Consider the following 72,089-nt stretch of genomic DNA (forward strand, 5'->3'; position numbering starts at 1 on the left):
TGTTGAGGTCATGAAGCTTGACCTCTAATTACATTGTTTATTTTCCCTAAGCTAGACTGTAAGAATTGAGTTTTAGAATCTATAGCTATTATTTATTGGCTTTATTTTTTTGGACCCTACAATGTGTTCTGGTCTATGTTACAATTTTATTTGAAATTTGGCAGAATGTACCCTATGTATTTGTCCCTTCAAAGCAAGCACTTGGTCACACCAGATCTGTCATTGCATGTTCTGTGATATCAAATGAGGGAAGCCAATTGTAACCCAAAATAGATCAATTTCGTGTCTTTTTGCTAAAAGTATGTTAAAACGAGTAAAGTGCATTTTTGTACCTTTAAAAAATTAGAGAAAAATTGAGAAAAAGTAAAGCTTTAAAAAACTATACATTAAAAAAAAAAAAAAAATGCAAAAAGTTGGTGACAAACACGCTCTTAAGGTGCTCACTGTTCTGGTCTAACTTCTCGTATGCTGTCACATTCAATTTATGTGTTGCGTCCTTTGCTTTGTTGAATTTGATTTGGAGTGTTATGGAGTAAATATTTTCCGTATGATTGGCTTCTTGGATCGTAGTGGACGCTCCTCTAGAAGCTTGGACTGATGAAGTTGTGCTACTAGTGAACTAAAATGTAATATCTTGAGTTTGGATAATTATTTTTTTATTTTTTGTGGTTACAACTAGTTTAATGTGATAAATTTAGAAACTGATAAATTTATTTTAACAATTTAAAAACCCAGTTCCCAAAATTCATGCTCCACTAACAACAAATTACTTAGGGTGCGTTTGAATCGACTTCAAACGAATTTCGGAAATCAATTTCCGGAAAATTCTGCGTTTGGTTGTCACGGAAAACATTATTTTTCGGAAATTGATTTCCTGTTGACCGAAATTTTAAGCCTTGACCACGGAAATGAATTTCTGCCTTCATTTTCACTTCAAAGCATTTCCGGAAAAAGAGAGAGAGAGAGAGAGAGCGCGCGCGCGAGAGAGAGGAGAAGAACATTCCAGTCAGTCCGATGATCGCCGGCGGACTCCGAGCTCCAGGCGGCGCCGATCTCGCGAGCTCCAGTCTGACGCCGCGAAGATCGCGATCGACGGCACGATCTCACCTTCGCGAGATCGCGCCGTCGCGAGATCGCGCAGTTGATCGCGATCTCGCCTTCTACCGAGATCGCGATCGACGGCGCGATCTCACGAAGCGTCGATCGCGATCTCGCGCCGTCGCCATTGATCGCGAGATCGCGCCGGCGAGATCGCGATCGTTGATGATTTTTTCTGGATTTGTGTTTTCTTTCTTCTTTTCCAAACACCAGAAAATATTTTCCGGAAAATTTTTTGAAATGCAACCAAACACATGGAAACATTTTCCTTTTCCGAAAATTAGCATTTCTGGAAAATATGTATTTTTCGGAAAACGTTTTACAGCAACCAAACACAGCCTTAATTCACTTTTCACAATTGAATTCTCACCCCCCCGGCCCCACAACACATAAAAAAAAAAAAAAAAGAGAGTAAATTTGCAATAGAATTAAATCAATAAAATTATCCAAATATATGGTACAAAATGAACCAATTTAATATCAATACAATTTTGTTCCTAACAGGTGGTACTTTAAAAAGAAGAAAAAGACCAAATAAGTGGGAAAAGGAGCCAACCTCAAACATCGAACTTGATGACTGCACTGCCTTTTTGCAAAAATCAACCCATTTTTCTTTTTTCTTTTTTTTAAAGAAAAAGAAAAAGAAAAAATCATATGCTTTGAGCTCTTGGATTAGTATACACTTACACATAATATCCATAACTTTACCGTATTATCCATATTTTCAAGTATATTCCACTTTTTATGAATTATTAATATTTAATAATTTAAAAAATGTTATATTCATAATATTTTCACAATAAATTCTAAGTAGTTAATTGTTATTTGTTGTTATGGTTGGAAAAAAAAGTAATTTTAAGTTGTGAATTTAAATTATAACCAATAACAACTTATCATTTATTATTTGTTGTAAAAATATTGTGAACATTAAGCTTTTCATAACTCTAAGATTAAAAAAAAAAATATATATATATATATATATATCAATAATACCATGCGACTCTTTTTCAAAAAAAAAAAAAAAAAAAAACCATGTGACTTATGTGAGTGATTTTCTGCCTTATTTTTTTTTTATTTGCTTTTGCTGGGAAAAAAGAAAAAAAAAAAGAGAAAAAAAAAAAAGGAAAAGAAAAAGCACATATCATATATAAAATTCATCGTTCTTTATGAAAAGAATTATTATTTTTGTTCCTATAATAAGTATTTACAAAAAAATAATAAAGTATTCCTAGCGTTCGGAAAGCAATTTGGAGTTTAGCCAAAAAAAAAAAAAAAAAAAAACTAGTGTTCGGAAAGCTACGAGGTGGACTTTTCCGTGTTCTTAAGGAACATATGAAGACTGAAAACATCCTTGGAACTTTACTTTGGACCTTTGGATGACTTCACAGTTCACACTTCTGGTCTTCCATACCTTGTTTCTACTTCCTTCATCTTCACACCCCCATTTGATACACACAACGAATATAAGAAAGTGTTAAATTCCTGCTAAGCTAAGCTATCGAGACACACTGGAGAGATGGGTTGGGGAGCTTTTCTCAAGCTTTTTGCATACTTCTTCACTCTTCTATCTTGGTATGACTTTTGACCTTCTTCTTTTTTTTTTTTTTTTTTCCTCTTTTGGGTTCATATATTTGTTGATTGATTTGCTTTATGAATTGTTTCTTCTTCTATGTTTGATCCATAATTTTGGTAGATATATATAATTTTACCAATAAATTTACAATCTTTTTTTTGAGTTTGATGTGTTATTGACTTTCTTTTGATCTACAGGCCTTCATTCACTTTGCTTTATTCTGTGTAAGTAGCTTTCGTCCTTGCATTTCTCATAGAATGGTTATGTATATGCTTCTTGGGTCTACTTGGTTCTCTGTCTCTCTTTTTTTTTATGTTCACTTTTAATTTTAACATCATGGTACAGGTATGCTTCGTTCCTGGCAATAGAGAGTGGTTCCAGCTCCAGAAATCGGCAATGTCTCACCTATTGGGTTCTGTTTTCTTTGGTTAAAGTCTTGGAGTCTTCGTTTGTAAATCTTTCTGAATGGTAATTTTAGGCTTTGTACGTTGCTATAATTGCCTAAACTGAACATTGCACATGCCCATATGGTTGTTTTTTGTTGCATTTGATGTGTTTAGTAGTTCTTTAAGAATATGATAACTCATAAATCTTGTTCCTTTCTCACTTCTGGGTGAATAATTTAGAACTTTTTACAGAATACATTTCTTGAGCATGTCAAAGTAGATTGATTTAGACGGAGTGTTGGCCTAGAGAAAATAATCTTTGGTCATTGTGAATCCAGTCTGGTATTGTTGACCTGTACTCAAGCTTATGAGTTTGAGCTTGACTGATCACTTGTGTCTCTGTATGTGCGTGTGTATGAAAGATACTAATTTCTCTATGTCCTTTCACCATGTCTTAGAAGGTCCTTTGATTTAAACTTGTGTTTCATGACAGGCATCCATTCTGGTCTTATGCCAAGGGTACGGCAACTTTCTTGTTGGTGATACCTTACTTTGGTGGTGCTTCTTATGTCTACAAGCATTTTATTAGTCCCTATATTTCTGAGCAGAAATGGAACATTTTGTTCATATCTAGAAGGGAGGGGTTCAGAGTGACTGAGCAGGACACCTCTTTTGATACCACCGAGGGAAACGATATCAAAAATGAACTGGAAGAAAAGGAGAAACACATCATATGTCAGGTAGGCTTCTAACCCAAATTTTGTACTGATGGTATTCCATAAAGTTTGTTTTAAGTGGAAGGTAGGTGCATTTGAGAACTACAACTTTTTTACAGTTACTAAACATCATGTGTTTAATAATTTTCAACTTATGTGTCAAATTCTGCCTTGGGTTTTGCTATTTTGATGCATTACTCTAAGGAGTGAGCAAAAGGCAATGTTAAATTAGATCCCAAGTCGGCAAATTAGATTTCTTTAGTTATTGACCATGACATCTGTTGGCACATTGGCTCAATCCCCACTGCAATGAATGAGCTTATTAAATGCAACGTTACCCCAATTCCTTTCTCTTTTCTTGAAGGGCTGCTTTCACAAGCTAGAAGTGAGTAATTAGCTTACTGCTAATATATTATTCAAGTTTGATTTAAAATTCTTATTTTGCTGTATCAGGGAGTACCAGATCCCAGTTATGACAGTATAAAAAGAAATGTTACTCAGCCTACCAGTCCAAAGAAAGTTCAGAAGGAGTGGAGCTGCGCTCTTTGTTTGGTAAGCACTTCTAGTGAGAAATCTTTGAAGGAACACCTCCTAGGGAAGAAGCACAAGGCTAAGCAAGCAGAAGTGGAAAAGTTCCCAATGAAGAGTGAAAGCAAGTCTTCTAACAAGCTGAAAAAAAACAGTGAGACAGTTTTTTTCCAGAAGCTCAACCAAATACTGATGCTTAAATCAATTAGACTGTGTAGATGGAAAAAGCCAGAGTTTGGATGGACAAAATTAAATACTGATGGATCTGTAGATCGTGAAAATGCTGGCTTTGGAGGATTACTTAGAGATTACAAGGGTGACCCAATATGTGCCTTTGTCTCTAAGGCACCTGGAGATGATATCTTCTTTGTTGAACTATGGGCTATATGGAGAGGCCTTGTTCTTGCTGCAAATATTGGCATTAAAGTGATATGGGTCGAGTCTGATTCAATGAGTGCTGTGAAAACCATTAATAGAGAGCAGCCTTTAAGTCCAAAGGTTGCTATCTGCTTGAAGCATATATGGAAGCTTCTAAGAAAGTTTAATAAGTATAAAGTTTCTCATTCTTGGCGTGAGACTAATAGAGCAGCTGATCATCTTGCAAAGATGGCTGTTTTGGGAAGTGATGTGGTTTTATGGCCTGCTAATTTTCCGAGGAGCCTTTGCAACATCATTAACGATGATGCACAAGGAAAGATTTACTACAGAATGTGACTTATTTGTCTAGTCTGAGACTACCATCCAATTAACAACTCCCTCCCCAACTCATCCAAAAAAACTAGAGAACAAGATGGCTTTCCTTTGATAAAGGCAAAAGCTTGGGTATCCAATCCAGTATTATAGGTGAGGCTGATCGGAAGTTGTGTGGTGTTAAGGTAGTATGTGCGCAATACGTGCCTTTTGGACACAATGAATTGCGACATAGATGAAAGCAGAGAGTGTAAAAATTCTGTGGTCTTGTCAAGTAAAAAAATGCTGGACTGCATTTTGCTTCAGACAAATGTACATTGCAATTTGTAAATGGATGGTAGCATTTTGTTTTGAAATGGAAAATGATGAGTTTTCCTTTTAGTTTGTATTGACTTTTAAAGTCAGAATGTCAGTTTCTATGGTACATTGGAGAGAGAGGGAGAGAGTTATATTTTAAACCTAGTTAAGGGTAAAGCTTTATCGTGTTTAGAATGTCCTACTTAGTAGTACGGACTACCCAAACCCCTGCCCTCCCTTCAATAGTTCAACCCCCTAGGTAGTGCCTAGAGAGGTGCCAACAGACCATCCAGGTGGTCTGTGTACAATTCCTTAGGTTTGGTAAATTAGATAACATTGTTCATTTCATTGGGTAATGCAACAATTTGTTTGGATTTAAATGGATAACCTAATGTATTTGTTTGATCAATGCAGCAATTTGTTTGGAAATGAAACTAAGTTTTGCTATTTGCTTGAACTTTGCCCGTATTTACACTAGTTATGAATTATGTGTCTAAGTGCGTAAGGTATTTGGATGTGTATATCTTTTCACATATTTTACTTCAAAAATAATTTGTACTTAAAAAAAAGTGGTATTAAAACATATAGTTGCATTGAATTTAATTGTTTTTGGAAAAGATAACATTGTTTGTGTTTCATTGGTCGATCCAACAATTTGTTTGGATTTAAATAGATAACCTGATGTACTAAGGGAATGAACCTAAGTTTTTCCTTTTGTTTTAACTTTGTACCTGTTTGCTTTTTTTTTTTTTTTTTTTTTTCAGAAAAACAAAACTAACTTCTTTGAAAATAAGCTATTTTTTAGTTTTTTGTTACACATGTAACATAAAAGTTATCAAAACTATATCTTTTAATAGATTAGTACCATATGTATCTTTTAATAGAACCATAGGGCCCTGTAGCCTGGTGGTACTCGGTACCATATGTATCTTTGAGCTCGAGGGTTCTATCCCCCATAATTACCTAGCAAAAAAAAAAAAAAAAAAAAGATTCTATGCTAGAAAAGCTATTGAAAACTATAGATTCCAAAATAGACACTTGTTTGTATTTACACGAGTTATGACTTATGAGTGTAAGTGTGTAACATGTTTAAATGAAATTATTTATGTTCACTTATTTTACTTAATTTGTACTTAAAAAAGTGGTACTTAAAAAAAAATTGGATATAAATCAAAGCTAACTTATTAATTAATGTTTTTTTTTAGAGATAAAGGTAAGGTGCAAACTTATAAATGTGTTTTTTTTTTTTTTTTTTTTTTTTTTTTTAGAACTTAGTAATGTGATTGAAGTCATTGAACATAGAAGGTAAAGGTTATGCCTTGTCTTCATTGAACAAATATTCTTTATGCCTTGTCTTCATTTTCATGCCAAATGCTTTAGGAACAGTCCATTTGGCATGAAAATGAAGACAAGGCATAAAGAATATTTGTCATCAGCTCTGATTCCAACATCATTTGCAAATGGCAATGGCAGTGTCCAAAAAAGTACTATAAACCTCTTTAAAAAAAAAAAAGTACTATAAACATAATAAAAAAAAGAAAAAAAAAAAAAGAACCTAATAGGACGTGGCCCACATATCTTGTTATTAATCTTCCCTAATTGTTTGGAAATTGGGATGGGACCTACAAAAGAAGTTTCCTCTTTATTGCTGAATGAAAAATCATTCAAAAATATGCTAATAACGATGCACGTGCTTTGGTCTTATGGAATTAATTATTTTAATTGCAAAATGATAGTATTTTTTAAAATCTTGATTATGATATTTTTATGGGATAAATCAAGAATCATAATAACCGTAATCATTCTCTATTCAATAAAATAAAAAAATTTTTTTTGATAGTCTAAACATTATGTATAACTTTAAATTTGTAAAAAAAATAATGAAATTGGGTATCTTTTTTTTTGGAGAAAAATATGAAAGAGATCTTGATTCATCTCCATGGCAACTATATATATATAATAGAATATATCCAAATAATCCATTTGACAAAAATAAAAATAACTTCGACTAAACATTAAACATTGTGTAAAAGTATTTTTTTTTATTTAAAAAAACAGAAAATAAATTAAAAGCATTTCACTTTAATTTTTTATACCCTACATTTCATTGACACCACAGGGAAAAACCCAACGGTCAAATAAAATTTTGAAATTTGAAAAACAAAATCAAACACAATTATTACAAAACTCTCTCTCTCTCTCTCTCTCTCTCTCTAACAAGCTTTTAGATTTTTCATTCGCTCACAGTCCCAAATCCCAAAGCTTTTGAAACAGAGCAGCTCCATGCAATTATGGCACGCGTACACCAAGACCCATTAACCCAAAACCCTGATTCTTGCAATTCTTGTGGCTTTCTTGAAGTCAGAAACGACCCAAGAAAGCTCCACATGGAGTACGATGCGGATTCGATCGACTCCGCACTATGTGTTCCTGGTTCGAGGTTGCTTCGAACTGGGTTTTCGTGTACTAGTTGCACAGGTTTGTGTTTATTAAATTTTCAATCTTTTTGTTTGTTTGCTTCTGTTTTTTGTTTTTTGTTTTTTTTTGTTTTTTTTTTTGTGTTTTTTAGTACTTTTGTTGTTTGGTTAAAAATACATGTGGGCAGACACTGACTAGTCTGTTAAGGTTCAGACTGACTAGGTGGTTGAGAATCCATGGCCGACCCCAAAATTTTGGGACTAAAAGTCTAAAACCTGGTTGTCGTTGTTATTGTTTGGTTAGAGAGTGAGGGAACAAACTATGATTATGAGTATTAGATTGGAGGAAAGTTGTTTGGGAAGGGTCAAGAAAATGGTGCTGAATTGAATTCTTGACGGGTTTTTATTTTCTTGAAAATCAAAGACAATGTGAAAGTTGCTATATAAGGTTTTGAAATGTTATACTATTGGTTTCCTTTTGTTTTCTCAGTAACCAAACGAGGGGTTTGACTTGTTTTGCTGGTATGGAATTTATTATTATTTTTTTAAAATTGCAAAATGGGTATCTTTGTGTCTTAATTATGAGTTTCATTCACATATATAAGTTTCTCTTTTTAATTATATATAAATGATCTTTGTTTCATTTTTTGTGATCTATTTTGTTGCTCAATAATTGGAGGGAAAAAAATTTTAAATGAAAAAAAAAAAGTAATGAATTAACCTCAACTCTCCAACTCTTTGTGTAACCATTCGAGAGAATTTAAATTGAATCCTTGGAAACTAAATGGTAATAAGTTATAATTTAAGATTTCTTGAAGTGTAATAGCAATTGACAATCAAAATTGGATTTTTATTAGTTTAGTAATTGTTGGTTCATAAATCTCTGCATTCTATTTTCACTCTGCCAAGTAAGTTTTGCATAACTATGGTATCTAAGAAAGCAACAATTATATCAAAGTTGCTGGCTCAAGCACCATATTCTCGGTCAACATTCAGTCATTCACAATGTTTTGTTTTGTCTTGTTAACCAGATAATCCAATAATGTTTATAAATGCTGGAGGTGGGATCGTAAAGGAAGAAGGAAATCTTAGCATTCGAGTTCAGCCTGACAGCTTTTTCCAAGGAGGGGATGCTTTAAGAACTGAAGAAACTATAATTGAGGGTGGCAATATACCATCTCTTTATCAATCAGCTCGGGTTGGAAATTTCTGTTACTTATTTAACAACCTATCCCCTGGGGACTATTTTGTTGATCTTCACTTTGCTGAAATTATAAACATAAATGGTCCTAGAGGAATGAGAGTGTTTGACGTGTTCATGCAGGAAGAAAAGGCAAGTAAACTTAAATGAAAAGTTTGTCAGCACATTAGTGTTTTTTCCCTCAGCTTTTTCTATCTTTTACTTACCTATCAATTCTGAGAAATTTTCTTCATTTGGTGAAAATTATAGGTTCTATCCAAACTTGATATCTATTCCATTGTTGGAGCAAACAAAGCATTGCAGTTGGCAGATGTTAGAGTTTCTGTGGGAGAGGAGGGGACAATCATAATAAGGTTTGAGGGAGTTAATGGAAACCCAATGGTTAGTGGGCTTTGCATAAAGAGGGCAGCAAGATTACCCGGTATCTTCACTTTTCTTCAAGTTTAACTTGCTACATCAAACCTATGTGAACAAGAGTTAGTTTTGATACTAATGTCTTATCTTATGAACTGACTAAAGCATCCCAGGTTAAACAAGGATACGTCATATGTAACAATTGTGATGCTGAGATAGAAATTTCATCAGCTCAGGTTAGATCCTGCTTTCCATAAAAACTTCAACATTGGAGCTTTTGACTTCCTTTTTACATAGACTTGGAATTTGATGCGGCAGAATAAGTATCTGAGGATGATGGCTACTGTCAAGTATGAAAAGAAGATAGAGGAGCTGAAGACCCAGTGCCAGCTCAAGACAGATGAATGTCATGAGGCATGGATGTCATTAACAGCTGCAAGCGAGCAGCTTGAGAAGGTTAGGATGGAACTTGACAACAAGTTCCTTCAGAATCTTTATTTAGGTAAGGAAATATCCTATATATTTATTGAGGCTTTATATCATATTGACAAAAGAAATCCTTTAGAGTGAATAATTACTTACATTACATACATCATCTTTGTGGATGTTGTTGAGTAGTGGACTGCTTGTTTGGTCCAATTTATGGTGATTTGAAGATTAGAATTCCTAATTATGGATAATCATTTTTCAGATCAAGCTATGGAAAAGCAAGCAGCAGATTTGAGGGATATTTGTAGTAAATACGAACGTGATAAGAGGCTTTGGACTGCAGTTTTAGACAATTTAGAAAAGAAAGTTACGGTAAATACCTGGTTTCCAAGGTTAGACTTGTTAACGTAAGTTTTGATACTTGTAACTGTAATATTTATTGATTTATTTCAGGCCATGAAAAAGGAGCATTGTCAGCTATCTCATGAGGCACACCAGTGTTCTGATTCTATTCCTGAATTGAACAAGATGGTGTTTGCAGTTCAAGCAATGGGTAAATTTTCATCAACACTTAAATGTCATTGCAGTTTAACTTCATGTATTCTAACATTCTATCCAAATTGCAGTTGCACAGTGTGATGATCTTAAATTGAAGTTCAGCGAGGAGCAGGCAAAAAGAAAGATGCTTTATAACCAAATTCAGGAAGCAAAAGGTATAATCTTTTCTTGTGATGCCTAAAAATATAATATTCTTTTTACATCTTTGACCTGTGAATGAACCAACTCATGCTTTTACTGTGTACATTACAGGGAACATCAGGGTGTTTTGTAGGTGTCGGCCTTTGAGGAAGGAAGAGATATCAGCTGGGTATCCAATGGTTACAGATTTTGATGCAGCTAAAGATGGAGAACTTGGGGTATTTGCAGGTGGATCGACAAAGAAGATCTTCAAGTTCGATCGGGTTTATACACCAAAGGATGATCAAGGTATTCATGGATCAGTCAGATATCTCTGAAATTGTGAGAACATCTCAGATTTTACCAAAATTTTCATGGAATTTACTTAACCTGGATATATGGTCAACGTACCATCAGTTTCTGATAAAATTTGAGATAAAATTTTGAACTGTCAACATCAGCCTTTTCTTTGGTTTTCAGTCTAATATGCCAATCATTCCACTCCCAATTTCTGTTTTTCATTCTCTTTTCACTTTCTTTGTCCAGTCATGAGTTTTTGTTGAAAAGTTTTTATCATTGTTCCAGACCTAATGAATTTTCTTTATTGAAAATTCAAGATCTGGATGGAATGGTTTCTGATTCCAAAAGATGTTTGGACAATGATTTGTCTGAAAATATTGAACATGTGATATAATTGAGTTGTGAAAGTACCTGCTGCTCTGGACTCAAATGTATTCTCTTTCTGTAACAGTTGATGTATTTGCGGATGCTTCACCAATGGTAGTTTCGGTGTTGGATGGCTACAATGTATGTATATTTGCATATGGGCAAACAGGGACAGGGAAAACTTTCACAATGGAAGGCTCAGAGCAGAACCGAGGAGTCAATTATAGAACCTTAAAGCAGTTGTTCAAAATTGCTGAGGAAAGAAAAGATACTTTCACATACAGTATATCTGTCAGTGTCCTTGAAGTCTACAATGAGCAAATCAGGGACTTGCTTGCCACTTCTCCAACATCAAAGAAGTAAGTATTTTATCCCATGCATTGAATATGGGATATATCTTCTCCTAACCCAAAAATATGGCTAACTTAACTAGTTAATTGGTTATGTCCTTCTGTATTGACCACCCATTGCAATTTCAACTTGCTATGTGTATCAGGTTGGAGATAAGGCAGGCTTCTGAAGGGGTTCATCATGTACCAGGAATTGTTGAAGCGAAAGTTGAGAACATTAAGGAGGTCTGGAGTGTTCTGCAGGCTGGAAGCAATGCAAGAGCTGTAGGGTCAAACAATGTGAATGAGCACAGTAGCCGATCACATTGGTAAGTATTAACTTGAACATATTTTGCATGATGTTTAAATACAAAATGGTCTTTGCTGAAAGTGGGTGTGCATATCAGTGCCATTAAAATATTGTGTTTTAGCTTGCAATATATCACTGTTCTTTTTGTCTTTTCTAGCATGCTGTGCATAATGGTAAGCACAAAGAATTTGATGAATGGCGAGTGCACCAAGAGCAAGCTATGGCTTGTGGACTTAGCTGGCAGTGAGAGACTAGCAAAAACTGAGGTGCAAGGGGATCGTCTCAAGGAAGCTCAAAACATCAATAGATCTCTTTCAGCTCTTGGGGATGTGATTTCTGCTCTAGCATCCAAAAGCTGCCACATTCCATTCAGGTTTACTTCTATCTTTCTTTATTCAGACTTCTTTTGCTTATATTCATTCCCTAATTTATGCATTGGGATTTTGCAGGAACTCTAAACTCACACATTTACTTCAAGACTCCTTAGGTGAGCATTTAGACACCAGTTTTATATCAGTAAAAGGAAGCTTTCAGACCCAGATGGGAACAAAGCTATTTTGGTTTATTTTGCTTCTAAGTGCGTAGGAAATGAGTATCCTTTCTTGAATAGTTTCATCACAAAGGGTGGAGTTGTTCGGATAATAAGTCACATACCTGTTGTATTGATGGTCACGTTTCATGACTCTTCAATTAGAAAGTGCCATCAGGAAGTATAAGTGTAAAACTATCTTTTATTTGTTTATGTGCTGCAGGGGGTGATTCCAAGACTTTGATGTTTGTGCAAATTAGCCCTTCCGAGCAGGACTTAGGTGAGACTCTAAGTTCATTAAATTTTGCGACTCGGGTTCGTGGGGTGGAGTTGGGTCCTGCGAGGAAGCAAATTGATTTGGGTGAGCTTCAAAAGCTGAAAATGATGGTAAGCTTGAGGATAATCAATTTCAGTGTTAGTTTCATTAATATTTTGCTATCAGTGCACATGCACATCTGGCAAACTGCTTATATTTTTATAAATGGAATAAGCCAGTACTCAGGTTCTTTTTTTCTTTTTTTTTTTTTCTCCCTTTTTTCCCCTGATTCTTTTGAAGCTTGATAAAGCCAAGCAAGAATTGAGATCCAAAGAAGAGGCTTTGAAGAAATTAGAAGAGAACTTGCACAATTCAGAAGGTAAGGCCAAAGGCAAGGATCAGCTTTGCAGAAGTCAACAAGAGAAGGTCAGCGAACTTGAAGGGCAACTTGCATCAAAGACACAGTTTTGCAGACAGCTGGAGAAGCAATTGTTAGAACTTGCAGACAAAATGAAGGAAAAGGAAGAAATTTGCTTAAATCTTCAGCAGAAGGTTGCCTGGCAGATAATTTATTTACTTATCTTTTGTCATACACAACCAACAATATGTCATCTGACATCCGGCTTGTATTTTGCCAAAGGTGAAGGAGCTTGAGAACAAGCTGAAAGAGCGGGAGCATACAAAGCCTATGACTCTTCAACACAAGGTGCATGCAATTTGAAGCTATCTCCCTTATTAAATTTCAGTTCCATTCTCCTTCATATATGCATAGATATCTTGGATTCACTAGGATCTCCGCAAATACCATATGCTTATTTGAAGTTCTTCACATGATACTATGGTCCATAAGATGTTGTGTATCATGGCAAGGCAATTTCTGCCATCATATATGCCAGAAAATAAACTCGCTTGGTGATGTGAAATCTTACTTCTGACAAGATGGCAGGGGGCGCTTTCAACTTGTCAAACTGTTAGTTGAGCAGCATTCTTATTCCTGCTTTATAATCAAAGTGTAAATCAGTTGCTTTCTTTATGCTTCACAGGTCAAGGAGCTTGAGAACATGTTGAAAGATAGAACACATCAATTTGAGCATCATTCTGCAATGTTACAACAACAGGTTATCTTGTTTAACAAAATTGCTAAATTATTCTTGACTTTCCTCCATTATCACTAAGCAGACAACCCCTCCCTCTCGTTTTCTAGGAGCTCACCTAGATTGATTCTAATAGTAATGAAAGCTCAATTTTATCTTTGTTGTGCTGTTAGTTTTTGTCTATTTCTTTCTTCAAACCAATGTGTCAATATTCTAAGATCCATTTCCACACACAATATACTCAATCTTACATACTACAAAAGTAAATGCTTTTTTTTTTTTTTTTTGCTGTTCTAGGTCAATGAACTTGAAAACAAGCTGACAACAGAAGGACACAACCAAGGATTTCAAATGCTTCAACAAAAGGTTCTAAGTGTTGGCATTTTATCATTTTATGTCGTGCATGAACAAAATGTTGTTTTGCAAATTGTATACACTTCAGGGAGCCTGCAATTGCTCATCTTTTCTCCCTACATGTTAATGACAGATCAAAGAGCTTGAAGGACAGTTGAAACTGCAAGAACAACAAGAGTCTGTGCTACCAGTATGTTGTGCAGAAAAGTTAGGAGTCACCCCTAATCAAACAAAATCCAGGATAAGAGTACAAGTTCTACAAGAAATGGATCCCCAAAGTACGAGGAACTTAAACTCTATGAACCAAACAATTAACCAAGAGTCTGTCTTGCTCAAAGGCACTGATTCTCTACACAAGATAAGGAGAAGGAGAGAACTCCAAAGCACAGGGACAGAGAACAATATCTTATTGTCAACTCCTGTGCTTAATAAGAGGATACTATCTACTGAATCAAAAAATGCAAGGTCTGTTGATCAATCCAGAGCATTGGCAAGGCTTACTAGAAGTACAAAATCGGCAGCTACTTCTCATAGAATATTATCCAGCAATAAACTTTATAAAGATCAGGTGCAAGGGAATAAGGAGAGTAACAAGTCAAAGATTTGGTTAAGATAGAAGCAAGTGCACTTTCATTATGTTGCACTTCAATCTTTATTAAGTTCTTGAATTCTTTTCTGCCACTCTTCGTAATTTTTTTTTTTGGTCTGCATGTTGTGAATATCTGAGAATATAGAATGTGAATTGTTTGATACCGGTATCAATGATTACGTTACTACCTTTTCCCCTTTTTCTGTGTTTCATCATGTCAAAAGCATATTCAATTGAGAAAATAGACCATGTTTACAATGAGAATATCCATATAGATAATTGATGCTAAGGTTTTCAGGAAGCAGAATTGTTCTGGATCATATATGAATAACATTCAGATTTTGTGCGATACAGCCTTAGATGGCACAACATTTCCAGGCCTATGCGACAAGCAGCATTATGTACATGCAAACAGTAAAAGCAAACCAAGTGGCCAAGTTTGAGCTCAAGAGTGTCCACTTTAATAAAAGTTAAGGTTTAGAAGTCGTAGATGTGAGGGATACCCTCCCTTCTAAGTGTATGAATAAATAAATAAAAAATTGTTGCCATATTATAAACATTAAATTTATTAGGATAATTCTACTCAAGATGAAACTCTATTACCAAAATTTCATTAGTTTAAATTACTATTTTGTTTAAAATTCTTTTATTAAAATATTGAAAAATTAAATAAAATCATTTTATTTATTTTATTCACTTACCATAGTTTTTAGTTTGGATTAAAAAATAATTATAAAAAAGGTCCAAATCTTATATGACAGACTTTTGTCAAATAAAAATTTCCTTGCCAACCACTTTGCCAACGCTATACCACTGAGGAACAAGATTAGATCGCAAAGTTCAATTCTCGTTCACAACCCCAAACAAAATATTTCTTGCCTCCAACTATTAGGGATCCCATTACCAGCCCAAGACATGCTCACTTAGCTAACATTGAGGTATTCGTGCAAATTGGTATAGTCCATGTAAACATGAAATAATAATAAAGATAATGCCAATAGCTACAAGTATAGGATAGAAAAAGAACTGAAAAAGAAATCTAGATACAATTTCTAAGGTGCAGTATATTAAGTTTCCCATTAAATTTTAACATATGATTACCTTGACTAATAAATTACAAACAATGTTATTTTTTCTGAGAACAATATAATACAACATAACCATATGTGAATATTTAATTGGAGAACCTAATATACTACAGTAATGGAAATGTACCTAAGTTTTAACCTCTCCGTTGAAGAATAACTCATGCCATTCACTCTCTGTTAAGGAGTAACTCTTGTGCCATTCATATTGCTAGCACAGGAACTCTTTCAGTTACTTCAAATTGGAAGCAAATATTGGAAAGCTTGGGCAATTCCTGTCTCATAGTACATGAAGCCTACAGTAGGTAGCTCTACATTAATAATTGTTTAGGTTTCTTTAGCCTTTGGTAGTTCTTTTTGCATCCATGTGAGATCCAAGACTGCCACACAACTCTTCAATAATATGCGCTTCTGCAATTTTCGTACCCCATGTCATTGTTTGATGCCAAGTATAAAAAAAGTCTATGGTGCTCCTTTGTTGGGTGCTTCACATATAGTTTGCAATTTTCTCTCTCTTCAGTTTGAGCAATTCTTCTTTCTCACACAAACACACAAATGCACAAACACACACACACTTACATTCCTCCAGATAAACAAAATGGGCTACAAAAAAAATCGCTAAATTAATTTTGTGTTATTGCAGGATTCCACAGACCAAAGTGCAGTGGATTTGAATGTTCCATTTCATGTTGGGGCATTTTCTACTACAATGATCCAGACCAGTACAATTCATACCAGACCCAGAGCAAAATGAAGCTTGATACTGAGATATTCAAATAGAATCCAGGCCATTGATATTGACCCAAATTTCAACCATTTACACCTTTTTACATCTTCAAATGCTGAATGAGACAATGAGATGTATACAAAACTACATGGAAATCATCAGGAACTTTCTCCATAGTGGTTATTGAAGAAAAACTTTACTTCCAAGATTAACTAAATTAGTCAACAAAGCTTGTGATTGTGAAGCTTAAGAATTGAAGAGTGAGAAAGTGACAGAAAGTAAGGGAAAAGGAAAGAAAATGAGAGAAACGAAGAGAGAAAAGTTTGAGAGAAAAAGCTGTGTTCATTAACAGTAAAATCACAATAATACACATCTGAGCTTGGTGCTCTGTATTTATACTACATAATAAATCATAACTGTTCAACTAATCCTCCACATTATGCGGATCTAATGCCCATAAATTCTGGAATTTCTGTTTAGAAACTTCTACAGACTTATTGCACCTATTTTAACTAAACTTTGAACACCAAAACACCCAGTATCACTATTAAGACTTCTTTTGATGAAAACGGTGCGTTTGACACTTAACCATTTAGTGAAACGGTGTGTTTAGCTGAATACAAAAACACAGTCATCTTCAGCCTCTGTTTTCCTTCTTCAACCTCTGTCGTGGTCTCTGTGGAGTCTGAGTAGTGCTATCTTCCACATCCCCCCTCAAACTAATGGGGGAGGAATCAACCAGATGTTTGGCACGATGGAACTGAAAGCGAGGAGCAGGGAGAGACTTGGTGAAAATATCAGCAAAGTTATCCTTGCCAGAAACAAAACCAATTTTCAGTTGTTTACGAAGGACCTTCTCGCGAGTAAAATGATAATCAACTTCAAGGTGCTTAGTCCGAGAGTGGAAAATAGGATTTGCAGACAAGGCAATGGCAAAGACATTGTCACCCTAGATAACAGGTATATGATGAAGAAAGATGCGAAGCTCCTTAAATAGAATGCGAAGCTAGGACAACTCAGTTGTAGTGGTGGCTAAGGCGTGATACTCTGCTTCTGTGGAGGAATGAGACACAGTACATTGTTTCTTGGCAGACCAAGAAATTGGATTTGGCCCAAGAAAAACAAGCAGGCTAGTAGTAGAGCGTCAGTCAGAAGGGTCCCTAGCCCAATCTGCGTCTGAAAAAGCAGTGATAGACAAAGGACTAGGAGTGAAAGAAATCCCAAAAGATAAGGTGCCCTTGATGTAACAAAGAACCCGTTTGGTAGCTTCAAGATGAGTAGAGGTAGGATGACTCATGAAATGACACAGTTGGTGAACACTAAAGGCAAGATCAGGACAAGTGAAAGTTAAATACTAAAGTGCCCCAACCATACTCCTATATTCTGTGGGGTCAGAGAGAGGCACACCATTAGAGGGAACCAAACGTGTAGAAGGACAACAAGGGGTCTTGGTTGGCTTGGCATTCTCCATGTGAAATCTATGAAGAACGTCTAAAGCATATTTGGACTGAGAGAGGTGAGGAGATGGAGTAATCTGAATGCCCAAGAAATAATGAAGATCACCCAAGTCCTTAAGCTCAAAAACTGTGCCAAGAGAAGCAATGAGAGAAGCAATCTGACTTGAATCATTCCCAGTGACTATAATGTCATCAATAGATGATAGTTCTGTCTGAACAAAAAATGAATAAAGAACTATCTGCCACTGAAGCAATGAAGCCCAAATGTAGTAGATGAAAAGCAAATCTCTCAAACCAAGCTCTTGGAGCCTGTTTTAGTCCATAGAGAGACTTATGCAACTTACAAACATAATCTGGATGGACTGAATCAACATAACCTGGAGGTTGATGCATATATACTTCTTCTTTAAGATAGCCATGGAGGAAGGCACTTGAAACATCAAGCTGCCTCAAGGACCATTTGCAACTGACAGCAATGGCTAACACAAGCCTCACAGTGGTTGGTTTAACCACAGGACTGAAGGTCTCATGAAAATCCACACCAGCTTGTTGATGAAAGCCCTTAGCAACTAATCTGGCTTTATACTTGGAGATTGAACCATCACTATTGAGCTTAAGCTTATAAACCCATTTACAACCAACCAAATTCACACTAGGAGGAGCTGGAACAAGAGACCAAGTGTGCTGCCTTTGAAGAGCAAGAAATTCAGCATCCATAGCTTCACACCACTTAGGGTATTGAGAGGCAATTCTGTAGGAAGGTGGTTCAGTGAAGGTAAAGTCCATAGCAACTTTGTAACAAAGCTTGGATTTTGGTTTGGAAATGCCACTTTTGGACCTGGTTTGCATAGGATGAGTATTGACTAGCTGTGAAGGTTGAGAAGGAATGGAAATAGGAATAATGTCTGTGGGAAGAGAAGATGGTGAGTGAAGGGGTGAAGGTGTAGAAGCTGCAGGAACTGAAGGAGCAGAAGGTGTAGGATCTCTAGAATCTAATGTGGGAGAGTGATATGAAGTGGTAACAGGTGAGAAGTGGGATATGCACCAAGTAAGGAAGGCTGATTAGTGGAATGTAGGTAGAGTTGATTGGAAAACCAGGAGGGAATACTAGAAGGAGGAAAAATGGAAGTAGACACAGGATTAAGGGGAGTGGAGAAGGGAAATTTTGTCTCATTAAAATAAACATGTCTAGAGGTGTAGACACGATTTGTGTGCTAATCAAGACAAAAATAACCCTTTGAATGAGAGGGATAACCAATGAAAACACATTCCCTAGTTTTAGGCTCAAGTTTATGAGTATTGTAGGGCCTAAGGTTTGGATAGCAGGCACACCCAAACACTTTTAGCTAAGTTAGGTCATGAGTGGTAGAAAAAAGTTTAGTCCAAGGTGAGACCCCAATTAAGCACAGAAGTAGGAAGAATGTTGATTAGATTAACAGCATTCTGGGCTGCAAAGGACTAGTAAGAGGAAGGCATGGAAGACTGAGATAACATGGTTATAGTTGTCTCAACAACATGCCTGTGCTTTCTTTCAACCACTCCATTTTGTTGAGTGTAGGGCAAGACAGATGATGAGATATACCATGTTGTGACAGATAGGACTTAAACTCATTAGAAGTAAATTCTCCACCACCATCTGATCTAAAACATTTAATAGTGGCATAAAATTGAGTCTTAACCAGGGCATGAAAATGAGCAAATTTAGAAAAAGCTTCTGTTTTAGATTTCAGAAGATAGAGCCAAGTAAATCTAGAGTAATGATCAACAAATAATATGTAATATCTAAAACCATTCACAAAATTAACAGGAGCAGGACCCCACAAGTCAGAATGCACAAGTTCAAAAGGTGCAGAAGCTGTAAATTGTGAATTAGGAAAAGGAAGATGATGCATTTTGCCAAACAAACAATGAGTACAAGGTTGGATATCAGTGTTTGACTTATTGAATACAGATTTGTCATGAGAAAACAAGGCATTGAGAGCTTGATCATGAGGATGACCAAGTCTCATGTGCCACAGTGACCTAGTGAAGACAGAATTTTTAGAAACAGTATTACAAGTCTTGAAAGGTAAAGTAAGATGAGAAGCTTGATGTGGATAGATTGGGTAAACACCATCTTTACTCCTGCCCTGGTAGAGAATTTTCCCCATGTCCAAGGCTTGAATAGAAAGAATGTTTTCATCAAAGTAATACCAGCAATTGTTATCATGACACAACTTATGAACAAAAGCAAGATTGGATGTAATTGAAGGCACTCTAAGGACATTCCTAAGTTGAAGATTAGATAAAGAAGATGGAATTAGAGCAGCACCTATGTGTGTAATGGGTAAGTTCTGACCATTCCCAACAGTGAGGTGATCTTGAGCTGTGTAGAGCTTTGGGAAGCTAAGATGATTAAGGCTAGCAGTCACATGACCAGTGGCTACACTATTGGCAAGCCAAGGCTAATCTTGAGTAATGCAAGCATTGGATGCTGTAGCCATTGCAGCAAGCTTGGTAGGAGGATGCTTGCCTTGATAGGCATAATCCATCCTATGATAGCAATCAATAGCCAAATGTCCAGCCTTTCCACATATTTGACATATTGGTCTCTATGATTTTGCTCCACCAGAACCAGAAGGAAATTGTTGAAACTAATTGAAAGGACTGAATTGAGAGGGACTAAAATAAGATTGGCTATAAGAGCCTCTTCCACCTCTACCACCTCTGTTGTTGAAGTTTCCTCTACCTCTTCCTCTATGAGAGGGTTGATTGTAACCACCACCATGTGGTTTCTGATTAGCTGATGCAGCCATTGCAAAGATTGTGTCTTTGACCTCTAGTCCCTTATTGAGTGACTCTTCTTCAGCATTCAACATAGTAGAAAGTTCATCAAAACTTAGATGAACACTTCTGGTTCTAATAGCAGATCTGAAAGCATTATACTCCTTAGGAAGTCCCTTTATTGCAATGTGGAGTAGTTCTTCATCATCAACAACCACTCCAACTGCTAACAGCTTGTCTCTTACAGTTTTGATCTTCTGCAGATACGTATCTACATTATCATTCCCTTTCTTCAAATTATGAAGCTCACCTTTAAGGTTCATGATGTGAGACCTTGAAATTGAAGAAAATCTATTCTCAAGTACCTTCCAAACTTCAATGGCAGTAGCACATCCAACAGTGAGTGCTAGAATAGAAGGAGTCAAGGTTGAACTTATGAAGGTAAGTAAAGCTTTTTCTTTTGATTTCCAGACCAAGTAATTTGGATTCACAACCATTGTGTAATTTCTAGAAAGATCTCTGAGAAATTTCTCAGGAATTAGTTGAGGCTCTTCAAGCAACTCAAACAAAGAATAGGTTTCAAGAACCATGGAGATTTGATGTTTCCAAACAATGTAATTGGTATTATCTAACTTCACTGTCATCATATTTGACATATTAGACAGAAGCAAGAGAGGTTGATTTACCAGATTCACAGCAGAACTGGATGAAGAAGAGGATGAAGATGATGAAGCCATTGTTGTGTTTGAAGCTGCCATTGTTGAAGTCTGAGTAGCAGCAGCAGTTGCTTGCTCTGATACCATGAAGAAAAACTTTACTTCCAAGATTAACTAAACTAGTCAACAAAGCTTGTGATTGTGAAGCTTAAGAATTGAAGAGTGAGAAAGTGACAGAAAGTAAGGGAAAAGGAAAGAAAATGAGAGGAACGAAGAGAGAAAATTTTGAGAGAAAAAGCTGTGTTCATTAACGGTAAAATCACAATAATACACATCTGAGCTTGGTGCTCTGTTTTTATACTATATAATAAATCATAAATGTTCAACTAATCCTCCACATTATGTGTATCTAATGCCCATAAATTCTGGAATTTCTGTTCAGAAACTTCTACAGACTTATGCGCCTATTTAACTAAACTTTGAACACCAAAACGCCTAGTATCACTATTAAGACTTCTTTTAATGAAAACGGTGCGTTTGACACTTAACCATTTAGTGAAACGGTGCGTTTAGCTGAATACAAAAACACAGTCATCTTCAACCTCTGTCGTGGTCTCTGTGGAGTCTGAGCAGTGCTATCTTCAACAGTTATATTTTCAGCATCAGTCAAAATCTTGATAAATATATAATAGACAAAAATTAGCATGACATTCTGAGGATAAATTCCAGCCTAGCTTCCAATTGCATATACATGATTAATTGACAATTTAACTCCATGTAATAATCTTGTCCATGTCATTTCTCGAGTATTAACCACTTAATATGCACATGTCTAAAATGTTTAAGGAACCATATTTGTTCAAAGTCGAGGAATCATTACCTATTTTGTCAAATGGGGGGAAAAGATGAGAACCGTGAATGCAAGTCATAAACCATCATCCATCCTTATTCCCTAACAATGTTTCCTCTTTCCGCTTGCTCTCCAATTTAATGTTCATGTCACGTACCAATATTTCAGTCCTTGGTTCTGGCACCATGCCCTTTGATGTCATCTCACTAAAATAGCGCAAAGCATCTTGTATTCTTCCCTTGTCATAAAGGCCATGTATCATAATGGTATAAGATCGTCGATCATGTCCCAACCCATCTCTCTCCATCACATCCCATGTATATCTTATTCTTTCCTGATTATCCCAATCCATATACAACTTCAAAATCAAGTTGTAAGTGTCAGCAGTCATTCTGCACCCATTTCTCTCTATCCTCTCCAAGATCTCAGGTACTTCCTCTGGATTCTTCAAGGACTTGAGCAAGTAGTTGAAAGTTACAGCATTTGGCAAACAACTTCCTTTCTTCTGTTCCATTTCATCCAAAAGCTTGTAAACCTTTTCCATCCTCTGAATCTTACAAAGGTGCTTAATTAATGAGTTATAAGTTGCGGCATTTGGGGGACAACCGTGCTTCTTCATTTCCTTAAAAATTTTCAAAGCTTCAGGAATCCTCTTCTTGAAACAAAGTGCATCAATGATACAATTGCAGATCACCGCATCTGGGGTACCATTCTTCCACATGGATTGAAACAACTTGATTGCCGTGCCTAATTTTCCCTTCTTTGTCAAGGCGTTTATAAACGTTCCACACGTAAACATATCCGGCTTACATTTAGATGCAATAATTTCATTCCAAAACCTTTTTGCCTCATACACATTCCCCAAAACACACCAACCGTTGAGAATGATATTCCATGTCTTGATATCGCAACCAAACTCATTTCGGTTAGAGTGAAACAAAGTTTCTGCAGCTTCCACGTGCTTATACCGACATAACCACATTAAAAGCTTTTGAAATGCAACCAAGTCAATCTCCAATCCGAACTCTTTCCTCTTATTGAATACGCCAATTGCTTCCTCCACCTTATGAGCAGCCGCAAATCTATTAAGTAAAATACCATACGTCCCTTCATTGACAAGTCCCTTTCTCTTTGACATTTCATCGAGCACTTGGACCACCTTCTCAAAACGTTGTGATTTCCCAAGGATGTCAAGAATCTCATTGTAAACACTAGACCCAGGTGAATACTCGCTTCCTTCTCCTCCGTTTCTACAAACCCAGTTGAAAAACACATAAGCCAGTCTCCAATCTGAATGGTGTCGTTGAAGCACACTCAGCACCAGGTCCTCGGTCAGCTTAAGCCCGCATAGATTGAGAGCTTGCTCAATTTTCTTCGCCGGTTTGTCCCTTCTAAACTTAAGGAGGTTTTGAACAAATATGATTGTTTGGTCATTTGGCTCTTGTTGAAACTTCGTGGGATCATCAGAATTTGCAATTGAGTGCACAAACCGAGTTGTTTTGGTTATGCCCAAGAAATTACATTTAGGTACTTTGGAACACGTTCCAGCATTTGGGTTATTTGCACTATAAGAATCAAGAATGTTGGCCAAAAAATGAAGGGGCTTGTATGAAATGGGAATTTGGGAGGCATGGTTTCTAGGTGGGGTTTCGAATTTGAGATTGAATTTTTGTTGGAGTTTGGGAAATTTTCTGAACGGTTGGAGAGTGGACTGCATTTGGGGCTGTTTAAAATGTTCTCAACCGTTTATTTAGGTTAGGCATTAATATAACTATGAATTTTAAGGCCTACAAGCCACTCTCCAACTATATATTTTTATAATTATTTATTGTAATTCTACTTTAGGTTTATGTATTTTTAATAACTCTATTTTGAAATTTGGGTAGATATGTTTTGGTGTTGTGCTCTTTTAGTTCCTTATCACAAATCTTTTCTCTCGCTCTTATAACTTTTGTTTGATATTTTTGAGTTAATCCTTCTTTATTTTGTAAGTGAGAATTTGAATTTATATCAAAACATAATTTACATGGCTATGTATTTGAACGTGCCTATCAATTATTTGAGTAATATCAATATGTAATTATGTGATAAGTTTTGATTATTATGATATTTTCTTAAGAAAATGAGAAATTTCAATAATAAATTTGAAACTTAAAAATTTTAGTTCTACCAAAATAAATTAGAAAAATTTAATGCATAATACTAATAGTTAGAAGAATACGGATAACTTCAAAAAAAAAAAAAAAAATCAATAAAAATTTCCAAACATTATAAAATTATATATTTGTAATAATAGAGAAATAGAAATTACTTTTAAAAATAGTTTAATTTTTAGGGAACACATATTATTTAGAATAAAATTAAGAGAGGAAATTAAATATCATACAACATCTAAAAATAATTACATATTCTCATGTATAGTAAAGGTTTGCAATGAGTAGTATATAAAAGCTGAAATGTAGCATTTATTGTTGCTACACTAATACACTCTTAATGAGCCACACTAGCATAACATTTCGGTCCATTTGGCAATATTTTGGGAGTAGAGGTTTGCATAGAAAGAAGAATTGCTTCATTGACAATTATGTCACTTTTTAGCATGATATTGATAGGTTTTTGATAAAATTACATTTTTATTATGTTATTAAAGTCTTGTATTTTTTTTTCTTCCTAATATAAGTGATGTATTTACTTCTATGTATGCTTATTTCTTAAGCTATTCAAGATATACTGTGTATGAATCGTTTATAAGGAGCACTAAAAATAAATTCAAACCATATATTATATTATTTACAAAATATCTTGCTTGATCTACTAATTTAATGTACAATGCGTTATGTTTTCATGAATTAAAAAAAAATTAAAAAGTGAATACGTACAAATTTTTTATTTTTATTTTAAAATTGAGTTAAATTTTCTTTACATGGATCAGCAACTAAAATTGGATTACCAAGTAACAAGGACAAGAATAAGTCAAATCCAAATTATATAATACCACCTAGAAATATCTGTTTAAATCAAGCACTAAGAAAAAAAAAAGTTTGTTAATAACATAATCATACTTATATCCTATTAGTCAATAACACACATAATCCTACTTAAACCATTTTTTTTTCCTTTCGCGAAAAATATTGAAGAGACAAAAAGGTAAATAAATAACTCAATAGCTATATTGTTTCAGTGAGCATAATAGCATATTAGTCATAACGTGATCTCAAACAAGTAATATGAGAAATATCAATCCCAAACAAACTCCTACACAAATTTATTAATAAAAAACCATCTGTCCCCAATCCCCTAATAAGCTAATCAGCAGGGGCAAGGCAGTGGCAATGGCAGCGGCAGTAATAGGGGGTAGCAGTGGGAGTGGGGGCAGCGGCAGCAACAGGGGAGGCAGTAGGGCCATGGGCAAGGGCAGGGGCACAAGGAGGCAAGGCTGAAAAATTAGTAACAAAAAAAAAAAGGTTAATCAAGCTGGAATACTTTACATAATTGAATGAAATGCTTACAAATAAGAGATGAAACTAACAATATATTGACAGAGAGATTAGAACAAAAACAAAAAACAAAAAGCAAAGGAAGATGCAGTGAAGATTAAGAGTTTGAACAAATCTGACCTATCCACTTAAAATTGGCTCTTGTAGTAATAAAAATCTGATCATGTGGTTGTGCTCTTGTCTACGAAGCACGGGTGTGCTGATTGGGTCGATGCACTCGAGTCGGATACGCACGAACGCACCGTGTAGCCATGGATGTGGCTGCACGTACGTCCGTGGCTGAACTTTGTTCTTTTATTTTATTTATTTATTTATTTTTTTTGGGGTTTTCGATTCAGTACAAAATTGGCCGAAAACAAGCTCCAAATCGGTTTGATACGGGCCAAAATAATTGTTAAAAAAAATGTAAAATAATTAATCAAAACACACTGTTTTGAGAGACTAAAACTGCCTGTTTATTTACTTATTTGTGAGATTGCACACACGGTGGGTGAAATCCTAATGCCCAACAGCCCACGTGATGTGATGTTTTGTTCATATTATGTAGTGCTTTTCTTTTGTTTGTTAGTGTTTTTGTAATTGTGTATTAGAGTCAAGATTTTTTTTTGTAACTAAAGAGATTATCTGTAATTTTAAAATTTATCGATTAACTGTTGAGTGCTTGTGTGCATAGTGCTTATTTATTGTGAATAATGGACCCACTTCATAGAAAGAAAAAAAAAAATTAAAATAAACTTTGGGGGTACTATTATATCTTTTTCTTTCGTTTATCTAATTTTTTTTATTAAATAAGATCCACATTACACTAGTTTATCCATTTTTAAAAATATTTCTTATCTTTTTAACAAGGATGTAGCTTGAGCTTGACCATTGTATGATGGCCTTCCACTACAATATTCATTATAAATTCAAAAGTGGCTTTTGTATTGTGCTACTTAATATATATAGAGAAATAAGTCATTACCAATGGATCCCGAGCCCTTTTTATATACCTATTTAAAAAACAAGGCTTATGCCTTTTTTTTTTTCTCCTCCCTTTTGGTTACAACTAGAAAATAGAGGAATGCCCTCAAACATACTAGATGTATGGAAGGTGAGAGTCTGGATCTATCAAGTAGCTTGTGCGTCCTCTCAAAAAAAAAAAGAAAAAAAGTAGCTTGTGCTTCCACATTATCTTTTTTAACTTGCAGAAAGAAAGAGAAATGTATTTACTACCTATATCACATGTAAATTATTGAAATTAGTGATGATATTCACAAAGCATATTAATCAAAATGTTGCATTCAAGTATGATTGTTTTATAAACGTTTATTTATGTTCCACTACTATTATAATAGATAATTAATAGACATATAATAATATAGCATTTATGTATATCTTTTGTTCCGAATGCAGCTTTGATATATTGAGGTCTGACTGTAGTGATCCCTTATTTTGTTCCTTGTGACTCAACATTTTGTTCCTTGTGACTCAACATGTAATAGTACTTGCTTCTGTGTTTGATGACAACTACAAATTTTTTTTTTTTGGTTACATGTGCGTGCATTGTTATTATGATATAATAACCTTTTGTTATAAAGATAGAAAAATTTAAGAAAAAAAATTGTAAAATTAGTGATTGTTTAAGCATTTGATTGGTTAAGTAGACACGTAGTATATTATTTTATGTATAAATAAGTGTGGTTGTGTGCGTCAATAATTAATACAGAGTCAATGAATTGAGTTTAAAATATTTTTATAAAAACAATGACAAATAACAATTGCATAAAAATTAAAAAAGTTAGACAAACTTAACAAAATAAAATGGTCATAGTTACCCACATTGGCAATTGTAAGGACTCAATTCGTAACGACCCCAAAATGATATTGGGTTCGTGCGTTAAAAGGCCCAAACAATATAATTTGTAGAGCGTGGGTTTGAAATGTTAGGCCTTGGTCACCGAATGGTGGTTGGTCATGGTGTTCATACAGAATTAAACCATGTTCGCTCGAGGAGTCTTTCTCCTCGATACGGTCTGGGAGGCTCTGGTTCTTGGCCTTTTTTCCCAGCCCCTTTCTCTGGATTGCTTACTTTTCCTTTTATATTAGCCTGTACCCCTCATCCAACGTCCACGTGTGAGTTCGACTTTCCAGGACTGATACTTGTCCCATCAGCCCATACCCAAAGTGGTTGGGGGTGGTTGTAAAAGCTGAAGAGTATGGTCCTGTCAGGTGCAGAGTGCTTTATTGTAGTACTGGCAGCCTTTTACTTGGGCCATTCCTGCACTATGCTCGCCCTTTCTTTTAGGGGCACTATGGGATGCCGAGTACGAGATCGTCCTCGGCCATATCCTTCCTCGGCCCAGCCTTGGGCCTTAATATAAAATGAGCCGGAGTCATAAATTCTCTGACCCCACAATAGCCCCTTAAAATCCTGCTGTCCGGTCTCTTGGTCAGAAATGAGGGTTTTGGTGATGCTAAACCTTTATCACAGTTTGTCTATTTTTGCCCTTCATTAATGTCAGTGTCTCTTCATCTGCCTAGCAAATGCACCGGGTTACGAGACATTCTTTTAGATTTATTCACGATGCGCTCCTGCCATTTCAGTGTACGAGGCGCGTCTTTAGTAAGTTCCCTTCACGAGGCCACTCAAATCCGACGGTTATAGACGGCGTTGGGAGTTGAGTGGATACTATCTCATTTGCAGCTCCTTTTGGAAATCTATATAGATTAAATGCCACCAAACCTGCCTTCCATATAAGAAGCAAGGCAGGAGGTCACTTCCTTTATGCACAGACCCTTCAGTCTTTCTAAAGTCCTAAACCTTCAACTACGCTCAAAGTTTTCCTTATCAGCATAATCAAACCTTAGAGTGTGATATGTTTGAGGTAAAAGCGGGGGAGAAGAAACCACATCCTCTCCAGAAGCACCGGGTCCCTCCGAAACTTAAGATGGCTCGGTCAGGGCAGGGTAGACAGAGACTCAAGATATTTTTCCCCTTCCTTCAGCCAAAATCCAAAGCAGGTGTTAATCGCATCGAATTTTTGGTGCAACGGAGCTGGGGTTGCTCATCATCAGTACCATCCGCTCTCTTTCGAGCATAGCTAACATGGCACCCGCGTGATAGGAGTCAGGGCTGACGCAGAGATTAAGCATCCCTGCTTCTTCCTCTCTTCCTTCACTGGTGCCTCCTTTCGCCTTCTCTTCTTCTTCTTTCCCATCACTGGATCCATCCTGGTGCTTTTACTTCTTCCTCTTCTTCTCCTCATCCATCAAAGGGGGTCACCCTCTCATACATAATCGCTACTAGAGTAGAGTTTAGAAAGATTTGTCGTTTCCTTGCATCTTTTTGCTTTTGCTTTTGTAATTAGCTTCCTGTATTGGCTTGTTTAAGCCCCTCATTGTACGCTGTACTACTTCTTTATATTAATAAAAGTTGACATTATTTTATTTTAAGTATTCTTTCTTTTCTGCAATAGTTATGCTGTAAATGGGTGTGCTTTTATATGATTATTTTCTATTTATTTTTTATTCTGAACGATACTTAGGGCCGAAACCCTTGTTAAGCAAAAGATATTATTCTGAACTTATAGAAACTATTTGGCACAATAATGCTGACCTGAAAAAGGTTACATACCCAAGACTAGCCGAGATGACAGCTGAATGCTCGGTACCGTGTAGGAGGTAATCATCCGAGAATAGGTAACCCAAAATGAACCGCTCATGCGGGTCGCTATGTACTAGGGTGCTTTGCCACCTTCCTGATAACCTTCATAACCTTGGCCATTTTTGGCATCCGGTCCAAGGACCGAAGTACGACCATACCAAACTTAAACACTCGTTTGCATCAGTTCCCTTAGAACTGAGGATCTAAGGACAAATCGGGATCTTCACTCCGTCTAGGATTTAATCCGACTTTCAGTAAATAATTTTCCCGTAGGTCTGAGCAATTTAGAATTCTCCTTAAGTGGTTGGTTTCCCCATAGATTTGAGTCCGAGGACCATACCATACCTTGGTTCTGTCCAAAACTTAGATATTTTCTTTAAGTAGTTGGTTTCCCCATAGGTTTGAGTTCGAGGACCATGCAATACCTTGATTCTATCCAAAACTTAGATATTTCTTTAAGAAGTTGGTTTCCCCATAGATTTGAGTCCGAGGACCATACAATACCTTGGTTTTGTCCAAAACTTAGATATTTTCTTTAAGTAGTTGGTTTCCCCATAGGTTTGAGTCCGAGGACCATACAATACCTTGGTTCTGTCCAAAATTTAGATATTTTCTTTAAGTAGTTGGTTTCCCCATAGGTTTGAGTTCGAGGACCATACAATACCTTGGTTCTGTCCAAAACTTAGATATTTTCTTTAAGTAGTTGGTTTCCCCATAAGTTTGAGTCCGAGGACCATACAATACCTTGGTTCTGTCCAAAATTTAGATATTTTCTTTAAGTAGTTGGTTTCCCCATAGGTTTGAGTTCGAGGACCATACAATACCTTGGTTCTGTCCAAAACTTAGATATTTTCTTTAAGTAGTTAGTTTCCCCATAGGTTTGAGTCCGATGACCATACAATACCTTGGTTCCGTCCAAAACTTAGATATTTTCTTTAAGTAGTTGGTTTCCCCATAGGTTTGAGTTCGAGGACCATACAATACCTTGATTCTGTCCAAAACTTAGATATTTTCTTTAAGTAGTTGGTTTCTCCATATGTTTGAGTCCGAGGACCATACAATACTTTAGTTCTGTCCAAAACTTAGATATTTTCTTTAAGTAGTTGGTTTCCCTATAAGTTTGAGTCCGAGGATCATACAATACCTTGATTCTGTCCAAAACTTAGATATTTTCTTTAAGTAGTTGGTTTCCCCATAGGTTTGAGTTCGAGGACCATACAATACCTTGGTTCTGTCCAAAACTTAGATATTTTCTTTAAGTAGTTGGTTTCCCCATAGGTTTGAGTCCGAGGACCATACAATACCTTGGTTCTGTTCAAAACTTAGATATTTTCTTTAAGTAGTTGGTTTCCCCATAAGTTTGAGTCCAAGGACCATACAATACCTTGGTTCTGTTCAAAACTTAGATATTTTCTTTAAGTAGTTGGTTTCCCCATAGGTTTGAGTTCGAGGCCGAGGACCATACAATACCTTGGTTTTGTCCAAAACTTAGATATTTTCTTTAAGTGGGGGGGGGGGGGGTTAGCCCCTCGGCCAAGCCGTGGGACATTGGTTTGGGGGGATTAGCCCCTCAGCCAAACCCCTAGAACCATCCGCGCTACTGATGCTTCGAAGGGTAGCCCCTAATAGAAAAGCGTAGCCCTTAATGGAACTTTATTTTAGAGCATGACAATGGGCTGTTGGGAGTGATGGGGGGACTTTCTCGACCCACCGCCTGTGCCAACACACAAGCCTCCCCACAGACGACGCCAATTGTAAGGACTCAATTCGTAACGACCCCAAAATGATATTGGGTTCGTGCGTTAAAAGGCCCAAACAATATAATTTGTAGAGCGTGGGTTTGAAAGGCTAGGCCTTGGTCATCGAACGGTGGTTGGTCATGGTGTTCATACAGAATTAAACCATGTTCGCTCGAGGAGTCTTTCTCCTCGATACGGTTTGGGAGGCTCTGGTTCTTGGCCTTTTTTCCCAGCCCCTTTCTCTAGATTGCTTACTTTTCCTTTTATATTAGCCTGTACCCCTCATCCAACGTCCACGTGTGGGTTCGACTTTCCAGGACTGATACTTGTCCCATTAGCCCATACCCAAAGTGGTTGGGGGTGGTTGTAAAAGTTGAAGAGTATGGTCCTGTTAGGTGCAGAGTGCTTTATTGCAGTACTGACAACCTTTTACTTGGGCCGCTCCTGCATTGTGCTCGCCCTTTCTTTTAGGGGCACTATGGGATGCCGAGCACGAGATCGTCCTCGGCCATATCCTTCCTCGGCCCAGGCCTTGGGCCTTAATATAAAATGGGCCGGGGTCATAAATTCTCTGATCCCACAGCAATAAATACTCATAATAAACTATCATGTAATAATTTAAAATTTGAAAACTTGTAGAAGAAAATTGTAAAACTCTTTTTTTTTTTTTTTTTTTTTATTTTTTTTTTTTTGTTTTTTGTCGATAACTAGACATATTCAAGTTTTTTTTTTTTATTATTAAAATTTGTTAATTAAAATTTTTTAATGATCCCTTAAACAAAATTCCTAGAGCCACCATTTGATTGCATTACAATGTGTTCAGCAGGTTGCTACTCCACACCTTTCCTCATAATTTTTTTTTTCATTCTTTATAGGCCAAGACACATAGCGTTAGACATAGCATTATTGGGTTATTAGGGCTCAAAAACTTACAATTGTAATTATATTCTTGTTGTCAATCAATGTGCTCATAAAGTTTTTCTTCTTCTTCTTCTTCCATTTTTTTTTCCTGAGAAGACTCATAAAGTTTATCATTTTAAGATTTTGGAACTATAGTGGACTTTGTAATAAAAAGTAAAGCCGAATGTTTTTTAGTTTTTGGATCCGGTTATGTAATCTTTTGTAATGGTATAATTTATATTTTGTAATATGTAGTTCTTTATTCTTCTTAGTATTCATCAAATAAAATCCTTCTCGGAGTAGGGACAATCAGTCCTTGCACCACTATGGTTTTTCTTCCCAAATTTTTTGTGGTTTTTCACGTATATCTGCTCTTATCTTTATTTACACCTTATTACCCCAATCCCTCAGTAGTAAAATATCATTTTTATACTTTGACAATGGTATTTAAGATGTACTGAAGTTACAGTTTAAAGATTGCACATATTAGTCCCTAAAATCTTACTTTCAAGTTCAAAGTTCTATGACACATTCACAAACAATACAAACTACAAATTATGTGTCTTGAAATATACATATGTATATTTCCAAACTCTAAATGAATCAACACATTGTATCAAAAAAAAAAAAAGAATCAACACAAAGTCACGATCCTCCCTAGGATACGCAACCTCAACAAAAAATTTAGGTCTATCACACCCAAGGCTCACTAACTCCAAGAATCTTGCCCCCAAGGTTAGAAAGTCCAAATCACCAACCACTAATAACGTGGATCTCCCAATTCAGCATAATACTCCAATCACCACTAGTAAAGAAAGCTCCATGCTCGAGGTATAGCTAATTGATCTGAAAAACTAATGAAGAGTGGGATGAGCTAAAATCCAGTAAGTAGCATAATTAATGGGGGTGGGAGAATGCAAGTATTTTGATGATGAGTATTTTACAAAACATGCTACAATTTGGAAATTTCTATTTGATTTTTGCAAAATTAATTTTAGTAATAACATGACAAGAATTATTAAAATAATGTAGCACCAGGCTTCCCAAAATAACTATGGAACTACATAACATTCACTGTGAGCTGTAACAATTTCCGATACCATTTTAAAACCAAAAAACCTCTCCTAAGGCCACATGACAAGGTCATCACATAGATGAGATCGTCACATAGACGGGGTAATCAACACAAACGGGTCAATCACCAATGTCAAGACACAAGGGCAAAACCACATTAAAATCTCGTAGGTTAAATGTATTTTAAATACATAGTTTACTTTGAAGTAATTTCATAAAATTTCAATAACCAAGATATCCACTAGATTCTCAAGGTGTTCGAAATCATTCCTTGTCAATAAGAATTTTTTTATCAATTTCTCAAATAATACAAGTTAAGATAAAACTTCTTTAGTATTTCTAAATAATAACATAAATCTATGAAATACATTGTCAAATGATGAAATCAAAGATTCTGGTCTTTCCATGCCAATAATTCTTGTATTTCTCCATATACAATATCAAATATGATGCACTTCAATGATCCATGTGTTTTCCATAAATGATTAACTAATAAGAATAGTACACAGTATAGAGGTAGAAAGTCTCATGAATTTCTTTTTGGGTAATAAATGATCAAACTAAACCATAATAAAAATCAACTAAGTAAAAGTGTAAAACACATGTCAAAGATATGAAATATGAAACTACAAGCCAAACCACTCAACAAACAAAAATGCTTGTGGTAAATGTCATAAAGGCTTAGCATTTTCATTGTATTTTCCGGTTAAATTACAACATGTTAGCCCTTTTGTAAAATCCACTCGCCAACCTAGAGTTGTCCAAATGGCCTGCAATTTAATAGAGATAAGCATCTATATGTGTCGTATATACCACTAAAATTTCAGCTCAAAATAAATTTTTTTTTTCTTTTTTGTATACTTTATTAAAAATCTCATATTAAAGCTGACTCAAATCTGTCCCTAACATATTAGGGTCCCAAAAAAAAGTAATTATAATTTTAATACTATGCCAAATACTTTGAACCTTGAACCAAATTAAAGATGCACGTGGTAGCATTCATTCAAATCATCCTAAGCTTACAGATTCAATATTTAGGGAAATTACCATAAAATTTTAACTGCTACATGAACTTAAACTTTTTCTATTAACATCATCACATATTCAAGTGTTACTCTAACTCATGCATTAATGTTAAAAACATATTAATAACAAGGAATGAAACTAATAGTCTCATATAAACAATTACCACAACCACAAGTCAAGAAATCAAACCTCATAACTCAGAGAAGTAATTTATCAAAAATTAAAATGCAATAAACACATGCCCACATCACTAAAACAAATCCATGATTAACGCTACCCTCACACCCATATATGACAAAGTCATTTCAAAATGCAAGAAAATCCTTTTTTCAGTAAATTAACCCCTCTTCCACATAAATAAAAAACCCATGTATGATTGCGCAAGAAACCCAACTCACGTGGTTATCAAACAAGACATCGATTTCACCTCATCAAATTTAAAACCTCTAATTAACTCTCAAATGCCCCAAAAAGCTGAATAAAATAACTCCCAAAACAAAACCCACAACATCAAAGAGCAATTCAAACAAGATAGGATACACATCCATAGATATTAGAAAGTGAGTCATGGAGATTTTACCTTAGATTATTATTAGGAACGAGCACAAATCATGGAGGAGAGTATATTGTGGCTAGAGGGATGATCTAGTAGTAGCTGACCATGAGAGATGAAAAGGAAAGAGGGATTTGGGTGAGAGAGACAAAGTGTGGTGGAAAAGGGGCTGACGGCACAAGAGAAAGAGAGAGAGAGAGAGAGAGAGAGAGAGAGAGAGAGAGAGAGAGAGAGAGAGACCAAAAGCTATAAAAATTTAGAATTCTATTATTCGTTGAGATCTATAAATGTTATGCATCTCTTTGAAGGGGGGGGGGGTGGGGGGGGGGGGATGCCTTAGGTCAATTTGGTTCCCCTTTTTAACTTCCTTCTTCTTGGTTTTACCATATTATTCTCGATTTTTTTTTCTTCCCATAATTTCCACCTAGCCATTATCACAAATCACTTGAACTTCTTCCTGGATAAAACAGTGTAGCCAGCCACTGCATTCACATTTTGTTAAGGAAGAGATCATATGTATGTTAACTATGCTTGAAATAATTATATATTGCTTTATGCAGAATGAGCTTATACTTAAGCTTGAAATTATGTTAAATCAGTATGGTATGACTCAAACCCCAATTGAAATATTTGAGGCCCCAGTGTAATTGGAGATGGCTGAATGCTACTCATAATCTGTACCATATTTGACATGCGACTTTTCAAAAAATAGCACAACATGTGGGAAATAGATGACCAACCCTTTGGAGCCACATGGGCCAATAAGATGAGGGCTATGGTACTATAATTAGTCAGTTGTAATCACTTTTTGGGGATTGAATGAAATTGCCAATTTGCGTTGCTTAGACTTGATTGTCTTCAATTGGAGGAAGAGAATCCCTTGAAGAGATCTCAATTGGGGAAGGTGACTCTCTCGAAGAAGTCGCACAGTTTCATTTCCATCTTTAGGGAATTAACCCGAAATTCTTGACTTGTGAGAAACAAAAAATAGAGAAAACACATGCCAAAGAAAAACAATTACAAGCACAAGACAGCATTTACATGGTTCAGTAATTTGCCTACATCCACGGAGTTGCAGGGATTTTACTATTATCAAAGAAAAATACAAAGTGCAGCCGTACAATTTCTCTCTCTCTCAAAAAGTAAAACCAGAAACCCTAATCACCAAAAAAAAAAAAAGGGTTTCTATATCCTGCACACATGATTCACAATGTGCTACAAAACGGGCCAAATTTTTTTTTCCCGGGAGCGTTGCCCCTGGACCCCCAAGAGGCTTGTCCATGGAGTGAAGGCCATAAGCACTACAACTTGGGCCTATTGGCCCAAGCCTCCACTCCATGGACTAAGTTTCAAAAAATCTCCCATTAAAAACCACACAACATTATTCAAGTTGAGTCAAGTCAAGTCGTCATCCTGATCAAACACAACTAGACTCCACAAGGCCCAACAACATCAATCATTATATTCAAGCTCCCATCCTTAATCCATCATCCTCCATTCTCATCGTACAATCCCAAAACCCCAGTTGCATCACCATACATCCTAAGCCTTTTCCTTCAAAAAACCATCTCAAACCCTTAATACACTTGCTGCCCTAGCCTTGCCAATCCTCCCCATCATCTAAACCTCTCATTCTAGTCCTCACATCAACAACTACTTACATCCACACTTCTGCATTCAACCAAAATCCCACATAAAGATCCAAGAAACCCAAATCCCTCATTGTTTCTATTCAAGATTCTACTTGAATTCCCTTGAGAACACTTATGCCATTATAATTTTCTTAACACAAAAATTCATAATGATATTCCCACATAGAACACAGATTACTGCCCATTGTTTAGGTTAAAGGCCAGGCTACTTGGAGTCTCTAGGGATACCAATCCTCAAAGCAATAAATGCCACTATGCAAATGTAGAATGTTTACTTAAGTCAACAACAAGGGCCAGTAATTTTTAAACTTGCATGGCGCATGTGACCTAGAGAACTAAATTCACCAACCACCAAAATGGCACCTGTAACTACAAATTGCCATAAGGGAAGGACACATTAACCCCATGTTGTAGTGTATCTTTAACATCGATAGAATCCGACAATGAGTTTAAGAAGGTTTCGAGTAGTGCGAGATCCCTAATCATTTTTTCTCTATAGATGCCTTACTCATCCAATCAAGCCAAGGCACCCAACCATCCTTATATTTTCTGGTGTTTTTACCAACTTGTACAAACCCACAAGCAATTGGAGACAGTTCAGAGACAAACTAGGAAATTTCACAGTTTGGGATGGAAGTCATTTGTGCCTTCATGTTATACATAGTGAATATATGTTAAAGGATGGAGGTACTTTTTAGTCGATTATGAATTCCATATGCCAAATATGCCTGCAAGGAGAAACTCATAAGCCTCACCAGATGTGTCTTACTACTATAGACAATAGCACGAGTTTATGATTTAAAAAAAAAAAAAAAAAAACAGTTAGATCAACTGAGACAAGGAATCACTTATTAAAAAAATATTCTATATTATTGTTAGCACTATAGTAGAATCAGCATGCACAATTGCTAGAGGACTGATCATGTGGCGCACACGAAGTTTTTTTGTTGTATGGGTTTTACTATGTCCATTTGGGGTATCTTATTTTGGGTTTTATAAGTAGGACCCTTTTAAGTAAGTGGGGTTTTCATAAGCTATACCTAGAGAAAAGAAAGGCTTTAAAAAGTTGTACCTAGATAAGATAGGGAAAATAAGCTGGCCAATAAGCTGTAACAAACAGGCACTAAAGTCTACATAACATAAAGGATACCATCTACTCTGAATTAGTGCTAAAGACTATCGACAGTTGTTTTTAGCATTCCTTAATAACCCTTTTGGACAAGATAACCAAAAATCATGCAAGTGGGTTGACACTGATGTATATCATTTAATTAAGAGGGATTCCTTGTTTGCAATGTTCCTAGCATTTCCATACCTCATGAGTCATGACATAATTTTCAGTCTGTAAAACATTTTTGTTTCTGAGCAGCTGCATTTATTATAAGCAAAAGCTAAAGAACTTCAACTGAGAGTCATACATGCATGACCAAGGCAAACAAGTAATCTTGTTACATGTTTATATCTTTATATTAATTAGTTGCGATACGTGACAATATGTAAATATTTTGTAATGGCATATATGACATATAATTTATTTTTAAACTATTTTGCAATATCATATATTAGAATTAATCATTTGTTACAACAAAGCGTTTTTCTCATAAGAATAAATTATATATAATCTCTCTCTCTATCTATCTATATATATATAACTAAAGTCTTTGACTTTTTATTGACCTCTTCAGACCTTGCCACATCATTATCATTTTTTTTTAAGTAAAATTATTTTTGTTTAGTCCAAACTTAACAATGAGTGAAACTCTATTTCTCTAACAAGTCTAACTTAAACTCAAACTCATCATTATCATTTTTTTAAACAAAATTATTTTTGTTTAGTCCAAATTTAACAAGGAATGAAATTCTATCTTTCTAACAAGTCCAATTTAAACTCAAACTCATTATTATCATTTTTTAAAACAAAATTATTTTTGTTTAGTCCAAACTTAACAAGGAATAAAACTCTATCTCTCTAACAAGTTCAACTTAAACTCAAACTCATCATTATCATTTTTTTAAAACAAAATTATTTTTGTTTAGTCCAAACTTAACAATGAGTAAAACTTTATCTCTCTAACAAATTTAACTTAAACTCAAACTCAACGTTGATAATTTATCTTCAAATTTTTTGTGAGGTTAATCATGAACATTATAAAAGTAGTGTCTACCCCAATATTTTTTTTAAAGCCGTTAAGAGGTATGAGCTATTTTCCCGTTATTTTCTTCTCCTCTATTTTGTTATATATATAATTATTTTATGATTTTTCATGTATTTTTTAAAAAGTAATTTTTGTACATGAACCACCAAACTATCTTCAGCCGTTTTTTACAAGATAAAAAAGCTTGCAATAATTAAAATTTAAGGTTGCTGCTACATATGTCTTTGTTTCACTTCATGATATGAAAGTATTTTAATTTCTTGCGTAGAAAGCTTATATACGATATATCAAGAAGAGGTATGACTTTCATTATTTCAACGTGGGCTCCTGCTCAACATTTTTTAGCGTGGACCACACGCTGATAAGGTTTGTTTAAAGTTTAGACCCGTTAAAATTTAAAACTTATTGCTTTATGGGTTTGTGTATTTTTTTTCTCTCTTTTGAATAGTCATATATTTTTTGAATTGTTTCAATAACTTATTCTTGAATTATATATCTTTTTTGATATTTTGGGAGTTTTAACATCTGAGTTTGTGTAGTCACACACACACACACACACACACACACACACACACACACACACACACGCGCGTATATATATATTATCTATAATTTGTAGGTTCTGAATCTTTTGATTCCTTTCAGTAATTATAACTATGAATTATTCTTTTGAATGTAACTTATCTTTCTCTTATATTTCTCTATTATATAGTCATATATATTTTATTTTGTTTCAGTAATTTCTAAACAATGAATCATCCAATTTTTTAGTATTTTTTGGTCTTTTAGAAATTTTAATATATGAATTTTTGAGTTATTTTTGCAGTATTTGAAATTGTTTGACAAATTTTTAATAAGCCATTGCACGTTCAAGCAATGACTTCTTCATCAAATTGTAACACAAATTGAAGTCATACAAAAGCAAATCATGCAATGATGCAGTTTCTTAATCAATTTAAGAATTTACAAAATTATTTTAGTCTACCTCATAAATAGGTAGGTTCCTGTACATAGTACGAGTTAGCGATTAGTATAATATATTTTTTTAAATATTTGCAAGATCATATATATATTAGGATTGCTTCTATATAACAGAGGTGGTTTTCCCATAGGAATACAAACTCCTTTATATATCCTAGTCAGACTAAACTCCATACAAATCCCATCTACTAAGCCATACGGATCTAGCTCAATCTAGCTCAAAGAACTCATGTCCAACTTGGGCCCAAGCCCCTCTCACTTATTGGGCTGAGCCCACTCTTCCTCACCAACAACAAAAAAATCATGTGGTGCTTTTGCTAAACTTTTTGCACATCAAGCAATTTTCTAACATATTTGTGTAACCAAAATTGCTTAAAAAGAGAGAGATATTTCCTCACATATGCGTAGTTATATTGATCAAGAGAACCACACATCTAGTTACGGTCATAACTTATTATCTGTGTGTAAGAGAAAATAATTACCATGGTTTTGATTTTTAGTGCCCTCTTTTTGTTCCACCTTCTCTTAAACATTACCATGGTTTTGATTTGAGTTATATTCGAATTTGTGATGTATCTTTATGTTAGAACCGCATCTCCTCTAGTGTGTATTTTTTATTTTAAAATATTAAAAAAAAATTATAAATTAAGGATCAGCTCAAATTCCAGATTAAAAGGCCCTAGCTTCCAAATCTAAACAAATTAAATTTTATCGGTTTATAATTTATATTTACCTACTTGAGGGAGAACGCATTTGAATTCAGCAACAATATGACATTCAGCACAATAATAAACGGATAACAGTGGATCTCTTTCTTCCTCACAAGCATGGCAATTGAATTTGTCTGTCTCATCTTCCACTTCCTCCTCAACACGTAAATTTGTAAGAAAGAGGGGATTTATAATATGATCTTTGTGTTTAATGGTATATAGCATTGGACCTCACAGAAGATGAAGATTGAGATCACATTCTAGACAAGTGAAGGCATGTGATTCACAAATACTGGAATTGCAAGTACTGCACTTAAGTTCATTAATTATTGTTTATATATAAAGTATGAATAGGTAATATATCTTTCATTGATCGTATAGGTTACATGAAAGTGCCAAACTCTACAGTTTGGTGCAATCAGTCGGCTTGAAGGAGACCATCCTTGTTTCCAAGTCAAACCCAATCAAAAAATTTGCTTGAACATAGTTGCCATATATTCCTTGGTCGCCCATAGATGCCAATTCTGTGTTTGCAGTATTTGTAATTCCAAAGCAGTAATATTCATATTCTTTAAGCGGTTGATTGAAAGTTTGTATAGGCTTTAACTCCACATCTGCACCTTCAAAATGGACAGTCAATATTGGTCCATTTTCATTAGTAATTTTAGTTCTATAGCAAAGCCGTGTCCCCAAATTAGGGTCATCCTTAATGGGATCAATTGGAATCTGCTTCTTCACTTCCACCTCTAAGCGATCATAAAAATCTGGTGGCAAAGCAAATGTTGGTGTTCCTGAATCAATACACATGTTGCCCTTAGAAGCCTTACCTGAAGAGTTAAAGGACACATATGTGTCTCCAACACTAATTCCTTCTAGTGTCACAAAGTATTGATCTCCAGCTACAAATGGTGTTGAAACCACACCATCACCCACAACTTCACTGCCATTTCCAAAACTTATCTTGCTTGTAATACTAGGATCAGTATATTCAGTACCATATGGCAACAAGCAATAAGAAAACCTCTTGCTACCAATTTGTGAAACAATGGACAAAGGCCCTGATCCTAACCCAATAGTTGCTTGGACATCGGAATGGAGGGTATTGTTGTGTCCACATCCAAAAGCAATGTCGAAGGAAACTGCTTGCCCAGAGGTAGAAGTGATGGTGGCTTTTTCTTTGGCCAGAACACCTTGGGATAAACCACTTGAATATCCATAGCTGTAAATGCAACTATTTTGAGGAGAACAACGGCCTTCGATGTCCCATACTTGATGACATTTTTCTGAATGACAAGAAATTTCACTATATGTGGAGGACTTTTTAGGATCAAACAGGGGATGAATCTGTTTGAAGCAGTTGTCATTACAAGGTACACATGGTGTCCACACAAGGTTACTAGCTGTATCGGCAGTGCCATAGATGTCTACTGGTGGAGTGCCAATTGAGACCTTCATGAGATGCTGACCGTTGATTGGTGTTAATTGTGCTTGGGGGACATTATGAGCTGTAACCAAAAGGCCTATAAGATAATATGAGAGAAGGAAGCATGGATGAAATATGACACTGCTTGCCATTGAATTTGGAGAGAGTCACACGATGAAACAATGTTGGCTATACGAAAGGTTTTTATAGACATGATTAAACCGAACTTTCCATGTCCAGCCTAATGATTACTTGATTGCACCATTAATTGAATGGCATCAAATGTACTACTATAAACTGAATTTTAATAACCACCAAAATTTGCTTCTTTTAACAATAATTAAAACTGAAATTGTAATGAATGCAATAATACCAATATATCATAACATCTCTCTTGTTTCGCTAAAGAATAGGTCATCAATCCTTATTTAATTTTCCAAACAAAAAGCCTTATTTAAGAATAAATTTGGTTAGCTATGCCCCTCATTTTTTCATGGCAATTGCACCTCTTTTTTATTTTTTTATTTTATGAAAATAGAATTTTTTTTTGGCTTTGTGATTTATAAGGAACTACATTTCTTTTTAAGAGGAAGGCAAGATTTTCTAAATAGTAGGATGCAACTTAGCCTAAAGGCATTCCCAAAACATGATTTGAATTTAAACTTTTACTAAAAATTTTGTGACCGCTTTCTTTAATGCTCATCCAATTACTCTACCATAGAGAGGAAAAATAAGTAAGAGTTCTCTGGTGCTAAACAAAATTAAATGAATAGGAAAAATATATATAAGGCTTAGGGGTCGTTTGATATAGGAGTTTAAATACATGTTTTAAGTTTTTAAATAACATTACACACATTTCCACACACTTTTTCACTCACACGTATTTCCAAAAAATACAAACAACGTTACTAGAATAACGTTACCAAACGGCTTAATGAGTCATCTTTGTTGCTCAACTTCACTTAAATCTAAAAAGCTGATTTCTTAATCTCATTATATTAGAGGGAGAACTACCATGCCTGTCTACTCAGAACTGGTGGCCAAAGCTTAGAGTCAAGGACAAAGCCATTCTTTGAACTTGTCCCTCCCCACCACCAAAAAAATGAGTATATATATATATATATATATATATATATATTAAAGAATATATTTTTCTTCCACACCAAGAAAAACCATTTCCTTCTACAAAGAAGAAGAAGGGGAAAAAAAACCAATTGGATTTGGAACTTTGAGGTAATTTATAACATCTGTATAACTTTTGTGATTCTTAAAATATATAATGAAAATTTTAATATTATGAAATTAATACCAAAGAAATCATCACATAAAACCATTTCTTTGCATATATGCCCATTGTGATTTTAAGACTAGAATTGGGTGTAACCAAAATTGCTTCAATAATATGTGGCAAGTATATTGAGAGAATCATGCATCCCGCATGCGCACGCTCGTGCGAGAGAGAGAGAGAGAGTCACACATCATTTTATGGATTTATGCTCCAAACTAAAATTTATGTATTCAACGAGCGCACATGCACAAAAAAATTATATTGACCAGAGGAAAAATGAAATATGGAACTCGAGTTTAATAAATTGCTACTAAATGTTGTTGCCTTTTTTTATTTGCTAAGAAGGGGGTAGACTATTGTGGTTCAACTGGGTGCCTTGACATTGTAAATTTACACATTAAGTTTTATTTCAATAGAAAATGTTCTTTCTTAAGAAGGTTCTATCACATTCATGCTGTCAACATACTAGCACTTTAGTACCAATGAACAAACTTTAGAATAAATACACATGTCGACATATTTATAGATATAAAGATGAATATGCATGTCAATTTGGAGATGCTCAATGTTCAAGTTTACTGTAGTCTTGCACCTGATGTTCTTCACATTTTGGACAGAAGCACCTTTGACTCAATTAAGCTGAAACTTGCTGATTTTGCAGTTCTTATGTGCCTGATTTTCACCTTAAGCACTTGGATATATATGTTGAGTTTAACAAGAGTGTTGCCTACTTGCTTAGTAATAAGATCTAAGAAGACCAAAGTGAGCACACTCGACTTTTTGCAAATTATCAAAAGCAAATTGAATTATAAACCCTCCAGTATTGCACATTTTTGAAGATATTCATTTTTTTAGAGATATCCATAACTATGTTGTTCTGCATGCTAGATATGCACCTAAATCGCAAGCATGTTATTAGCCACAAGATGGGTATGCTGAGATAGATATGTTGTTATGTACTGAGTCTTCCTGATTCTACATGGGTGTTTATTAGGTGGATTTTGGGTTTATAAGAGATTTCAAAGAACTCTAACTGGCAAGGATGTTATTAATCCTTTTGAGGTGTAGCGCTGATGTGGCTAACACAGCCTTCCATGCAACTATAAACCTATGATCTTAAAGCAATCAGTATAGATTAAAGCAATATTACTCAACAACAAATTACTGAATAATTGGCTGCTTGGTGGTCCTCTAAGACAACGATTTATTGGTCCATTAGTGGAACAAGACACTCAATTAAAAATCTTTGTTATCATATTAAGTGATTGTTGGAAACGCCAGCAAATCCAAATCTGACCATCTATGGATGGAATTTGTTCTGTCAAGGCTACAAGTACCTTTGTTTTATACCAACTTCATCCTTCAAAAACCTCTACCAAATGTTAGATTTGGATTTGACATTTGTTGGTCCAAATAAGTTAAAATACTTTGTACGGAAATGCACCCACGACTGCTTCTTGACTAGGAACCTCATCTTTGCCCATTCTTCTGGTTACAAAAATGTGACCAACATGAAACTTCATTACACTATCTTTGTGATGGGCTAAGCATTTAAGTCACTTAAATGTCATTCTACTTACCGACATATATAGTTCTTTCAATCATCCCTATCAGAATGGTTTCAAGATAATCTCAAATCCAGAGTCCAACCAAAAAAACACAATAAATACATGACACAACCCAAGGGGTGCCTTGGTAGCCTATACTATTTGGCAGTCATGGTTATCTAGGAACGCATTAATTAATATTCTGTCAAAAAATCTCCTTTCCTTTGAGGTGCATACATAAAATTATAAACCTAGCTAATGAATTCCATTTTTTCATTTCTAAAAATAGGATGAGCACCAGTGTATGTAAATTGCTATATATTTTGGACAGCTCCCTAATCCCCATGCATTAAACTCAAAACATATGGAAAGTGTAATTGGTAATCTGGGACTTGGTCTCACTAGGGATTGGGAAGAGAATTGGTTAAGAGGTTACTCTTTACACCTAGGAAACACCAATAATAACACATCAGAACCTTGGTCAATTCATTATGGTCTGGACAGTGTGTGTGGAAATTAGCTACATACTATGATGTCATTCTATAACGAGTTATGTTGGTGCCACAACTTGTGCCACAACTAGCCCACATGGAGAGTTGTGAGTGGTGGAGGGTGATGTGGGGTCTATGTGGGGACACCTTTCCACCATTCACAACTTGCCACGTGGGCGAGTTATGGCTCAAGTTGTGGCACCAGCATAGCTCTTCTAGAACTGGATTTTGATTGAGTTTAACTTCTATCCGAAGCTGTCGTAAAAGAACTATTTTATGCCACCTAGTGAATGAAAGCCATGTCGTCATTTTACAAAAAAATCAATACACCTCAGCACACACAATCATAACTCATTAAATCCTACAACCCTCCTCACACACGACACGATAGTTTCAAACTTGGAGAGCTAAACCCCAAATCTCATCTCCTACTCTCCTCTTAGCACCAGAACTTTACGCTGCCACATACGTCACCACACACGTCGTTTCTGGAGTCTGAAAATTATGTCAGAGCCTTCGCAAGTGTGGTGTCACAACCTCAAGGTGTGTTCTTTGAAGATTTGTTATTTTCCCATATTTTGGATTTTGAAATATTGATGGGTTTGGGGTATTTTCAGGAAATCAATCACTTGATTTGGTATGGGTTTTGCTGGTTTTTGGTATTTTTGATAGGCCAAAAATGTATTGACCCCTTGTGATGAATTAATTAATTAATTAACCAAATTTATTAATTAATCAAATTAACATGCAATGTATGTAACAGCACAAACAAATCACCAATTAAACTAAGTAGGGAGCGGAAATTAAATTGACACAGTAATTTGTTTACGAATGGGGAAAACTCATGACTCCCAAGAATTCACTATTATCAAAACAAGTGGTTACAAGTAAAGGAATCCCAGTACCTTATACCAACTTACAGTTGAACCCTTACCCCAATACCCAATTGAACTTGTTTTGTAGTGACAATCTCTCCTTTTAATGCATGACTTCCGGTACGTGACTAATCAATTGCGTTGATCTCAGTACGCGACTTCAATCACCAACTAGAGAAGGTTGTTGGCTGCAAAGTTCTTTAGCTCATCACACGATGAAAATTGAGAAGCTCCTTAGTTACAAAACCCTACGGTGCACAACACAGTAGCTTCTTCACAAGAAAGATGAACTAGGGCAAATTCCATCTCTAATCACAATTTGCTTGAACAAACTTTGCTCAACACTTGTGCAACTTGTGTCACCTTTGATGGTCCTTAAATAATCCTTATATATGTTTAGGGTTGTGAGAAAAGAAAGCCCAAACATACAATTACGGATTGGATGAAAAACAGACCAGAAATTCTGAGTTTCATAAACCTCGACAGATACCTATCTGTCGAGTTGCTGTCGAGCCACGGGCTGGAACAACTCTTCAAGGCTTGATAGATGCTAGCTATCAAGTTTTAATGAATAACACTTTTTACACTTGAATCTTGGACAGACTTGCATGACTTTAACACTTGAACTTGAAACCTTGTTTCTTGAAGTATTAAACACATCCTAGATCTACCTAAATACAAGTAAAGCGCGTTTTGTCAAAGAATTAGCCAATTACATAAAATAGTGACATATGTTCCTAACAAGTGAAACACATGTCTTAACAATTTTCATGGGTTTTGATTTGATTCTTAAGTGGTAGATTTTTAAGGTTTTCTTATGTTTGAGCCTTCGCAAGTATGGTTTTTTTTGAGGTTTTCTATGTATTTGGATCCTAGTATTGCTATGCCATTGTTCTTTTGAAAGGATTTATTTAGTTAGTTGAATTGTTCTTTATGTTAATACTTTCATACATACCATTCATGTTCCTATAATATATACTATGGGAAATGAGATTTTTTTATTCTTATATGTTTTAAAAATGTGATTTGAATTTACTTAAACCAGATTAAATAATAAAAATTGGGTAGAATGCTATGGTACTCATCCTTTAGTTTTAAATAAGGGCAAGACTTAGGTAAAGTACTTAGGTGCTATTTCTTAGATTCTCCTCTTAAGATTCTGTCATATTGATTTTTTCTCATGGAATAGAAATGTATTCTTTAGTTAAATAGTTACATAGCTGAATCCTAAAATGGGAATCTAAGGAACAACACCTAAGATACTGTACTTAAATTTTGTCCTTTAAATAATATGAATTATTAGTCAATATGTTTGCATTTCTCTCTCATTCTCAATTACACACCTGTGATATTAAGTGTGTAATACTCGGAAAAAAAAAAAAATAAATAAAAGGAGGGGTATTTAAGTAAATTTATTTATGGGGTCAACTTTTATAATTAATATTACTAAGGGTTTTTTTTTTTTAGAAAATAAGGTTGAAACCCTAGTTTATATAGTCTAATTTTAAGTCAGCGTATACTGACAGATGTTTTGAGAGAGAAGACTTCTCAAAGGATTGAAGTAGAGAAGAATTGACTACACTCTTGAGGTAAGGGCTTAAGAAATCTTATTCTTTTGTCAAATTTAGACTTTATGAGGTATTAGAATATTTTCTTATGTGAGTATTTTAGCCAATAGTGAGACTTTCTTTAGCCATGGCCGCATGGGTGTGTTCTACGAAATTTTCTTAAAGGAATTGAATAAAAAAAAAAAAAATGCTTGATGCAAAGAAGGAACGTCAATTTCTTTCTAATATATTATTATTTATTTATTGACTTGGTAGATGAAGAATAGACTATAGAGTTCAATAAAATCTTGTGTCAGAGAATTGTCCTCATGCAAAGAGAAAACTAGAGGCAGTAGGAAAAAAAAGAAAAGAAGAAGAAGAAGAAGAAGAACACGTGTAGAACTATAGAAGATGGTATAGGCAGTGCTTTTGACTCTAAATGATGTTAGCTATCCTAGGCTTTTTTAGTGGCAGTAGAGTATATATATATATATATCTGTTGAATTCATGGATTCTTTTTTATTTTGAGATAATAAAGTGAAATTATTGGATATTTTAGTAGTCTCTGTTGGTCGGGTACCGTTATAAGTTTTTTTTTTTAAAATTATTTGATTATTGAGTAAAAATATTTGAAAATTGTTCTAAGTGATATCTAAGAATTTTAGAGGAAGTGTTAGGGAAAGGTTTCTTTTGGAATAGCTTTTGGAGGTAAGTAACCTTATCCTAATTAGTTTTATTTTGAGTATTTTAATTACCGAAAATTGTTTACAATTATTACAATTTTATTTCTATTGTATTACTAATTTCAAGTAAAGAATTATCACAAATATATCTGATTACTGAATGTATGATGTATTTTATTTAATTGTTTATTTTTAGCTATATTGAGTTAAAGTAAAGAATTATAGAAATATCACAAATAGATTTGAATATTGAATATATGATTATATATATATATATATGTATGTATGTATTTGAATAAGATATATTTTTGTTAGAAACTATGATTTCATATATATGATTATGAACAATTTGACTATGAATTTATTCTGATACCCAGCCAATGGGGGTTATTCATTGGTACTCTGATACCCAAACCAATGGGGGTTATTCATTGGTACTCTGATGCCCAGTCACGGGGATATAATGTGACCATAGTCATAAGATTTTTAAGAATATGAATTACGTTTGAATATTTAACTATTTTGAGTCATTAAAATTGCTTATGCATTTGTTGGAACCTATTGCAAGTTATAGCTTTTGATATATGGAAAACTAACTACTTTCTAGACCATCTATGATATAATTGTAAGATTAAAGTTTGTGATCTTTTTGCAAAGTATTATTTCCATATTATGAAACTTCTTTAGCTATTTTTGAAAACTCATAGCATATTATAACTTGAAGATTCATATTACATCGTATTACTTTACAAATCTATTGCTGGATAAAACTTATTTGGATTTTGGTTACTTATTGAGTTGTCAACTCACCCCCCTCTTTCTCCTTTTAGATTTTGATCAGGAAGAATAGCATATGTTTGGGCTTCCGCTGGGATGTGCGCATGAGTGAAGTTTAGGAAATCAATGGAATAAGATTTGAACTTTTATGTTTAAGATTACCATTTGTGTAGTCCTTTAGATTTAAAGGATTTAGTTTATTTTTATTTGATGTTGGAAGATTATTATTTGGAGATCTTTTGAGAATTGTTTTATTGAGGATATTTTTAAAATTTATTGATGAAATTTTCTTGAGGTTAATTCTTTAATTGTTAAGAAGGCCTTACACACTTGTAGGGTGTAAACTTTAAAAGTGTGTGGCTGTTGTCACGTGCTTAGCTCTTACTTGGATTCGGGGCATGACAATATTTATGGTATCAAAGCTCTAGGTTGGGTCCTTAGACATTGATTTATGAAACTAAATGGTGAGAGGGGTAGAAATTAGGCATTTGGGGATACGTTGTATGATATATATATACTAGATGAGTTTTTGATCTGTTTTTTTTTTTTTTTTTTTTTTCTTTTTCTTTTCAAATTAGGAGTTTGATAACATGTTAGTTTGTCATGTGCTTAATGAACAGAGGTTAGGATGCCACCTCGCAGCAAAAACACTGGGAACACTCCCAACAACTCTGGCAATGGTAGGAATCAGCAAGATGGGAACCGAGAATTTAGGCACGACCAAGGCCAACCACCAGAGATGATCCATGATGTGCATAAAATATATACAATAAAGTACTCACATATCTACATATTTAGCCTTACTTTTATGTTATTTTGTGACCGATTATATAATATTTTTGTGTTGTAGGTAACAAGGGCTTTACATGCAAAGTGGGGCTAGGCCAATTGAATCAAGCCAACTTACATCCAGCCAGGCATGAATTCAAGAAAAGACCAACCCAATTAAATTTAAGTCCAATTGGAGTAAGGAATCAAAGGAAATTTGTGCCAAATCCAAGTCCAATTCGGATTAGGATTCCAGACTGCACATCAGTTAGTATTTTTGGCATAACTTTTGGCTCAGATGTCCAATCAAGATGATTCAAGTTGGGCTGGAACGATAACTTAAAGGGCTACAACTTTGTAGTTTACCAAAAGTCCAAATTCTGACGTTAAATGGGCCAAAATAGTCGGTTAAGTGAAGCCTAAAAATCTGGGATTTTCTCCAAACGGGAATTCAACTTGTAATAGGATTCCTTTACCTATTTAAAGGCTCTTTAGGGCAAAATTCAGGGAGGCTAGTGCTAGGGCTGAGGGGACTGAACATATAGAGGCTGCGGCTAGGATTGGTGCGTAGGAGCAAAACGTGTTTTTTTTGTCTATGGCTTTTCTCTAGCACTGTGACTATTTCTTTCTCTATTTTATTTGTGTAGTTTAATAGTTAGTATTTTGTTTTTATGTTTTCTTTCAATTACCATGAGTAGCTAAATTTATAATTAAGGTTGAGGATGAAACCTTGTTAAGGATTATTAGTTATATTTAGGTGATTTGATTTTTCCCACAATAGTTGTTCTTTAATGATTTAAATTGCTCTTGCTTCATATCAATTGACTAAGATGAGATTCTAGATATGAGTTCAATCATGTTTTTCTCATGATTTAGGATTTGTCTTAATTAATTGAATGCTTGGTTTATTAATTCTTGATTATAAAATTGGATATATCTTGTGATTTGTTTGGCTACGGATACAATTTATGATTTGATTTTATACTTAAGAAGCGAAGAAGAACATGCTTTTGATTTTTAAAATAAGGATTTTAATGATGATATTTTCCATGATAGCAAGATTGATTTCTAGATTATCATGCAGTGGTTGGGAAAAATTAATGATCATAAATATATGCTGATATGATTTACAAGGCGGATTCCAAAACCTTAATTCCTTTCTCTTAATTGTTTACATCTTTTTATTGCTTTATATCTTTTGCTTAGTTTAACTATTTGCTTAATTTTATTATTTGCTTGGTTTATTTTATTGCAACCAACCAATTTTTATTTAAACTAGATTAGGATTAATTTAGTTAAGGTTTAATTAATTTTCCTACATTCATACAAGTCCCTGTGGGTTCGACCTCGTTCTTGTCCAACTATACTTCAGTACGGTTCGTACACTTGCGAGTATTTTAAAATTTCACAACAATCCAGATGATGCAGACCTTGGTTGGAGTGGTCTAACAATAGGTCACTACTGGAGATAACCTAGCTAGGATGATGGAGCAACGCCGAGGTCATCATGGTGGGATGATTGAATTCAAGAGGTTGTCTCCTCCAGTTTTTGAGGAGACTACTGAGCCTATGGAAGCAGAAAAATGGATCATTGAGATGGAGAAAGTATTTAGAGTTCTTGAATGCTCTGAGGGTGAGAAAGTGGCTTATGTAGCTTATATGTTGTGTGGAGATGCTTATGACTAGCGGCGGCTGGAAGAAGAAAAACGTGGCCAGGAGACTGAGCCTTGGAGTTAGGAGCTATTTAAGTCTTTATTCTATGAGAAATATTTTCCTAAGAGCATCTGTTTTCAGAAAGAAAAAGAGTTTATCAAGTTGACACAAGCTAACATGACAGTTGCTTAGTATGAAGCAGAATTTTCCAAGTTAGCCAAATTTGCTCTGACAATGGTGGTGGATGAAGAAAATAAGGCTCGAAGGTTTGAAGATGGATTAAGATTCCGAATTAAGCAAGGAATTGTGCCCTTTGAGTTGACTACCTTTAGGGCGGTGGTGAGTAAGGCTTTACTAGTGGAGATGGGGCTTAATGAGGCTCAAGCAGATAGAGATAATAATCAGAAGAAGAGGCCTAGGTAAGGAGAGAAAAGCTCTAGCTTTCAAGCCAAGAAACAAGGAACACAACGTACTGATGCCAAGGCACTGCCAAAGTGCTCTCAATGTGGTAGGCCTCATGCAGCTAAGGATTGCCATTGGAATACTGGAGCATGTTTCTCATGTGGACAAAGGGATCACAGGATTGCTGAATGTCCTCAACGGAAGGAGGTTCAGACCATTCCAAGACCAACAATAGGACAGAATCAGGGAGCAAGCCATAAGCCCAAGATCCAAGGAAGGGTTTATGCACTCACTCAACATGATGCTAATACTTCTAATGCTATGGTAACAGGTATTATCCCGATTTCCACAACTTATGCTTATGCATTGTTTGATCCTGGTGCCATTCACTCCTTCATATCTTTTAATTTTGCATAGAAACATAATTTTAAATTTGAGCCTATGGAGTCTGAATTATGTGTGGATACTCCAATTGGGGGTGTAGTAGTTACTGATAGTGTTTGCAAGTCTTGTGTTGTCAAAATAGCAGATAGAGAGTTACTAGCAGATCTAACATTGTTGGAGATGTGGGATTTTGACATAATCATTGGGATGGATTGGTTGGTTGCCCATTATGCCATAGTTGATTGTCATAGAAAGAAGGTAATTTTCCAAGTACCTGGCGAGATTGAGTTTTGCTTTGTGGGAAGTGGGGCATGTAATTCTCCAAGGGTGATTTCAGCTTTACAAGCTAGACGTATGATGAAGAAAGGGTGTAAAGGATATCTGGCCACTGTGAGAGACACACAACAAGGTGAATTGAAGCTGGAAGACATTCCTGTAGTGAGAGAGTTTCTAGATGTGTTTCCAGAAGACTTGTTAGGGTTACTACTAGATAGGGAGATAGAGTTTTCTATTGACCTATTACCAGGTTCTAGCCTAATTTCTAAAGCCCTATACCGAATGGCACCTGCTGAGTTAAGGAAATTAAAAGCATAGTTGCAAGAGCTGCTTGACAAAGGCTTCATCAGGCCTAGTGTTTCCCCTTGGGGTGCACCCGTGTTGTTTGTAAAGAAAAAGGATGGGAGCATGCGACTTTGTATTGATTATAGGGAGTTGAATAGGGTGACCGTGTGAAATAAATACCCTTTACCAAGGATAGAGGATTTGTTTGATCAACTACAAGGAGCACAAGTTTTCTCTAAGATTGATCTTCGTTCTGGTTACCATTAATTGAAGATTAAGACTGCTAATGTGCCCAAGACAGCCTTCCGTACAAGATATGGTCATTATGAATTTTTGGTGATGCTTTTTGGCTTAACCAATGCACCGGCAGCCTTTATGGACTTGATGAATAGGGTGTTTAAAACCTTCTTAGATAAATTTGTTGTTTTTTATTGATGATATCTTGATATATTCCAAGAGTGTGGAGGAGCATGAGAATCACTTGAGGAATGTACTACAACTATTGCAGGAGAAGAAGTTGTATGCAAAGCTTAAAAAATGTGAATTTTGGCTAGATAGTGTTGCATTCCTTGGGCATGTTGTATCTAAAGATGGGATTGCTGTTGACCCTAAGAAAGTGGAAGCAGTAGTAGAATGGAATAGATCGAACAGTGTGACAGAGGTTTATAGCTTTTTGGGATTGGCTGGTTATTACAGGAGGTTCGTTGAAGGATTTTCTCACTTAGCCATGCCTTTGACTCGCTTGACCCAAAAGGGAGCTTAGTTTGAGTGGACTGGAAAGTGTGAAGAAAGCTTCCAAGAATTGAAGAGAAGGTTGGTGTCAGCACCCATTCTCACCATACCTTCAAGTTGTGGGGGTTTCACCATTTATAGTGATGCCTCTAGGAAAGGCTTGGGATGTGTTCTTATGCAGCATGGGAAGGTAGTGGCTTATGCCTCTAGACAGTTGAAGCCTTATGAGCAAAATTATTTCACACATGACTTGGAGTTAGCTGCAGTGGTTTTTGCTCTAAAAATTTGGAGGCACTATTTGTATGGAGAACAGTGTGAGATATTCATTGACCACAAGAGCCTCAAGTACCTCTTTACTTAAAAAGAGTTGAATATGAGACAAAGAAGATGGTTGGAACTATTAAAGGACTATGACCTGACTATTAGTTACCATCCTGGAAAAGCCAATGTGGTAGCTGATGCCTTAAGTAGGAAGTCTGCAGGAAATTTGGCAGCATTGTTGACTATAGAAAAACACATCCTGGAAGATTTGAGGAAAATGAGGATAGAAGTACGGTTTCATGAAGCAGAGGCACATCTGGCAAACCTTAGAGTTCAGCCTACCTTGATTGAAAGGATAAAGATTGCACAAAGTAATGATCCACAGTTGCAAAAGATAAGATATTTGATAAATCTAGGCTCTCAATCTGAGTTTTACATTCATGAGGATGGATCCTTGAGGTTTGGTAATTAGCTTTGTGTACCAAATGATCCAGACCTTAAGGTAGAAATTCTAAAGGAGGCTCATAATACGAGTTACACAATACACCCAGGAGGCACTAAGATGTATCGGGATTTAAGGGAGACTTTTTGGTGGAACAACATGAAGAGGGAGATTCCTCAATATGTTGCTCAATGTCTAGTGTGTCAACAAGTCAAGATGGAGCATCAAAGACCAGCTGGATTTTTGCAACCTCTTCCCATTCCAAAACGGAAGTGGGAGGACATTACTATGGACTTTGTGACGCGGCTGCCTAGAACCCCTACTGGTAAAGATGCAATTTGGGTGATTGTGGATCGGTTGACAAGATCTGCACACTTTTTGGCCATTAGGGTGGACTTCTCACTCGAAAGGTTAGCTAGATTGTATATTAATGAAATAGTGAGATTGCATAGTGCACCTATATCCATTGTGTCTGATAGAGACCGAAGATTTGTGTCTCAATTTCGGGAGAGCGTGCATAAGGCAATGGGTACTAACTTGAAGTTTAGCACAACCTTTCACCCTCAAACAGATGGGCTTTTAGAAAGAACTATACAAACATTGGAAGATATGCTGAGAGCTCGTGTAATTGATTTCAAAGGTTCATGGGATGAACATCTACCTTTGGTGGAGTTTGCATATAATAATAGCTACCAAGCAAGTATTAAAGCAGAACCATATGAGGCTTTGTATGGTAGGAAGTGTAGGTCTCCTATATGTTGGGATGATGCTGGAGAAAGAAGATTGTTGGGTCCTGAGATTGTACAACAAACAGTAGATAAAATTCAAGTGATTAAAGAGCGGCTCCAAACATCTCAGAGTAGGCAAAAGAGTTATGCAAACGTTAGAAGAAGGAAATTAGAGTTCCAAGTGGGTGATCATGTGTTCTTAAGAATTTCACCTACCAAAGGAGTTATGAGATTTGGTTTTCGAAGTAAGTTGAGCCCTCGTTTTGTAGGACCTTTTGAAGTCTTGGAGAGGATGGGTAAAGTTGCTTATAGGCTTGCCTTACCACCTTCTTTATCAAGGGTACATAATGTTTTCCATGTCTCAATGTTGAGGAAATATGTTCCAGACCCCAGTCATGTAGTGGATTATGAGCCTCTAAAATTAAGAGATGATTTAACTTATGAAGAGCAACCAGTTAAAACTGTGGACAAGAAGGAGCAAGAGTTGAAGCGTCGTACCATACATTATGTCAAGGTTCAATGGAGGAATCAGTCTGTGAGAAAGGCTACATGGGAGTTAGAAGATGAAATGAAGGAGAAATACCCATATCTTTTTGAGGACTCAGGTATGTCATGTTTAGAGGACTAAACTTCTTTTAAAGGGGGGGGGGGGGGGGGAATGTAATACCTAGAAAAAAAATAAAAATAAAAGGAGGGGTATTTAAGTAAATTTATTTATGAGGTCAACTTCAAGTCAATTACCACTTGTAATATGCCATTTGCATGCTTTATAAATTCAGAAGTTAAACTCTAATTTTAAACTCACACTTACTTCGATGAGAAAATCTTTCACTCTAACATAGAATCCCTTCTACAAAGCAGAAAAACGCAAGCTTGACAAGAAAATATGCTGCTTCTTGAATCCACAGAGAATGGTTTTTCAACCTTGTTCTCAAATTACTACTCCTCACTCATGTCTTCAGGTGCTGATTTTCTCCTTAAACCCGTTTTGCTACGTGGGTTTTCTGGTTTATTACACTCGCTCTTGTTATTTGGCTTGTTTGTCTCATGGGTGTGCCAGATATTCAAGATGGGTAATAGGAAGGTTCAAAGGAAAGGTTTAAGAAAACCAGGAGTTTGTACTAAAAACAAACTCTAATTTATTGTTTGGATGTTTCTGTGTTCAGTTTTGTCTTATAACCTTTTCATATTATAATATTAATATATATATATATATATATATATATATCTCACCAAAGCCTATAAACAAATCCATGATATTATAATATAACTTGTTATATTATAATATAAACCACAAATTTTATTAACCTGTTGTAGGCCTGATCTCAATCCCTTCAACCTTGTGGGGATGGCAATGAGGTAGGGTGGGTTTGAAGGATGGGGTCTTTACCCCGCCCCGCATGGTTTTGTCTTATACTATCTCCGCCTCGCCCTGCATGATGTGGAAAGTTTTCTTGCCCCATCCTTGCTCCTTGGGGCCCTGCGAAGCCTTGCCCCATCCCGTAAAACTCTACTTCTTGCTAATTCCACAATAAGTCATGAAATTTTCAAATTTTGAAAGCCCGGTTTTTTACTTTAGACCTATAGTAGCTGTTTTAAAACCGCCGTAATAGGTGTAAAAACCGCCGTAATAGGCCTTTAGGGATTTTTTTTCCTACACTAAAAGTAATAAAATATAATTTAATACTAAAAATTAATAAAATATAATTTAATAATTAATAAAAATATAAGATGAAACTCGAGGACCAAAGTTAATAAAATATAATTTAATAATCATTAAAATGACTAAAATACCCCTAAGACTAAAAAAAAGGGCAAGATACCCTGTAAACTTAAAAAATGACTGAAACACCCTTACCATCCAAAAAATGACTGAAATACCCCTTGCAACATGAAAAATGACCAAAATATCCTTGAAGCCTAAAAAAGACCAAAATACCCTTGAAACCTAAAAAAGACCAAAATTAATAAGATATAATTTAATTATCCTTGTAAATGACTGAAATACTCCCGAAACATGAAAAAGAACTAATATACCTTTGACGCCTAAAAAAAGACCAAAATACCATTGAAACCTAAAAAAAGACCAAAAAACCATTGAAACCTAAAAATGACTAAAAATACCCCCTTAGCCTAATATGATGACCAAAATGCCCCCGACGCCTAAAAATGAATCAAATACCCCCTAGGCATTAAAAAATGACCAGTATACACCCTAAGACAAAAAGTGACCAAAATACCCTAGAAACTTAAAAAAACCAGAGTACACTTGAGCCTAAAAATGACCAAAAATACCCTCTAAGCCTAAAGAAAATGACCAAAATACCCCCAAAAACTAAAAACAACCAAATACCCCCTAAGCATTAAAACATTTTACACACATACATCCTAAGCCTAAAACCTGATTGAAATGCCCTAGAAACTTAAAAAATTAATAAAATACTCAAGTCATTTTTAATGTTTAAAGGGCATTTGGTCACTTTTTTAGGTTTGGGGGGGGGGATTTCGGTCATTTTTAAGGTTTCGGGGGTGTATCTGTCTTTTTTAGGTTTTGGGTGTGTTTTGGACATTTTTTGCGTTTACTGGGGCATTTTGGTCATTTTTTTTTATTTATGGGGGTATTTTGGTTGTATTCAAGTAATTGAGGGTATTTTGGTCTTTTTTAGGCATAGGGGGTACTTTGGTTATTTTTGATATTTTAGGAGTAAGTTGGTCAATTTTTAGGTTTTCGGGGTTATTTCAGTCATTTTCTAGGTTTTTGGGGTGTATCGGTCTTTTTTTAGGTATCGAGTGTGTTTTGGATATTTTCTGTGTTTACGGGGGCATTTTGGTCATTTTTTGCACTTTATGGGGGTATTTTGGTCTTATTCAAGTAATCGAGGGTATTTTGATTTTTTTTTTTCAGGCACGGGGGGTACTTTGTTCATTTTTGATGTTTTGGGGGGGGGGTACTTTAGTCAGTTTTTAGGTTTTTTAGGTTATTTTGGTCATTTTTAGGTTTCGAGGGTGGATAGGTCTTTTTTAGGTATTGGGGGTGTTTTGGACTTTTTTTTTTTTTTTTTTTGTGTTTAGGGGGACATTTTATTCATTTTTATTTATTTATGGGGGTATTTTGTGTTGGAAAATCTGGTTTTGTATCTCATACAAAACACCGGAAGCAATAATCATGGATTTACTTCATTCATGAGAGATAACTTGTAACCTTGAATTCTAAAACAAAGAATAGAAAGCATACCTTGATATTGTGAAATTCAAAACAAGGACTTGAGAATACCTTTAATCTTCATCTCAATTCCACATGGTGCTCAAGAGAGTGGTCTCTCAATCAGTCTTTATGTATGTGTTCAAGGGAGAATAAGAGAGTGACTTACACTCACATACACACCATTCCCATCTTCACACTTATGAAAATTTTGTATGTTTCTCTCTTTATACATAACTGATTATCTAATTGGGTTAGCCTTTTGGGCCTACCCAATTGGGTTAGCCTTTGGGTTTTAGTTTGTGGCTTGAGATAGGACCAAAGGGAACCAATAAGACTCTAGCTCTAATGGGCCTTGGGCTTTTCTATCAACTCTTGACAAGTCCAAAGTTACTATTAATTATATTTAATACCATTATATAAATATAATTGTACTCTAGGCCTTATTAATAAATTATATCCCAAGACTCTAATGATATCATTTGTTCCGTTCCCTCCATGAAATATCCAAAGTGAACAAAGTCATAATAAACTGTCACTTTGTAAACAACCATTTTATCCTTAAGTACCCGGTTTAATCTTTTAGTTATTCACATTTATTGAAAACCAATTTTTATAAATATAAGTTTTAGTAATTCCTTACTAAAGTGGGCACCCAGAATAACCAGTTCCCATTAAACTTATCCCAAGGAGATATTTCGTGTCTCTATTTTGAGAATATGTGTTCCCTCAACACTACATGTGGTTACCTAACATACTGAGGTTCCCTCAACGCTACATGTGGTTACCAAACATACTGAGGTTTTGACCGTGAATATTAGATCTGACTCCCAATATATCAAAGTAACCTATATTTCATGATCGGGTTCACTACCCTCTCAAGATTGAGAGTCTATGAAATTAAAAGTCATGAGATTAATTATTCAGGTGACAGTTGTTGATTGAATAATTAATCTCACAGTGGTCTAGTTCAATATGCCTTAACTCTTAAGACACATCAACACATCAACTAGAAATCTCCACTTCCATGATCAAGACAAATCATCTTAGTTGATGTGTTATAGTCTTTGTAGATGAAAAACCCAATTTCATCATCGACTACGAACTACGTTTTGAGTTTACAAGGAACTTGTGATTTATATCTTCTGTGACTAATTCACATAAATCACATACAATGCATCTCAAGGACTAAGATAATGTTCCATTAGTTCATTAATAAATAGTCTCATATAATTAAACAATTTAATTATTTATGACATGCCATTAAATTGGATTTTAGGGTATAAACCCCAACAATCTCCCACTTGCCCTCAAAGACAATTTACCATATATCCGACACTTATTTCCCTTTAGAGTAATTCATAATCACTCTAAGGCATGGTTTGGAAACAAGTTTCAGCCAGATTTATTGCATAAATTATCTTTTCTACTACTACATCTCATGTACTCATATCTCTCTAATGAGATAATACTTACGCTTAATGTATATCTTCACCACCTAGGATGAACACATATCTTGAAGTCCAACTTCATGAATTACAATCAAACTACAAGTCATTATTTGAACAACCAGCAACCATCAAATCCTCACTTTGGTGGACAAGCATATAATCCCTCATTTTCCTAAGATATTTGAGTATTTGCTTTACTCCCATTAAATTAAGTGATCTTAGATTCAATTGATATTTGCTTACCATGCCCACCGCAAAATAGATATTTAGCCTAGTATATAGCATAGCATAAAGACTTCCTATTGATATGGTATAAGGAACTGTCTTAATATGCTCTTCCTTTTATATGTCTAAGGACTATAGTCCTTTATAAAGGAACTTCAAACTTAAAACTTAAAAGGAAAGAATCCTTTCTTGAAGTATTACATGCTATACTTGGCTAGAATCTAATCTATTTAAGCAGTTTGAGATAAACCTAACATCCTAATTTCTGAATTTTAACAAAGTTTAATTCTTAGGATGTGACCAGTCTTTCCCAAGTACTTTATATCAAACTAGACTAGACAACCAAAAACTCCATTGATGACAACAACTCTACATCATTCTAAATGATTAGAATGTCATCAACATACATTACGAAATTTATTATTCTATATAACTTTTACACACATAAAGCCTTTAATACTTGATCAAAATCAAACAACTTGATTGCTTGATCAAAGATAATATTTTATGATTCAGATGCTTGCTTTAGTCCATAAATGAACTTTAAGCAACTTGCATACTTAACACTACTGGTTCTTTGCTATGAAAAAGTCTAGTTACATCATATAGATGTCTTCCTCAAGATTGCTACTAAAAGAAGCTTTCTTGATATCCATTTTCATATTTCATCCAAATGAAATATAATGAATAAGAGAATCTAGATAGAGTCAAACTTGACTATTGGTGAAAAAATCTTTTCATAGTCGAACCATTTCTTTTTGAATAAATCTTTTCGCCACTAGTCTTGATTTTGAAAGTTTGCACCTTCAAATCTATCAATCTCATTTACTTGTAGACCTATTTGAAAACAATAGGCTTAATGCCATTAGGCACCTCTACAAGTTCTAGACTTTAAATAGATCCAATTCTATTCACATAACCTTGATCCAGTAATCCATATTCATATCATCTATTGCCTTTACGTAGGACCAAGGATCAAATTCATATCCTTATGGAATGACTTTAAAAGTTTATCCCAAAAGTATGAATTTATATGGTAATAGATAATCCTCCCACTACGTTATTGTACCGGTGTAATAGTTATCTATAGAATAATGTCTTGTGGTGTATCTAATATAACCATCTCATTTCTAAATGTATTTTATAGTTGTCCTACAACAAATACTGACATTTTTCTTCTAGAAAAATCTACCTTTAAAAGAGCCTTATTCCTCCTTTATGTATGCACTGACTTGAAGAAGTCATTGGAACTTTATTCTTTTACAAAAAAGGAGCCCTAGATCATATTATCCTCTAAATAGAATTCATAGACTGGGAATATAACAAAATAATGGTTCTAAAAGCCCATCTTTCACCAATCTTGAATATCATTTAGATTAATAAGATCTCGACATAAGTGCCAAAACATACAATACCAAAGGATGAAAACTTTCTCTTTAAAAAGTAAAACATGTAAATTTCCATCTAGAAAACAATCATGGACAATGCTTAGCTTTACCAAAACAGAAACACTTTCTTTTTGGTCATACTTTTAAGTCTAATTTCCTTTTGGCAACTACTAGGACAACTAGCTTGTCCAACTGTTTGGTATTATAATTCCTATTCTTACAGTCTTTCGGTTTAGGCTAAGAATTTGAATTAAATCATATTGATCCTAGCCTTAGCTTTTAGGATGTCTTTCGTTGTATAGAACTCACTTATCAACTCAGATAATATAAAAAGAATTTATTTTCAAAACAATCTGAATTGATCAAATGATTCTAACAAGAACTTGTGGATCATATCCATATGAGATTAACATTTAATCTCTTCATCCAAGAATTCCAATTCATTTAAAAATAAAATATTTTTATAAAATGATATAGAATTGGAACTTCTTAAGCCTTTCTTAGCACTCAATATGATTCATACCAAACATCTTATTTAGACTTAATATAAAGTCTAACTCAAGTACTAACTCTTGCATCTCATGTTGTAGCACAATTGAGATAGAAGCCAATATAACATTTTAGCATTTCCATGGAAACTATGATCACATCATAAGCTATCTTCCATAAATGCATCATGTATAGGAAATTATGACAATGCTGAATTGAAACATATTTATTTACTTAAGCTCCTTTAAGCACCATGTCCAAATTTTTTTCTTAGTTAATGTGATTCAATTAAAATAGTAGTTAGAGAACAAAAATTTATGACAACTTCAATTTGAGACTATGAACTTAATTACAAGGACATTATATTTTGCAACCACAACCATATAATATGGAACCCGAAAACCATAATTTACTAGGTGCAACGACAACCTAATCTCGCAATTATTATTCCTTAGCATAGAGTGAATACCAACCACTATGATCAGACGAGAACTATTCTCATTATTAATGCTATCATGGTAACTCTTACCAAAAAAAATAATTTGCTGCTCTTCCTTTAGCCTCTGAGTAATAATAGCAAGAACTTAGCATAGAGGATACTATTAAACTTAGTCAAGTGTACGCCATTGCCTAGACCCATGTGTAGCCACACAATTCTACCCTTGTAAGGTTTAACCTTGTAGTACCATGATGCAAAACACCCTCCGCATGGAATGCAAGGCTCGAGGCCAAGACGAGGTGCTTGCCCACACCACTATAAATCGGGAAGTTCAATCTTGTAGTACCATGAAATAAACACCCTCCGCATGGAACGCAGGCTTGAGGCCAAGACGAGATGTTTACCCCACACTACTATGAACCAATAATGGAGGCCGTGAGATCCAACCCTTGTATCTCTCTCCCGCTAGAAATTTTAAAACAAGTGGATTGTATTGAAATCATTATAATCTCATCACAATTTTAACCCTACACATCAAATGTGTTTAATTGTTTAAATTTGATGTGATCTTACTAAGTAACGTCACAAAAGTGTATCGAACATTCACGTAATCACAAAGAAGTTTAATCATGTAATCCATGAAGTAAATACCCTCCGCATGGAATGCAAGACTTGAAGTCAAGACAAGGTATCTATTCACATTACAATAAACTTAACAAAAGATTTATTTCAGCACTCCTACTTGTAATTTGGGTTTTTCCTAAATAATTGTGATCCCATCACAACTAATAACCTTGCACTTGTTGAAGACTCTAATCTCATTAGAATCACTAACTAAAATGGAAGTCCTAAACTTTTTAGGATTCCTTAAACACTAATGAATCAAAAATTAGTTATATAGAACCCTATCCTTAATTTACTAGATAAAGTATTCTAATCTCATTAGAAACTATATAACTTAATTAGAATTTTAATTTCATTAAAAACCTTTAATTAAAATAAATTAAGGACTGTCAATCATACAATAATTCTAAGAGTTCTATTTAACTAACATCTTTGATCTCATTAGGTCTTTTAGTTAGATAATGATTAATAAATGTCCTTAACTTCTAAGAACTAGAAAATTAATCATTATATATAAAACTATGTGTAATCTCATCACACATTACCTTACCTTTTATCAAAGTTTTAACACTTAATAAAAAACAAGTGAAAATTCAAAATTCAGTGCCTTCAATCGGTCGAACCTTTTCTCGATTGATCGAAAAATAAAGAAATTCATCACAAAGGTTCTGCCTTGTTCGATTGATTCTCGATTCCTGTTCGATCGATCGAAATTAACATTCGATCGGTCCAAAGGAACTCTCAATCAATTAAGACAATGAAGAATTTCATCATGGAGTTTCTGCTTGACTTGATCGGTTCTCGATTCCTCTTCGATCAATCGAAAAGTACATTTGATCGAACAAAAGGAATTCCCTATCAATTGAAACTTGCATAACTGAATTTTTTCAGAATTTTCTAGCAACTGTTTTTGACATCTTCATTGTTTTCTTCCATCAAACACACCTTTTGATTTTATCAATGAAGATTTACAGATCAAACATTAAGGTTTTCAAGATCAAGAACCAGAATAATGCTAGAAACCTTGAAAACATAATCCTAATCTCATTAGGAATAAATTTCATAATCATAGCATTAACATAAGAGTTTCTTTATCAGTAATCTATATATATATAAAACCAAAGCTTTTGAAACTCCCACAATTTTCCACATCAGCATTAATTAAATTTTTAAAAAAACATTAATTAAATTATAAAAAATAACAATAAGAAGCCCAAAATATTTTTCCAAAATCATAAAAAGCAAACCCGATACCCAGTACCCACAAACCCTACGCTGATTCCTCTCTCTCTCTCTCTCTCTCTCTCGCTCTCTCTTTCTCTACCTTTCTCCCCAAAACCCAACTCTGAATTTCAATCCCAAACGCCATCGGTCTTTATCTCTCACCTTTCTCTGAATCTAACCACGGTTGTTGACATCGCCATCGTTGAAGGCGAAAGTGGCCTCCACAATCGCCTCCTAGCCCGTCCATTAGTCCGACCCAGCCGACTGAGCCGTCCTTCAGAAAACCCAATCGTTGCTTTGTGGTGTGCTTCTTTTCCTTTTTCTCTTTTCTCTTAATTGATTTTTTGTTTTTTGCGGAGTTTCTACATCTTCTTCTTCCTTTGCTGTCAGAGTTATACCAAAGAAGAATCATTAAAATCCTGGTATTGAATTTTTTTTTTAATGAAATTTTTATTGGATTTTTATTTTCCTAGGATTCTTTAATTTGGTTTTGATTCTGGGTTTGTTTTGGTTTGATGTATGGTATTTTTTGTTGTATTTATCTTACATTGGTTTTCCTTTTCTATAATTTATTATACGGGCATTGTAAACATAAGTTAGTTTTGTACACTATGAAACAGTAAACAAGTTTAATGGGTAATATAATCTTTCGGTTTTTTATATGCTAGACTGTGGAATGTTATGTTGGGGCTATTGCTCTTTTGCATTTTGTGGCGATTTTATTTCTGTTTTGAAGGTTTGGGTAGGTTAGTCTCAAGAAATTCTTTCTCTATGATTTTCTCTAAATCTTATTTTTTGAGTTTCAGTTTCAGGTAATGATGATGATGCCAATTACTCAGTCCCAATGCCAACTGAATCCTAGCAGAGGTGTGGTTGCCTTTTCGGTTGTCACCGTTGGCATCACCAGGTCTATCTCTATCTCTCTTTTTCTAATTTTGGATTGTTTAATAAATAATGGAAACCCGTAGTTCTAATAGTTCTTCACTGCATGAGAAGAGAAAAGAGGCCAACCCCATCATCCTCAAAGTGTTCGACAAAATGCCTGGCTTGGAGGCATGGCTTATAAAGATAGCTTTTGACCTTAACATAGTCCAAGTTTGTTTTGGATTGTGTTTATCAGTGAATAACTAATGGACTAAGAAAGCTTAGTTATAATCTATAATCAATTCAATTTAGTAGATTCTTTTTTAATTCTCAAATATAAAATTGTTTGCTTATTGTCTTCCTTGATTTTGTACTCAACCGTATATCATGGTTTAGATTGATTTTATTATGTATGCATTTATTTGTTTAATTGATTGAAAAAAAAAAAATTAAAAGTCTTTGTTTCTCAATAATTTATAAGATCCTTCTATAGTGGTGGCTATTTCAAGAGATGCTTTAAGTTCAAATCAATATGTGTCAAATTACCTAGCCAAAGCATCCGACAACTATAATTATGAAAAACAATAACTCAGCCCTAAAAAAATGTTTGAATTTTGGCAGTGTTTAAATTTTCAATGTAGATTTAACAATGTTTCTTTCTCATTGTAATTTGTGATATATGTTAATGATGATTTTAGGGTCCTCCAACTCATGAAAGTATGCAAGATTTATGTTTCTTTCTCATTGTGTTTCTTCCAACCCAGATGGATACAAGAAGAGAGAAGTTTTGATGCTAAGGTTGACAGTCATAAGTGGAGAGATTCCTAATCCAATTAAGTTTCCAATATATATTCTCTTTGGATCTGCTGATTTTTCATACTTTACATTGTTTTTGGGCAGTACTGGTAACTGGTAAGTTCAAAATGCTCATTTTCTTTTGCAGTAGCTTTAATCTTGTGCTTTCTCTGTCATATGTCTCTTTTGTTGTTGACCATTTAGCGAGGCCATTTATAAGTGAAATGAACCTTCTGTGTATTCTTGCATTGTCATCACTATGTTAGTTCTATTTTTTTTAGTGTATTACATCAATGTTGGTGTGTATCATATTTCTATGTTTCTTATTTTACTCATTGATTGTTTAGTGAAATATGATACCAAAACATTGAGCATGTGTGTGAATTTAATTAGTAATGTATATATGAAAAGTTAATTGTGTAATTTTCTTTTAGTGTTATTAGTGTGTGGTTGATGCATTGCTGCCTATATAAAAGGTTTTAATTCTGCATTGTTTTGGTTTGTGACTTTTAATATCTCCCCCAAATTATTTCTCCCCCAAATTCCAATACTTCCTACCCATGGACCTCTACATTTTTCAAGTATGTTGGCAAATACAGAACCCTATATTATAAATAGTGTTTTTTTAGAGATTATTTATTACAATCGCAATTCACGGCTTAAAATTTGTATAGTTTGATAGGTGATTTTACTAATAGGCTTTGGCTTTAGGATTTATTTTATTTATGTTAAGTTCTATAAAAGGAGCACTGTTATTTGTTCCTATGATTTAATTTGTTGTATTGGTTGGTATGTGATTTTACTAATAGGTTTTGGCTTTGGGATTTTTGTTTCTAACATGTATTCGAATCTAAATAAATTAGGTTTCGTATGTCAAGTGCTATAAAAGGAGTAATGTGGGTTTGAAGGTTTTGTCTTGGTTATCTTTGTGTTTGTTCTCTATGTGTAAAATTTGGTCTATGGATCCAATTTTTTAAAAAGTTTTCTTCTTCAAAACGTTATTTTTCTGCACTATTTTTCTACATAAAATCTGCACTATTTTACATCAAAAATCTGCATTTTTTTTACAACCAAAATTTACACTGCACTGTTTCATAAAAATCTGCACTGTACTGCACTGCACTACACTATTTCATAAAATCTGCATTGTTTTGAATAATTTTCTGCATTGTTTTTAAATAACTGTCTGTATTAAGTACTTTTTAGCACCTATGATATAACCAATTTTTTGTTTTGTATGTCAAGTTCTATAAAAGGAGCAATGTGGGTTTGAGGGTTTTGTCTTGGTTATCTTTGTGTTTGTTCTTTATGTGTTTGTTTCTAATAGATTTCTCAACCTATTCTATTGACAGGCTTACATCAGTGGTATTTCAAATGAATGTGACATTAAGATGGTGATTCTACAAAGTTTCAAAAAGTTGATGTTGAAAGCAATGTACAACTCACACCAACATCTGTAATCAAGGAAAATAAAAGGAGTTATTCAGTGGCTACTGTGAAGCAACAAAGGAAGAAAATACAAATAATACTTTAAAGTTGGCTTTCAATTTATTTCAAATATTAATTAAGTAGTTCTTTAAATTTGTGTTTCATATATTTATTGGATAATTAAGGATGTTAAGGATTGGAATTTTAATTTTAATTTAAATTTAAGTTTGATTTATATTTTTCATTATGTAATTTAATGTTTTATATCAAGGATTGAAAATTCTGAGGTTGGAATCTTAATAAACAATCAAAGAGGAAGAGACAAATAATTGTTAACTTCTACATACATAATAGTTTTCCCGTGCATCGCACGGGTTAGCGACTAGTTTGTATTAAAACTGAAAAAGAGAATTCCTTGTATGTTTACATAGTTATCTTTCTCAAAATAACATCATGCATATACAAAACACCAAGAACCAATTTTGAAAGGAACATCATGTGAAAATCTATAATTTAGACTTATATACTCACATGAATTCACATATGTATATTAATAAACAATATCAATGAAAGAACGTTAAACGTCAAAAGATAAATGAACTCACTGATACAATATTAATATAACATAAAGACAAGAAGTCAAACCGTTATTCTATATATAGATAAAGTGTAATCAAACACGTAACCAATGGTGTCAGGTGTATATCCTTTATAATAATTGTATACCCATCTTTACGATCTACGTTGATAAGAAACATAGCAATTCTTATCCACCATGTTCAACTTTAATTCAAAGATTAGAAACACACGACATCTGGTTTTAACAAACAATAGTTCTAAAACAAAATTATGCAGAAACTTTACTGCAATAATTTTTAAAATGCCAAGAAAACAGTTTTATTTTAATTTTAAAACTCAATCACATGTTATACAAGCATGATATTAAAGACCACTCTGATACCAATTGTTGGAAAATCTAGTTTTGCATCTCATACAAAACACACAATGAAAGCAACAATCATAGATCTACTTCATTTAGGAGAGATAACTTGTAACCTTAAATTCTAGAACAAAGAATAGAAAGCGTACCTTGATGTTGTGAAATTCAAAACAAGGACTTGAGAATACCTTTAATTTTCATCTCAATTCCACATGGTTCCCAAGAAGAGTGGTCTCTCAATCAGTCTTTATGTATGTGTTCAAGGGAAAATAAGAGAGTGACTTACATTCACATACACACCATTTCCATCTTCACACTTACGAAAATTCTGTATGTTTCTCTCCATATACATAACTGATTATCTAATTGGGTTAGCCTTTTGGGCCTACCCAATTTTAGTTTGTGGCTTGAGATGGGACCAAAGGGAACAAATAAGACTCTAGTTCCAATGGGCCTTGGGCTTTTCTATCAACTCTTGACAAGTCCAAAGTAACTATTAATTATATTTAATACCACTATATAAATATAATTACACTCTAGGCCTTATTAATAAATTATATCCCAAGACTCTAATGATATCATTTAATCCCTCACATTTATTGAAAACCAATTTCAATAAATATAAGCTCTAGTAACTCCTTACTAAAGTGAGCGCCTTGAATAACCAGTTCCCATTAAATATATCTCAATGAGATATTTTGTGTCTCTATAAAAAGAGATTATGGATTCCATTTTAAGAATATGTGTTCCCTTAACACTACGTGTGGTTACCCAACATATTAAGGTTTTGACTGTGAATATTAGATTTCACTCCTGATATATCAAAGTAACCTACATTTCATGATCGGGTTCACTACCCTCTCAGGATTAAGAGTCTATGAAATTAGAAGTCGTGAGATTAATTATTCAGGTGACAGTTGTTGATTGAATAATTAATCTCATAATGGTCCAATTCAATATGCCTTAACTCTTAAGACACATCAACTGAAAGTCTCCACTTCCATGATCAAGACAAATCATCTTAGTTGATGTGTTATAGTCTTCACAGATGAAATGCTCAATTTCATCACCGACTATGAACTACATTTTGAGTTTACAAGGAACTTGTGATTTATATCTTCTGTGACTAATTCACATAAATCACATACAATGCATCTTAAGGACTAAGATAATGTCCCATTAGCTCATTAATAAATAGTCTCATATAATTAAACAATTTAATTATTTATGACATGCCATTAAATTGGATTTTAGGGCATAAACCCCAACATTTTGGTCATATTTAAGTAATCGAGGGTATTTCGGTCTTTTTTAGGCATAGGGGTACTTTGGTCATTTTCGATGTTTTGGGGTGTACTTTGGTCAGTTTTTAGGTTTTTGGGGTTATTTCAGTCATTTTTTAGGTTTTAGGGGTGTATCCGTCTTTTTCTAGGTATCAGCGGTGTTTTGGATATTTTTTGTATTTACGAGGGCATTTTGGTCTTATTCAAGTAATTGAGAGTATTTTGATCTATTTCAGGCACAACGGGTACTTTGGTCATTTTTTATGTTTTGGGGGCTATTTCGGTCATTTTTTGGATTTCGAGATTGTATCAGTCTTTTTTTAGGTATCGGGGGTGTTTTGGGCTTTTTTGCGTTTATGAGGGCATTTTGGTCACTTTTCGATTTATGGGGGTAATTTGGTCTTATTCAAGTAATCGACGATATTTTGGTCTTTTTCGATGTTTTTTTTGGGGGGGGGGGGTACTTTGACCATTGCTCAAGTTTTAAGGGGGTATTAGTCATTTATTATGAGAAATCTCTAGTCCAGCGCTTTTCAAAGCGCTGGGATAGGTATACCCCAAAAGGGAATGGGGTATACCCTATTCCAGCGCTTTCAAAAGCGCCAAGATAGGTCTCCCCCATAATGGAATGAAGAAACCTTATTCCAGCGTTTTTAAAAGCATCGAGATAGGTCTCTCCCATAAAGGAATAGAGTAATCATATCTCAGCGCTTTTATAGCGCTGGTATAGGTGAATCCTATTCCAGCGCTTTTAAAAGCGTCAGGATAGGTATACCCCATAATGGAATGGAGTAACCCTATTCTAGCGCTTTTAACAGTGCTGGGAAAGGTTAACCCTATTCCTGCGCTTTTGAAAGCGTCGGGATAAGTCTCTCCTATAAGGGAATAGAGTAATCCTATCCTAGCGCTTTCGAGAGCGCTGGGATAGGGTTAATCTATTACAGCGCTTTTGAAATGTCGGGATATGATCTTTTCAAATAAGAAAATAATTAAAAAAAAAATTGTTTTAAGTGACCTATAGCAGCGGTTTGAAAACGCTGTAATATGGCTTCCTATACCAGCGTTTTTGGAAACCGCTGGTGTTGAAATGCCGTAATAGAATTTCCTATACTAGCGGTTTCAAAAAGCGCTGCTATAGGCTCCTCTATTACAGCGGTTTTTAAAAGCGCCAGGAAAAAGCACTGCAATAGGACGATTTACCGTTATACAGTATTCACGGAAATAACTAACCCCATTAACTTCCAATTAGGGACTGACATGCATGTGTATCAAGGACTTGAAAATCACGAATCTGCACATGTATAAAATATTACACTAATATGATCGACTTGTAGTAAAAATCAAACATTATTGAGCCTAAGCTACATGTCGCACAACTACACAACCCAGTGGTTTATTTGCTATATGATTTCTAATATATGCACAGTATATAACGAACTTTATAGGAACAAAATTAGACTGAAGTTGAAATGAACAATTAAGGTAGCACTTAGATAGAGGGACCTCACAGTTGTTGAATGTATGCCAATCGCATGATGGTGATGGAAATAGTTAAAATATATTTTAGTAGGACTTCAATGTGAATAAAGTCTTATGTTGAATAATAATGTGGATAGTTAAAACAATTTTTTTTTAATTAAAAAAAATCCTTTGATTTTTATTCCTACTAAATGAAATATTATACAAAACAAGAACTATACTCAGGAATATCTTCAAGTGAAACTTGTAGATATGAAACAAAGAATAAAAATAAAAATAAAGATAATCCTCCTAGCTAGAGCATGAGGAATGGCATTGCCATTGCATTTTACATGAGAAAAAGTGGAGTAACATCTCGATACCATCCCCCAAGGTGTGTCTTCAAGCACATGATTGTAGGGTGCAAAAATTGGATCGTTTTGCTATAATTTAAAGCTTGAGCTTTTAGATTACGTGGTTTTCCTATATGTTGATTCAGAGCTTATGTGCATAAATATTTTTCTTTAAATTCATATTTGTTTGAATTTTTGAGCACTTTTTCCCTAATCTAGAGGGTCTGACAACTAATTCTAAGCTAGAATTCTATAAATAGTGAATCTGGGAAATCTTGTGAATTCCTTTTATTTGGTGTGACAAATCTGAGAGAGAGAGAGAGACAAAGATAACATCCCAAAAAAAATCAATTTATTGAAAGCTGGTAATCCATAATGTAGGCCAATTACTATGCACATGTGGATTCTCAACTGAACCCCAAAGGCACTTTCCTAGTGCCACAGTCTCTTACAAGGACAAGCAAGGATATAGTGAATTGTTTGGAATGCAATATAATCTGTTAAATTTATGCTGCTGAAGGCAATTGTTTGTTTAAGGTTATATAATGCCTAGAGTACCACTAGATCTTTAAATGCAAGTATTAATAAATTGCTGCTAGTAACACAAGGCACTGTACATGTTTGATTGGTTGTTTTAGAATGCATTATAAAGATTTTGAATCTTAAATAAATATTAGGGACGTATTACTATTATAGTGATCTTCGGTTTTAGTCATTTATATTCCAACTAATTTAGTTAAGGTGCATTTAAATTTTTTTTTTTTAAAAATCGGGAAGATTTTAGTTTTAATATGTTCTGTATATTGCTTTTGTGAAAAGATCACATATTTGGATGCATATCAATCCCTTCTAGGCCAATGATGGTAACATTTATTGTCTACAAGATTTCATTTAGGAATTCAAGCAATCCAGTACTTTTTTTTTTTTTTTTTGAGGAAATAATAATACTTATTAGAACACGCGAATACGAAAGTAATATATAGAATTTTTTAAACAAGCTTATAATATATTACATAACCAAAGTACCACTACAAAATGGCCTAACCTTTATAGTAGTAGCCTAGGGTTATAAAGACTAAAACTCTAACACACACAACCAGTACCTAGAAATACATTTCACCCTAAAAATAATAGAGATTAAATTTAATAAGAACGTGGTGTAAACACCCTTTTTACACCCATTATTCAAATGGTGCCACCTCAGTTTTTTAAACTTGATTTCACTTAAAAGATTATAGCCTAACACACATGATTACTATACCCTTAAATATATTCAAATATTAATTTTATAAAAGAGAAATGTGCTTTAGTCTCCCTGTCTTCTTCTTTGTTATGTCCACCACATCTCTTGCACCATCATCACCAAACCACACTCGTTGCCACCACAACCGCCACCAC

General features: G+C 34.7%; 5 protein-coding genes and 2 long non-coding RNA genes across 9 annotated transcripts; 4 read left to right on the top strand and 3 right to left on the bottom strand.

Annotated features, from left to right (window-relative positions):
* Positions 1-2,384: 2,384 nt before the first annotated feature.
* LOC115962218 lies at positions 2,385-5,372 on the top strand. The gene is made up of 5 exons (XM_031081114.1): positions 2,385-2,670; positions 2,869-2,895; positions 3,017-3,139; positions 3,551-3,797; positions 4,227-5,372. Exons 1-5 carry the CDS (start codon positions 2,615-2,617, stop codon positions 5,013-5,015), a joined length of 1,242 nt encoding a protein of 413 aa, XP_030936974.1. The 5' UTR covers positions 2,385-2,614; the 3' UTR covers positions 5,016-5,372.
* Positions 5,373-7,468: 2,096 nt separating this feature from the next.
* LOC115959563 (kinesin-like protein KIN-14R) lies at positions 7,469-14,691 on the top strand. The gene is made up of 19 exons (XM_031078006.1): positions 7,469-7,766; positions 8,737-9,038; positions 9,156-9,327; positions 9,426-9,496; positions 9,579-9,762; positions 9,952-10,061; positions 10,143-10,242; positions 10,316-10,402; positions 10,500-10,676; positions 11,119-11,392; positions 11,530-11,691; positions 11,830-12,045; positions 12,122-12,159; positions 12,425-12,588; positions 12,758-13,009; positions 13,098-13,163; positions 13,501-13,575; positions 13,849-13,917; positions 14,039-14,691. Exons 1-19 carry the CDS (start codon positions 7,580-7,582, stop codon positions 14,519-14,521), a joined length of 3,189 nt encoding a protein of 1,062 aa, XP_030933866.1. The 5' UTR covers positions 7,469-7,579; the 3' UTR covers positions 14,522-14,691.
* Positions 14,692-15,446: 755 nt separating this feature from the next.
* LOC115959564 (putative pentatricopeptide repeat-containing protein At3g15200) lies at positions 15,447-23,782 on the bottom strand. 2 transcript variants are annotated; one of them, XM_031078008.1, is made up of 2 exons: positions 22,063-23,782; positions 15,447-15,990 (listed from the first exon to the last, which is right to left on the bottom strand). In XM_031078008.1, exon 1 carries the CDS (start codon positions 23,747-23,749, stop codon positions 22,118-22,120), a length of 1,632 nt encoding a protein of 543 aa, XP_030933868.1. In that variant the 5' UTR covers positions 23,750-23,782; the 3' UTR covers positions 15,447-15,990; positions 22,063-22,117. The 2 variants fall into 2 exon arrangements, with proteins under 2 accessions (XP_030933868.1, XP_030933867.1); XM_031078007.1 differs by lacking the exon at positions 15,447-15,990 and adding an exon at positions 20,387-21,319.
* Positions 23,783-25,178: 1,396 nt separating this feature from the next.
* On the bottom strand, positions 25,179-25,830 carry LOC115959435. The gene is made up of 2 exons (XR_004084868.1): positions 25,650-25,830; positions 25,179-25,468 (listed from the first exon to the last, which is right to left on the bottom strand). It is a non-coding gene; the product is annotated as an uncharacterized LOC115959435 (long non-coding RNA).
* A 14,538-nt stretch (positions 25,831-40,368) lies between these two features.
* Positions 40,369-41,541, bottom strand: LOC115961331 (aspartic proteinase CDR1-like). Its single transcript, XM_031080328.1, has one exon. The coding sequence runs from the start codon at positions 41,539-41,541 to the stop codon at positions 40,369-40,371; it is 1,173 nt and encodes a 390-aa protein (XP_030936188.1).
* A 9,309-nt stretch (positions 41,542-50,850) lies between these two features.
* LOC115961332 lies at positions 50,851-51,837 on the top strand. Its single transcript, XM_031080329.1, has 3 exons — positions 50,851-50,998; positions 51,221-51,437; positions 51,531-51,837. The coding sequence occupies exons 1-3, from the start codon at positions 50,851-50,853 to the stop codon at positions 51,835-51,837; spliced, it is 672 nt and encodes a 223-aa protein (XP_030936189.1).
* Positions 51,838-63,777: 11,940 nt separating this feature from the next.
* On the top strand, positions 63,778-66,615 carry LOC115959287. Of its 2 annotated transcripts, none has more exons than XR_004084819.1 (4): positions 63,778-63,872; positions 64,377-64,477; positions 65,199-65,346; positions 66,582-66,615. It is a non-coding gene; the product is annotated as an uncharacterized LOC115959287 (long non-coding RNA). The 2 variants fall into 2 exon arrangements; XR_004084820.1 differs by lacking the exon at positions 63,778-63,872 and adding an exon at positions 63,922-63,992.
* The last annotated feature ends 5,474 nt before the right edge of the window (positions 66,616-72,089 follow it).

Source organism: Quercus lobata, chromosome 9 (assembly GCF_001633185.2).
Source record: "Quercus lobata isolate SW786 chromosome 9, ValleyOak3.0 Primary Assembly, whole genome shotgun sequence".
NCBI lineage: Eukaryota > Viridiplantae > Streptophyta > Magnoliopsida > Fagales > Fagaceae > Quercus > Quercus lobata.

Excerpts from the sequence above, each read along its gene's own strand:
- LOC115959563 (XM_031078006.1), top strand. The coding sequence starts at position 7,580 with ATGGCACGCGTACACCAAGACCCATTAACCCAAAACCCTGATTCTTGC. Across the intron at positions 9,328-9,425 it reads GAGGGCAGCAAGATTACCCG|CATCCCAGGTTAAACAAGGA; the intron begins GTATCTTCACTT and ends AACTGACTAAAG. Across the intron at positions 10,403-10,499 it reads CCAAATTCAGGAAGCAAAAG|GGAACATCAGGGTGTTTTGT; the intron begins GTATAATCTTTT and ends TGTACATTACAG.
- LOC115962218 (XM_031081114.1), top strand. The coding sequence starts at position 2,615 with ATGGGTTGGGGAGCTTTTCTCAAGCTTTTTGCATACTTCTTCACTCTT. Across the intron at positions 2,896-3,016 it reads TTCACTTTGCTTTATTCTGT|GTATGCTTCGTTCCTGGCAA; the intron begins GTAAGTAGCTTT and ends ATCATGGTACAG. Across the intron at positions 3,140-3,550 it reads TTTGTAAATCTTTCTGAATG|GCATCCATTCTGGTCTTATG; the intron begins GTAATTTTAGGC and ends GTTTCATGACAG.
- LOC115961331 (XM_031080328.1), bottom strand. The coding sequence starts at position 41,541 with ATGGCAAGCAGTGTCATATTTCATCCATGCTTCCTTCTCTCATATTAT.
- LOC115959564 (XM_031078008.1), bottom strand. The coding sequence starts at position 23,749 with ATGCAGTCCACTCTCCAACCGTTCAGAAAATTTCCCAAACTCCAACAA.
- LOC115961332 (XM_031080329.1), top strand. The coding sequence starts at position 50,851 with ATGGAGCAACGCCGAGGTCATCATGGTGGGATGATTGAATTCAAGAGG. Across the intron at positions 50,999-51,220 it reads AGTTCTTGAATGCTCTGAGG|AATTTTCCAAGTTAGCCAAA; the intron begins GTGAGAAAGTGG and ends AGTATGAAGCAG. Across the intron at positions 51,438-51,530 it reads AATCAGAAGAAGAGGCCTAG|GCCTCATGCAGCTAAGGATT; the intron begins GTAAGGAGAGAA and ends TCAATGTGGTAG.